The 72,089-nt window shown below is 42.2% G+C and overlaps 2 protein-coding genes across 3 annotated transcripts; both read left to right on the forward strand.

Moving 5' to 3' along the window:
- The first annotated feature begins 1,171 nt into the window (after positions 1-1,171).
- On the forward strand, positions 1,172-34,959 carry ELOVL7 (ELOVL fatty acid elongase 7). 2 transcript variants are annotated; one of them, XM_069964610.1, is made up of 8 exons: positions 1,172-1,194; positions 21,997-22,073; positions 24,817-25,007; positions 26,581-26,661; positions 28,353-28,409; positions 31,299-31,404; positions 32,706-32,842; positions 34,218-34,959. In XM_069964610.1, exons 2-8 carry the CDS (start codon positions 22,010-22,012, stop codon positions 34,443-34,445), a joined length of 864 nt encoding a protein of 287 aa, XP_069820711.1. In that variant the 5' UTR covers positions 1,172-1,194; positions 21,997-22,009; the 3' UTR covers positions 34,446-34,959. The 2 variants fall into 2 exon arrangements, with proteins under 2 accessions (XP_069820711.1, XP_069820710.1); XM_069964609.1 differs by lacking the exon at positions 1,172-1,194 and adding an exon at positions 10,906-10,984.
- Positions 34,960-50,734: 15,775 nt separating this feature from the next.
- On the forward strand, positions 50,735-71,019 carry DEPDC1B (DEP domain containing 1B). Its single transcript, XM_069964611.1, has 11 exons — positions 50,735-50,824; positions 55,832-56,097; positions 57,124-57,253; positions 60,890-61,017; positions 62,650-62,780; positions 63,707-63,754; positions 64,500-64,640; positions 66,040-66,206; positions 66,962-67,138; positions 67,241-67,426; positions 70,286-71,019. The coding sequence occupies exons 1-11, from the start codon at positions 50,777-50,779 to the stop codon at positions 70,445-70,447; spliced, it is 1,584 nt and encodes a 527-aa protein (XP_069820712.1). The 5' UTR covers positions 50,735-50,776; the 3' UTR covers positions 70,448-71,019.
- The last annotated feature ends 1,070 nt before the right edge of the window (positions 71,020-72,089 follow it).

A 72,089-nucleotide genomic window follows, 5' to 3' on the forward strand; every position in this document is an offset into this window, starting at 1 on the left:
ATTTGTTTACCGGTGGATGCAGCACTAAGGAATCCTGGAAAACATTGATACAGTCGATGAACCTGAACATGCTTGAGGTTCTCTCATATCTAATAAAGAGTATACCAAACCATTATACAAAAGGTCATAAGATCACATTCTGACATTCCCGAGAGGGGTTAAATCTATGGAAAAAGTAAAATAAAACAACCTTACTATATAAAGTAGTAGTTTTTATTTTGTAAAATTAAAAAAAAATATATAAACTAAAACAAGCCACACACATGTATAATATCGCTACAATCGTAATCACCTTATTGTACTGTAATCACCCACAATACAGAGAAATGGCGAGATGCATAAATTTGCCTGCCCCCAAAACTGATGCAATTTGTGCCAAGTAACTTGCTATCATGAATGGCACCACATTTTTAATATGTTTTAGAGACTTTTTCACCCTGTATGAATTTGGTGAAAATGTCAGTTAGCTTAAAGAAGAACTACATCCAAATGAAAAAAAGAAGAAGGGCAGGGGTGAAAGGAACATATACAAGTGACACTTACCTGTCCTGGTGCCCCCTCACTGTCATCCATTGGTTATTACAATTTTCACACTTTATTATGTGAAAACAAGACTGTAATTTCTAATGATGAAACTCAGTGGTGTTATTATAACTGCACTTTACAGTAGTCCCAAGGCCACAGAAGGAATAGTATTCTCATGAATTGATGAAGCCTGATAAGACTAAGGATAGCAGAAGTTAGTAAACTACTGACGTACATTTTGTTCATATATCTAATCGGCCTATGTAGTTGTTGGCCACCTATTGATAAGAAAAGTCAAATACTAACACCTTCCTAATCTCACACATATCTTCTTCAATAACTACTCATTCTAAACATGTGATTGTTGTAATTCCCTAACAGGTGACATGTAAACTTCTGGCATAATGGGAGCTTTTCAGGAAGTGACTATTGTGATTGAGTCACTAAGTGACTGAGGCCAGATCTTCAGTGCACTCTCCAACTACAAGCTCATATAAGCATCTTTGTAATGTATCTTATCTGAATAAAATGCCTTGTCACTTATCAGATAATATAATAAACTTATCAGATATATAAATAGGAGAGACAGAAAGAGAAAGAGAAGAGAGGAGTGGCTGGAGAGAGACAGAGGCAGATGGGAAAGACATTCAGAGACTGAAGAAGTTTGGGGTGAGTATTAGATCTTACCCTTGTACTGGATTTACAGTTTACACTGCTCTGTACTGTTCTACAATGTCCATGCTGTTGCTGCTTCTGAGTGTGCTGTAGACATATAGAGGAGTAAGATACCATCTTCTGCATGTACAATTTATGGGATACATGGTAAAGGCATGGCTCAATCTAACAGCACAGGGAAGATTTTTTCCTTCCATTCAACTGGTGCCAGAAAGTGCCAGAGATTTGTAATTTACTTTGTAAATCTCAAGTTTTCCAGTACTTATCACCTGCTGTATGTCCTGTATCCTGCAAATGGTATTATTTCCAGTCTGGCAAGCAGGAGAGGTTTTCTATGGGGATTTGATACTACTGTGGACAGTTCTTGACATGGACAGAGGTGGCAGCAGAGAAGACTGTGTCATATTGAAGAGAGTACACCACTTCCTGTAGGACACACAGCAGCTGATAAGTACTGGAAGGCTTAAGATTTTCTTAACTGAAGTAAATAACAAATCTTTGGCACTAGTTAAAAGAATCTTTTGTGAACTACCCCTTTAAGAGGGGAAGATGCTATATAAGGGTACATAAAGGCCAGATATAGTGCTTTAACTCATATACAGTATATATCAGTGATTTTCAACCAGTGTGCTGTGGCACACTAGTGTGCTGCGACACATGGTCGGGTATGTTGCAGGGAAAGTTCCCCAAACTATGGTACTCCTGTGAAACAGGAGAAAACAATGGGGGGGAGAGAAACCTGGGGATGGGGGAGAAACAGGGGAGAGAAGCAGGGGGAGAGAAGTTTGGTAAAGAGAAGCACAGGAGAGAAGCAGGGGGGAGAAGTATGGTGGAGAGAAGCACAGGAGAGAAGTAGGGGGGGGAAAGTATGGTGGAGAGAGACACATTGGCGTAAGTCAAAATATTCTTTCTTCTCTTTAGACATATATAATCAGCAGAAACAGAATGAACTTAAAGGGGTTATCCAGCACTACAAAAACATGGCCACTTTTCCCCCTACTGTTGTCTCCAGTTCAGGTGCAGTTTGCAATTAAGCTCCATTTACTTCAATGGAACTGAGTTTCAAAACCCCGCCCAATCTGGAGCCAACAGTAGGGGGAAAGTGGCCATGTTTTTGTAGCGCTGGATAACCCCTTTAAGCAGCCTTATCGTGAAAAGTCACCTGAAATTACTGGCACTCTCTAAGTAAACCTCCCACACTTTAAAAGTTTTATTAGGTCGCACGATAAACAATTATGCAGCTTGTACTCTTGTATATTTCTATGAGTTGAAGCTTCTTTCTCCTTGTTCCAAGCTCTTGATCAGCATTGCTATAATGTCTGCCACTCACTTTTTACTATTTGGTTTACTATCTGTACTTTTTACCGAATTGTCTAATGGGTGGGAACTTTATTGCTAAATGAGGTGTGAATACTAGACTAGATGTAGGCACAGCGAGTTGCATGTGGTTGTTTGTGAGTGTACCCTGTGACTATGAGATATTGCAGCTCGCTTATTCATCCTCTTACTTATTACCATTCAGAATCAGAGCATTACCCTTACAGGTAGTGGATGACATCACATCAGACCATGGGTTGATCTCAGAGGACACACCTTTCTTCGCTGTTACTTATTTGCATTGCCTGTGATACTTAACCTTTAAGGCAAATATATTAAGGCCATTGTAAAAGTCACAAGTGTAAGTTCAACAGGATTACATTAACACAATGTGCTGTATCTCAGACTTGGTTGTTACAAGGTCACACTGTGTAAACACTGGTGAGTGCTGAGAGCCAGTCTGGTCTCCTTCATCTCCTCAGGAAAGTGTGTAAGTGTCCACAGGGACAATAGTGATAGATGGAATGGATTTGTAATGGATGTGATAGATGGAATCTGCTCTATCCTTCTTTCAGGTGGTGCCATTACACATTAAAATGTACCTTTCATGATGTACGCTGAACTGATTGGTGTGAAATCCATCCTGTTGCTGGAAATTTGGGTAACAATAGATATGACCACACTGGGTCGCTTCTGTGCATGATCCCCATTCTGATCCAATATGGTTGGCGCATGGAACCGACCAAGCTTTGTCATATTCATGGGTACCTGAACTTCTAGCTCAGTATGGATTTTACACTGATCAGGTCAACGTACATCATGATAGGTACGCTTTAAATCCCTTTAAAAATTATTGGATTCAACTGAGTTTTGTCTAATGTACTGTAAATAGGCACTTATGGAACAAGGCTATCTTATCGAACATCCCAAAAATGAGCGAAATATGGAAATGCTGGTTTGACTGGAGACATGTCTTTGCATTAAAGAGGTATATCCATCTGGTACACTTATGACATATCCACAGGATATTCCATCAGTGTCCCCTAGATGCAAGTCCTACCTTTGGGACCCACCTCCATCTTCAAAATGAGGACTACCCTGCCCCCTACAACCCATTCATGGCTGCTAGAGGTGGTCAGGAAACTGAAAACAGCCACAAAGCAGCGAGTTACACAATAGACTTCAATCAACTTTAATAGGACCGGCATAGCCTGTGCGTTACTTTGTTTCCCAAAGTCTTCACAAATAGAGGGAGTTGGGAAGTCTTTGATAGCAAAACCCTGGACTTTATTGGTGTAAACAGTTTGATCACATCTATATTTTATACATGTCACCCTTTAAAACCTGCTGTCGATTGCTAATTGAATACATGGTAATATAATCCAAATGATATAAACAGAATTTTTGGGCACCATGCCACACTTGCATTAAGTTGCTATAGTCGTTTTTTCTGTGTTCATGCCTATTCTAGGACGTGTTAGTTGATCCTTATATATCTTTCCCTACTTCACCTGTCATGATACAATTAATTACTTTTAAAAATGACTTTCCTAGTGTTACATTCAGAGACTCCATAGTCCCACAGCAAATTAGCAATGTCTCCCGTGCTACCCATAGACAGCAATTATATGCAGCAGTAATTTAATGAATTCTTCATATTGTATTTAGACCTGTGAAATAGCATCCATGCTTACATGATATACTAATATACCGTGCACGATTTTATCAGATTTTTGTTCTCTGTAGGTATGTACATGCTCATAATGACTTTATCTATCAATCTGTGACAGGTGACTATACCGAATTTCCACAGCAATTTATAGATAAACATCTACATCTTCGTCTTTGTTTGCATTAATTGTTAGAACCTATTTATGGAATTAAGTTTACATAGAATGGTAGTTATATCCATGGAGATGAAGGTATAGCCAAGGTGCACAAATCCCCTATGATTATTTACGACTGCCATGAACACCGCTATAATTAGTGGTACTAATGCCGTTTATAATCCAAGATTCTCTAAGGAAATGTTCCAGCTTTTGTATTTGCATAATTGATGTGCAGTTACACTATCTGATTTTCCAGGGTTCACTACACTGCACTTATCCAGGGTTAGTCACGTTTACAAGTGTTATACAGCAGTGTAGTAATAGGGGTTGGAGAGGTTTCTGCCGAACCCAGACCTCGTGCATGAGGGAAGCTCAGAGACTCCTCTACCACGTGTAGTGACAGCATTGCCATGTTGTATATATACTCAGTGTCTAAGATTATCTGTGAAGTCTTTGGGATACAAGTTTGTTGCAGTATTGTTTTTATGTCTCCACCATAGAGTCGTCTATATATTGGTGAGTCTTCAATTTGGAGGAGACTAGAATAAAACTGGAAGAAAGCTAATTTACAACTCCGACCATATCTAAAAATCCCAGGTGGGGGGTGGGGGGCTACCTAAAAAAGAAGCTATGGTTTCCCGATTCACACGTGCCCATCCACAGCGCCACCAGCTCTCTGTTGGCCTACTGTCCTCAGTTTATGCTGGTTTCTTGCATCATCATGTCCCAGTGGGAAGTACCCACTCAGCCAATCAGTGAATTTTGCGACTGAGATTTTTACATTCTTCCGAAGTTCTTCTTTAATAAGAATCATTCCCACAGCCGACTGTAAACTAATATACTGTAATATAAGTATAATCAGTAGGGATTGCCATCTCATCCCATCACTGAGATACCAATTGTGGTACCCAGTCCTTGCACAGAATTGGCTGTGAATTGGTGGTCGCTCTACATAAAGTTAGTGAGAGCTATAGATATTGCAAAGCACACTTTGACTGTACTGGCAAGTAACCAAAAACACTTTTCTGCCATGAATAGTTTTCTAGGCTCCGTTCTTGAAAAGGAGACCCCCTGCCAATTAGACTTTTATCCTTTTAATATTCTATAAAAGTCTATTATAGCTTAGATGTGCGAGAGATCTTTGTTACGTGTCATTTCTATTGCTTAAAGAGGTTATCCAGTTTCATAAACTAGCATTATAAAATTGCATTTAATATCAATGGGATTATCCAGTTAATAATATTAATGGTTTATGCTTAGGATATCAACAATATTAGATCAGCTGGGAGGCCAAGTTCTGGCTGTATGAAGGAGCTGTGCTGTTCATGCGAGCTTAGCAGATTCCTCACTTTTTCCAGTGCTCATCATCCATGCATCACTGTTCTTTTAGTAGCAGGAGTTTGAGGTAGTGCAGTGTTGTCCTATTTAATTGTACAAGGCAAGTGTCTAAGTGCTGGTAAACACTGAAGAGCTCCAATGCTTGCACCCCTTCAAATGGCTAACCAGCAAGGATGCCAGGAGCTAGCCCCCTGCTGATCCCTGCAATAGGCCATCAGTTTTATTAAGCTGGATAACCCCTTTAATTGCATTTAATTTTGCATTTTTATAATGCAAAAACATAATTGGTAATCACACAGCTAGGACTAACCCCTATTTTAAGTCTATAAGGCCATTTCTCTCACCTAGACAAAGGATGGGGACAGGGGCGCACGCATGGTGTGCAAAAATGGGTCAGCCACCAGACTGCTCATAGGGGGCTGACATTGAGATGGATAAGTGGAGGATTCTGGCAGGTTCTGCAGATGGGAGCTGTAGCCTGGGACAGATGATAAAAAGAAGGAAAGTGAAACACTGTCATCATTTGTATTGGCTGCACTGCCTGTGCAGAGCTGCTATCTACCAATATATGGTCACAGTATAGGGAAATAGTGGTCTTGGCATAGTATAGCATTTTATTCAGTAACAGCATTGTAGGGTGGCATTTGGGGCAGTCATGGCGTGGTGGTTTTGGTAATATTAGTCTTGGTATACTTTATTTGCCAGCATTAACGCACTGTAATCTACAGTAGATTGGTATCAGAAGTGTAAGATCTAATGAGGGGCATCAGATGTTCCAAGAATTACCTGATCAGGCAACATAACTAGTTTTACTACGTCTATATATTGTCTACTATCAAAGCAAAATTACAGACCAATGATTGTGTTACGATTGGTGTAAACAGGGATCACAGCTTTATTGCACAGTAATCTTGTCTCGCATAAGGCATTAGTTGTAACTGTTCATTGCTTGGCTTCTGAATGACTGCTTGTATCTACAGCCGTTGTCAGTAACTACTGTTTGGACACCTCTCAGTAGTGCATGGCTGCTAGGTACAATGATTGGTCAGGCAGATGGGCTGGACTGACAGGATGGACGAGTTTCTAGAGGTGACATCACAGATCCCCGAAGCTTGTTAGCAGCATTGTATGGACTGTTTATGTCTCTGGTCTGAAGGAATGCAGACATTTTTTTTAACAGCAAAGTTTCTCTTTGTCTTTATATCACCAAACCTTAAGTTGTCTTTCTAGTTTGGCAGTAATGTTCTTGTATCTTGATAAGCGCCCTGATCTCTACCCATAAAACCAGAACTGACATTGTAGAACTAAGTGATTGCTTCATATCTATATACAGTGGGGGACAGAGGACAGTGGCGATCTGTCCCCTTTTATGTGCTGTTTGACATCACCTCACTGCTGACCACCTGTAAAAGGGAATCTCCTCCGCCATCCAATACTTATAATAATTGTGTATATCTTCCACTTTATTGATTGCTAACGCTACATAACCTGTGGAGTCCACATACCTGTGCCAGATGTCACCACTTATTTATATGAACATAAGACCAATCTATAGTAGGTCATCTGTTTCCATTGACCCTGTCTATGATCTTTATCTCTTTGTATACAGTATATACATTAAATAGTTACATAGTTTATAAGGTCAACCTATAACCCTACTGTGTTGATCCAGAAGATGACTAAAAACCCTCATGAGGCAGATGCCAATTGTGCCATCACAAGGATAAAAATCTCTTCCCAACTTCACTATGGCAATCAGAAAAATAACCTATTCACATTCTGTCCACAATTGCGGATCTGCAATTATGGACTAAAAATAGGGTCAATGTATTTCAACGGCCCCATTCACACCTCCGTGGATGTATACAGGGCCCTGATCTGTGCCACAAAATAGGATAGTCCCTAGTGCGGGCTAAAATTCCTCCACTGACACACCAATAGTACTCTGTGGGAGCTGTATTTTTGTGGATGCAATCCGCAAAGTATACGAATCCGCAAATAGTCACTAGTTTATTATTACGTACACTTTTTAATTTTTGCGGATGAGCAAAAATTATAGATGCAATACGAATGGAATTTTGCAGATTGGGGATGAAAAATTGTGGACTCAAATTGAAAAATATACTGACGTGTGAATACACCCTTAGGCTATGTTCTCACTACGGATGAGACCGGCCGTTCCGTGACTCCGGCCGGGTCACGGAACGGCCGGTCTCAGCCCGGATGATCTTTCTTCCGTGGAGCTCTTATGCGGGCATATCAGCACGCACCCGCATCAGAGCTTCCCATAGCCCACAGTAAAGCAAGCGGCCGGAGCCGCTCGCTTCACTGGGTGAACTTACAGGTCCTTCTGTGGACGGAATTCATTGAAATCCGTCCGGTTGTTTGCGCCGCCGCATGGGAACCGTCCGGAGCGTATACGATGTGTGTACGCTCCGGCCGGGATCCCATTGCAAACAATGGTATGTTCCACCCCGCAAATCTACGGCTGTAGTTCTGCAGCGAGAACTATGGCCGTAGATTTACGTAGTGTGAACATAGCCTCAATGTGAAAAATATAATGATGTGTGGATGTCCTATCCTATCAAATCCCAATGTCCTATCACATCAAATCTAGTGCCCATAATTTGTAATATTATATTTTTCGAGAAAAGCATCCAGTCCTCCCTTTAATTTATGTAATGAGTCAGCCATGACAACATCAACTGCTCTTACAGTAAAGAATCTGCGTCAATGCTGATGGTGAAACCTTCTTTCCTCTAGACCTAGAGGATGTCCCCTTGTCATGGTTATAGGCCTAGATGTAAAAAGTACTGTGAAAAAGTTATAGGCAGGTGTAGAAGAATTTCAGAAAAGTAAAAATGCAGCAAAATGTAAAGTGAATAACACAATGACAGAAGAGAATCTAAATTAAATCAATATTTGGGTGACCGCCCTTTGTCTACACAACAGCATCAGTTCTTGTAGGTACAAAGCGTATAAAAGAACTTGGCAGAAACCTTATCCCATCATCTTGGAGAATAAACCACAGGTCTTGTATGGATGTAGTCTTGCTCAAGTTTCTACATGTATTCCCAGACAGACTGGATGATGATAAGATGGGGGCTCTGTGGGGTCCATATCATCACTTCCAGGACTCCTTGTACTTCTTTAAACTAAGGACAGTTCATGAAAACATTGGCTGTATGTTTGCGGTCAGTGTCCTGCTGTAGAATAACTCTTTGGAGCCAATGGCAGGCAGCATTTTTCATCACCTGCCTAAGACCTTTACACAGTACTGTACATGTGCCTGGATAGACCCATAGCAACCTGAATGAAGGCATGAACAAAAAAGAAAAATTAGGTTCCCTTAATGGCAATATGTCTCAGATGCTGTGCATGGTAAAGTAATCTGAGAAGCATCGTACTAATATATCAATGTTTGTCTACTCAGTTGAATGGATTTAGTATAATGATGGGATTTGACTTATCACTTGGTTGTGTCTCCAATTACAAACTCATATGTGAACTGTTAATTCCAATCTCCTGTACGTGTGAATGAAGTTGAGCTGGTTAATCATTAGTGTCCCCGGTTGACATAGTGATATAGTACAGTATTGTTTGTTCTGCTCGCCTTACAAGCCTCCGCTTCAGTTTGTTTTGCAGTGTTTAGCCAGTGCTGTGCTGCCCTTATACCTCTTTCAATCCACCTTCGCTGATCCTTTAAGGTTCATCCCTAGGTACAGCATGTGACACTGAAAAAATGGATATACTGATATAATGGATATACTCTGAAATTACATGAATTAACATTAAATTACATAAATTAAAATCACTGCCCAACCCCTCTGTTCTGGGAGAGATAGAGAGCCAGAGCTCTCTGGCTGAGGCTTGACCCTCTCCATAGAGGACACAGGAACCCTTAGCCACGCCAAATGTTTCTGTGTATGGGAAGGATGGGGGCTAGATGGGTGTTAATTATTGAAGGTATATGGGGACCTTAAGATCACTGCAGAGATTTTCTTGGGGCTACAATCACTATTGAATCTGACTATGGGGTATGTTGGGGTCATATAATTCAAGTTTATTGGGTGGGGGATGATTGAGGGGTATTCCATATGGGCAGAAAATTTAGACCCCATCCTTGAGAACTTCCTACATGCTTAACCTCAACTATAGACAAGCTCTATAGACCTAAAGGAGAAGAGTCCGGCGATTCATAAAATCCTGCAGCCAGGAAAATTGATTACAAGTATTAACTTACCTCTCTCCGTGCCCGCGGTGAGCGGCTGGAGTGGCATTTTACCCTGAGTTATGATGACGTTGTGTTACCTCTATAAGGTATTACATCCCCCACAGAAGTAATACTTCTAGTGAAGAGTACCTCTACAATATGGCATTTCATCACATATTTGCACAAAGCTCTGCTTATACTACATTCAGACACATTATTATTTCACTTTATTGAAAAGCATAATCTATTAGGCTGGGTTCACACTACATTTTCCATTTAACATTTACGTTTTGGACACTTGAAAGGGATAATAAAGGATATGTTAACAAATATCTGAATGTGTTTCCCATTGACTTACATTATAAAAATAAATAAATAAAAATAAGGATTGCAATGTATACTTTTTGTGTTCACAAGTGTGGTTATCTGTGTGGTTTTTGCTGTCTGTTTTAAAGAAAAAAACAGATGGTAAAATACAGTTGTATTATGCCATCCATTAGGATCTGTTTTCCATTGACTTGACATTATAAAGAGTTTGAAACAGATGCGTGTTTTAGAATCTTCTCTAGTGCAGCACTTGATGGAAGAAGTCGCATTTATTTTCTGTAATATGGGAATGATTGTGGAAGAAAAACATCTCTTTGAGTCCATATCCATACAGAGGGAGATTAGGGCCCATAGACTTCTGTGGCTGCTGTATTATGGCGCTATAGGTCTTTATGGTTATATGAGTGAGCGCAGGATTTCATTTCATAACAGCATAGAAATTGTATAGTCCCTTTTTCCCCTATCCTAGTCTATACAATAACTTCCTACTAGAGTCACCTTTTAACCCTCTGTGTGATCATATTGTTACCGTCCTGCAGAAAAGAATAAAACATAGTAACCGTCTGAAAGCTGCCCGTCAGCTTCCCTGGCATCCCAGCCATCCCAGCCACTGATGTAACAGCCACTCCCTGTAGGCCAGTGTAATGTGAGAGGGGAGGTGTCTCCCAGTGACTCACTGCTCCATCCTGTGTGCAGCACTTGTCAGGTCTGTTCTCTCTCCTTGTCCATGCTGCGGGACAGGTGCTGCTAGTCCTGAGAGGTAAGAAAAGCTGTCTACCTTCTATTGTACTTATAGCTATTGCCTTATGGATATTTATTGTAAGTGTGATATCTTACCCTCTAAGGACAGGTGTAAGAGAGGGATTGTGGGAGTATACTAGTATCTATCTGAGAAATACAGTGTAACTAAGTAAGGTCTCGTTACTATTGCTGCAAGTGTCAATAATGTTTTTCTTTAAACAAAGACTGTAGTCAAGTATATACTTTGTATGTACTTTATGGTGAGTTCAAATGTTAGATTTTAGATGTGTTTCTCCATCCGACCACATGTGGTTAATGCCCCCCCCCCCCCCCCCCAGGCACTCCCCAATAGCTTTGTTGCAGAAGATAATCCCAGAAGTGAGCTTCTTGTCTAGTGGAATTTCGTGTTTGATACTGTGGTTTCAGAGTATCCATGTCATGTAATCCCATTATATGTGATGTTGCAATTCACAGAAAGTGGTAATTGTTGTGGCAATGGATGGCTGTATTCAAACTATTTATTATTTTTGCATTTTTTGATTTGATTGGTGAAATCCCATGAGTTCCCCAATGAAAATACAATGTGAACACAAGCAAATAACTGTGGCTAGCTCTTCATAGAGCAGGTGTATCCAGTTTCTGGCCAGGGATGGTGAGCATTCCACTAGTTCTCCTCTCCTCCCATATTACTTGTTGTATTTCACTCATCATTCAGGAACCTCCTCTTCTTCCTGAGCGGACAGCAGATAATTTATAGCTCATGTGTGATATGTGTCTGGGCTTGGCGTCATTTTGGCATCTGGATCACTGCTCATTATAAACGGATAGCCTTGAGACAAGAGATAATCTCCTTTAGTAAAATATTAATGGCTCTGAGGACAGGATGAGGTTTTTCCTACCGGCAGGTGTGAATTTTGAATGAATGGTCCAATTTGAATGTACTTTTACTTTTTCTCTTTTTATTTGCCTACTTGGGCTAGGAATATCTATACCTGTCAGACAGCAAAAGCTAATGAGTGACTGATCCAAAAGGAGCATTTGTATGTTTTTCCACTAAATCTTTCTCCCCCCCCCCCAGGCCACACTACCTTTTGCACCACTATTTGTAAGCCAAAACCAAGGGTGGAAACTAGAGAGAGAAAATCTGTAATGAAAAGATTAGTGTCTCCTCTATGTTTTGCATCCCCTCCTGGTTTTAGCTACAAATACAAAATACAGATTGAAGTAGTTAAAGTGACCTTAAAGAGATGCTTCCTTCCAGAAACAGCGCCACCCTTTTCCTGAGTTTAAGTGCGGTATTGCAGCTCAGTTCAATTTAATTTTCAATTTCAAAGTTCAAATTTTAATCTGCTAGATCGGCGCACGTTTACTGGGCCTATTACATGGCCCGATAATCGTTTAACAAGGGCTGCAAGGACATTGTTACCGATGTCCTTGTAGCCCTTGCTTTAAATATATACTTTATCTATCTACGCTCCAGGGCTCCTCCTGCGGTCCGCTTCTCCTCGGGTTCTTTGCGCTCTAGCTTCAGAGCGGCCTGTCAGCTGACAGGCTGCTCAGCCATTCACAGGCCGGGACCGCCGCGAGAAGCTAGAGCGCGCAGGACCCGGGGAGAAGCGGACCGCAGGAGAAGCCCTGGAGCGTGGATAGGTAATATATATCGTCAGTCGCTGGCAGCGCAGAGCTATTACATGTAGCGATGCGAGGTCAGCGCCCGACAAATATAGGTTCTAAACTATATCAACGAACAGCCAATGATCGTTGTCAGCGGCTGATTGTTGTATTTATTACACGGAGCGTAAATGGGCCAAATCGATTATCGTTCGGTGTAATAGCACCCTTAGGGTGCGTTCACACGTACAGGATCTGCAGCATATTTGATGGTGCAAATTTGAAACTGCAGATTTGCTTTGAATCTTCAACTTCATATCTGCACCATCAAATCTGCTGCAGATCCTGTACGTTTGAACCCACCCTTCAGGAGAATTCTTATAACCTCATGAAACTTAAAGTGAAAAATAATACAACACTGAAAACTTGGATGAAAAAAATAATTGTCAGGGTCACTTCACTGAAATAACACACAAACTAGAACTTAACTGCAATACCACACACAAACTGATGACAAAAGTGGAGCTGTTTTTAGATGAAAACAACTGATTCTGGATAGTCTCTTTAAAAATGTGTGCAGTGAGGTCATAGAAAGTTACATTGAAAAGTGCAGCCAACTTTTAGGCATATATTTACTCACTAAAGTCTTTGTTCATGTTTGCATATATGTCTAGATACATGTACATTCATTAGCCTAAGAACTGGCAGCAGTTTAAAATGTAGCAATAAGTTGGGTCTGTTCTTTTCAGAAATGTGTCACATTGTGTTGCAGTATACATGTATACAGTATATAACACGTGAGACCATGGAATCAGTTGTATCTAGGAAATGGCGTCCTCCAGAGACCATTTCCAGCTCCCCAAGAGCCTTTTTTCCACTGTGGCTCCATTCTGTAATGTCATTTATTATCTCCAACCTAGCATGTGACAACAGGATTATGGCTTTCGGTAAAAACGGGATGATTTTATTTAGTGTGCACTCCCCAAAATTGCCACATGGCATTGGGATTATTGTGCGAAGAATAAGTTTCATTTTATTTATTTTATTATTTTTATACCTTTCTCCCCTTGGCACCATGTCCATCTTTGGCAAAAAAAAAACCAAACAAAACAAAACAGGGGAATGTGATATATGACTTCAAATTGACAAATTGTTAAAGTTCGATAACAATTTCTCAAATGCTCAGTATTTGACTCCCGGTAGCTGTAAAAGTTAAATGCCACCCTAGGGCTGCCAAGAAAACATGGATACAGCCTATAGGACTCATAGGGCTGCATCTAACTTCTGGGAGTCAAATGCTGCACGTTCAGTCTCGGAAAACTGAACCCAAACAGTTCGGTAGGTCTGCTGTATCCCTATGAATCGTGAGAACAGGTGTTCTGGAGTCCCCTGTGTAATGGAGCAGTATTGTGTATGCATGACCATCATTCTATTCACTGTCTATAGAACTCACAAAGATGGCCATGGGTGGCTCTTCTAGTGATGGGATGGGGAACCTTCGGTTTTGCTTTGGCTGTCCAGGCACAATGGGAATTGTAGTTTTGCAACAGCTGGAGGGCCAACTGTTTCCCATCCCTGTTCTAGTGTATTAGTAAGGTACAATTTATTCCATATGTCCAGTTATGACATAGTTTGTTCCATTGGGAAGTCAGCAGACACCTTTGTGTGTATTTAGGCTGCTTACACTTGGGGTGTTGGCGTTGTTACTACATACAACCTGAGGTAAGTAATGTTGTGGTTACTAAGGAGTGAGAGGTCTGGTCGTAAGCTTCCAGCTATGAGTCAGTGAATGTTCTTTACAGAGGGAGAAGCTATAATATTTTTAAAGGTTTCATGCTGCTAGAACTAAGGGCAGCATAAAACACTCACAGTCTCTCTGTACATTCTGCAGAGGAATCCTAGTTATAAAGCCAGTCGGGAACTAGGTTTCAGATCATTGTGGCCGGACATGGTGGCTTCTCCCCCACTCTATCGGCCTTGGTTGATCAGTCTCTCCCTATTTGGGTATAGGGTAAGACCAATTAATAAGGGCCTAATGCACAGTGGGAGCCTGCTGGTATTCAGGCAGCATGCGACAGGTTCCCTTTGTTGGTAATATCTACAGATATTCTATCTATCTATCTATCTATCTATCTATCTATCTATCTATCTATCTATCTATCTGTAGCCATGTTATTGCTATCTGAAAGGGCAATTTCTTTTCTGTACATGTACACATTGGTATTCTGTCTGTTATGTATTACTGACGTCAATGTGTGGCACGTGATGTAGATTACACGTGCAGTCAGCTGAACAGGATATAGTTCTCTGTAATGCTGCACCCATATTCTCAAAAATACTCAATGCAATAATGTCTGTGTAAGGATACCTTCACGTTGGATTTTCCCTAGAACATTGTGTCTTGACATAGTATATTTTCAATATTTGTTGAAACGTTGGGTCATTTAGCCTGATCTTTCCGTTGAGTAGAAAAGAACTGTGAGAAGAGGGAACCTGTATAGGACCATGAACAGACATTACTGCACCAGAGGGTTCTTGAATAACATGCCTTATTTTTGGTATTTTTTTTGTTTTGGAGAATATGATGGGTCCTGCACTGGTTACCATCCTCTGTTTAGGTTTTTCCAGGGAAACCCCACTGATGTCCTCTCCACAGGATTGGTCATCAATAGTTGACATCCAGCGCCTCCAATGAGTAACAAGTTTGCTTAACCCTGGCCCCAAATCTAAATACTGCAACACAGCTCCAATTCACTTCATTGGCTTCTGGCTCCATATACTGTGCTTATTTCTGGCACTGGACCTGTGCGTGAAATCTATTCAGCAGGAGCACCTGGTGTCAATACCCTGCTGATCAGTTATTAATGGACAATCCTGTGAGAGGGTATAAATGCTTTCCCTGGAAAAAACCCTTTAAGTTACAATATTATTTAACGCCTTAAGGACCGGGCCTGAAATGGCCTTAAGGACCTATTATCACTTTTGTGTTTATGTTTTTTCCTTTTATAGGGGGAGGGGCTTTGGAGAATTCTTTAGAACTTTTATTGTTTTTTTTTTTTTACACTTAAGTCCCCTTTATTACATTTGATTTCATACACTGATCACTGCTATGCCAAAGCATAGCAGGGATCAGTGTTATCTGTGATCTTCTGATAGAGACTGCCTGTGGCTTGTGGCAGACTGTATCAGACGATCAGGCTGCACAGAGGTAAGGAGTATATCTCCCGCAGTCAGGCCATGCGATCGGGACCCCCGCAGCATCTCCTGTTGGTAAGTGACAGGAGATGCTCCTGTCACTTACACTTAAAAGATCGCTGTGTTTTTAAGGGGATAATGCCGGGTGGCCGTGCGATCACAGTGGCCTGTCATTAACAGTGGGGGCCCGGAAGCTGATTGCAGCTGGTCCCCACCTGCTAGAAATGGGAGCTAAGCTCTTCAGTTTGCTTCATAGCGCGGCCCCCACGGCAGGGTGTACATTTACGCCTTTTTGCGTTAAGGCCCAGTCTGCGGGGGTGTAAATGTATGCCCCTGGTCATTAGGGGTTAAAAGGGGTTTTCTAAACTGGACAACCTCTTTAGCTATAAATACAAGTATGTGTGCAATCACACAGCACTGTACTTTGGAGGTATATATATTAGGTCTTCTGAAGTCCATGCCAATGTATGCCTATAAAGTGGAGGCTTATCTCCCATAGGCTCTACACCTACTAAACGTAAAGTGTCACTGTCGCTAATGACTTTCAAAATCTAAATCAACAGTAGATGTGATTTTCTGACTGTTTCCTGTTTTTTAGAAAAAAAAAACTCTCACAAAAAAGGAAGTGCCATGTTTTCCATTATAACTAAAAAAATATATATATTGATTGTATATTGCAAACTTGCTTTACATTACATCTATTGTTGATTTAGAATGTTAGTAATGCTTTGTCAGTAGAGTATACAACGCTTATTCTATATCTGCAATTTTTATCTTTCTATGTTCTTGCATTCCTTTGCTATAAGCCCACAAGGAGTCTCAGTAGTCCTCTCCATTATATTCTTGAGCTAAGTACTCCTCTCTATGCAGCCACACGCCTGGTTTGTAAAGCGGTGAAATACAAAGGAGTAGAAAGCTACAAATGACAGATTTGGAATCAGCATCTTTTATCCATCTTATAGATGACTATAGTTTGGGTTTTTGAGGAGGGTGGGTTGGGGGTGACAGAGTCCCTTAAGGTTTACACTCTTTGGTGTTTGTGTGTGTGTATGTGTATATATATTAATTTTATTTTTTTATGTATGCCTCTGTACAAAATTGCACTGCAATCTAGTCTATACAGTAAATGTAAGGTAACAATGTATATTGGCCCAAATTTTTACCTTTATTGGGTTTATGGGGACCTATGGATATGTTCGATACCAGGCTTTTCCAGGTGTACACTATTGTAGTGGGAGACTAGAGTTTAGAGTGGTTGTAACACATGAACAATCCATTTTTTTTATATGATTCCATATCTTATTGCCAGAAGTACATACTATTGTTATTACTGTTGTTACTCTCACTGAAAAGCATTTGCAAACCTCACTTGCCGTTCACTGTTTATATAAGGACAGGAGAGTAAAGCCAGAAGATGTCCATACAGCCCAATCCTGCTTAACTGGACCAACCAGTTTCCTACACATGTGCAGCATTGTTCTCCTGCCACACATCTCATATCTGATCACATTTCTTCACTTTGTAAAGTAAAATCCTATAGAAGAAAATAACAACTAATCCCATCTAAGGCTATGTTCACACTACGTAAAACTATGGCCATAGTTCTCGACGCAGAACTACGGACGTAGTTTTGAGGGGTGGAACATAGCCTTATTTTCAATGGGATCCCGGCCGGAGCGTACACACATCGTATACGCTTCGGCCAGGATCCCATGCGGCGCAGGAAAAAACTAACATGTCACTGATATGACATTCACTGAATTCCGGACGCAGAAAGACCTGTCAGTTCACACAGTGAAGCAAGAGGCTCCGGCCGCTTGCTTCACTGTGGGCTATGGGAAGCTCTGATGCGGGCGCGCGCTGATGCTCCCGCATCAGAACTCCACGGCCGGAAAGATCACCCGGCCGGTACTTAAGTACCGGCCTGGATGATCAGGGCTGAGACCGGCCGTTCCGTGACCTGGCCGGGGTCACGGAACGGCCGGGTGTTCACGTAGTGTGAACATAGCCTAATAATAGTTAGAGATGTGACGCTATATAAAAACTACATTGTCATTTTAATGTGTATAGTGAACTATATTCGTTATTGGCTCTTATGTTACAGTCTCTCAATGGCTCTGGTGCGTGAAGGGGCTTAAAGTGTCACAGTAGACACTAGAATTGTAATTGCCAATGAGTAGGTTGGGGCCCTTTAACAGATTATGCATTGGGGCCAAGCAGCTTCAGGTTACTCCTTTACACAAATGGGTCACGCTGTTTTGTCCCAACATTTAATAAAGAGTTTACAATATATGTTCAAACACTGCTGCTTGTAACTCCTGTTTCTTTATATATATACAGTTTGCGAAAAGTGGTTTTATAATAAAGCTAGGCTGACACTGCATTTTTGCTGTATGTTTAATATGTACGATAAAAGGGATAAAAAACGAAACAAAAAAAGAATCTTGTTGTTCTATGCCAGACTACAGAATCTATTTTCCATTGACTTACATTATAAAAAAGGATTTTTTTTTTATGTACACAAAAAAGTGGTTGCCCCCGTTTTTCTGTATGATAAAATTAAACATCCTGAAGCAAAAACAGTGAAATGGATGGGATGAACCCAACCTAATTGTAAAATAGTTGTTTTCAAAATACTTGTAGTTCATAAGTGTTTCACCTAAAATGAAAAAAGGCACTAATGAAGTCCTTGATATGGATTTTACACAGGATGTTCAGATGCTGGCAGGGGCACCAGAACCAGTGCTGATATCTGAGATCGGTGCTAGTTTACTGATCCTTCATATGGCTTGATTAATTGTACAGCCTTTAACGTCATCCTTGTGGTCTGCACCTCACCTTGCTCAGGGCGATGTGCAGCCGATAGCAAATATTTAATTGGCCGCATGCAAAGTGCGATCGGCTGATGAAAGAGCGTTTTTTAGTTCATCCAGTGATTGTTGGACTGATTATTGGGAATGAACTTTCCTATAAACAGAACTGCCACATAGATGTGCACCCCATAAAAAGTAAATTCAAAATATAGTACATACATAATGCATATAGTACAATAATAAAGTATATGTACTAGAAGCCAATACACTGTCCAAAAGTAGATAGATGCGCTCACGAATAATGCTAAGTAAAGCACAAGTGCTTAAACTGATACAATCCTAGGCTGGGTTCACACTATGTATATTTGAGGCTGTATTTGTGAGGCTGTATAGCAACCAAAACCAGGAGTGGATTGAAAACACAGAAAGGCTCTGTTCACATAATGTTGTAATTGAGTGGATGGCCATCATTTAATGGCAAATATTTGCTGTTATTTTAAAACAACGGCTGTGGTATTGAAATAATGGCCGTTATTTACTGTTATATGGCGGCCATCCACTCAATTTCAACATTGTGTGAACAGATCCTTTCTGTGTTTCCAATCCACTCCTGGTTTTGGTTGCTATGAGGACCTGACATGAGGACCAAATACAGCCTGAAATATACATAGTGTGAACCCAGCCCTAAAGTGCAAATCACATGCAAATGCAAGAATAAAACTAGAAAAACAAATCACCAAAAAATCTTGTCCAGTGATTTTGGAGAGAAAAAGAAATGGGTTATAGACCCGCAGTCTCCGAATTGTTGTGTATATACTTTTTGTGGGGTGCATGATGTATGTGAATGTCCTTTGCTTTAGTGTTATTTGTTAGATAGCTTGCGGGACACTGAGTGGCACCCCCTACTCTCTGGATTAGGTAGAGCCCCCTATTCTGTGTTTGTTTTCATTGTCAGGGATATGAGAACAGTGCATGTACACTCTCGTGAGTGCTGCAACCCCAAATAACTTAAACTGGGGTGCTGCAGCTCAGTTTGGCTGACCCTGGAAATCCTGAAGGTCGGACCTCCATGGAACATTTATTGATGGCTTATGAGGTGTGTTCCTAGAAAGCTTCTATTATTATATTTTTCTTTTTATGTTTGAATGCCACATTGACATTTAAGTGTTAAACTATGTAGCAGTACGGCGTTACTATAGTTTAACTTGTAACTTTGTGTTTGCTAAGCATGTATAACTGCTGTATACCGGGGGAAGGAATGTGAACTATTTACTTGTGGGAAGATTCCAATATAAAGTATGCTGAGAATATGTCAAGTTTGCTGCAGGTTATCTATGGTATGGCTACATTTTCGATGTAAAAAGGTCAGTTTTCTATACTCAAGGACAGAAACAGTGCATGCATAATCACACAATTGCACAGTGGTACTGTAGGCAGGAGGGCACGTTGCCATATTCAAAAAAGAATCTTGCTTCCTACTGTGTTATACTGTGTATTCTGTGTTAATACTGCTGGCTTTCAATTACTACTGGACTAAAGGTCCCCACACATTTTAGGCAAAAGTCAGATGAACCCACCAATTTCCGTGAGTATGGCCAATTGTGTATAGTGTTTGGCGGCCTCTCAACTCTCCCTTGACAGACGATCATGGTAGTCAGAAGGTTCAGTCGTGTTGGACTTCAACCCCCTGAGCCTATTGTTACCGGTGGCAGAGCTGTCTGGCTGTGACTTAAGGGCCTTTTATATGGGCCGATTATCAGCCAGGAGTTTTGCCAGAAATGTTCCTCTGGCCAATAGTCAGCCTTTGTAAACTTGACAGCAATCGGCTAAGGATGGGGAAAACGACCAATTATTGACCAATCGTCTGTTTGCCAACGATCTTCTATGTTTGGAACCTGCCTTAAAATTTATCTTTATCAGCTGCACATCGTCCTGTGTAAACAGGGGTTTGTGCGGCCAAGAAAGATAAAGAGAAACTGACAGCACAGATATGTATATATCCATGCTGTCTTTTTTTCACACAAGCAGCACTATATACTTACCAGTCACGCTGGTTGTGATTTGGCATCTGGATCACGAGTCCTCCGGCTGCTTCTGTAACTTCAGGCCGCTGCCACCTCCTCCAGAATGATCGACAGCCTGAGAAGTCGGGACTTGAAGATACAGCTGGCACAAGGACCGGAGAGCCAGATACTGGATCAAAAGCAGCGTGGCTGCTGCTTGTGATCTATAATATAGCTGTGCTGTCAGTTCTCAGGGATGCATGAATAATACAGGGATCAATCATGCAGCCCATATGCTCGATTTCTCATGACGTGTAAAGGCACAGCAAATCGTGCTGATCGGTGCTCGTTTGTGCCCCCCACAGCTGAGAAATCTAAAATAAATCTAAAAGGACCCTAACTTTTCTCTTTCCCACAGACAACGCATGGCGAATGTTTGTGTATGCAGAGGTTGGGGAGTTAGAGTACTGTATATGCCTATAGTACCCAATAGGGCAATCCTTTTATAGACATTATTTAGACCAGGGATTTGGAACATTTGGCCCTCCAGCAGCTGCAAAATCTTAATTTCCATCATGCCTGCACAGCCAGTCTTATATAAGACACATGGTTATTTACATATAATATGTTGTGCTGTGAGGGGGGAGACTTATAGCATAGCCTATGCCACCCTTTATCTGTTTGTTAGAAGAAGAAAAAACACAGTAAAGGGAATGTACAGACAATTTTTGAAAAGTTGAAGCTTATCTATCATGAATTAGAAAAACATAGTGGCTTTCTTCTAAAAACTGCTCCACCCCAATCCTTAGGTTGTGTGCAGTATAAAACAACTTGTTCCATCCACTTCACTGGAGCTGAGATGCAGTACCAAATGAATTGAGGACAAGGGTAGCGGTATTTACGGAAGGAAGGAGATATGTTTTTCCAATCTTGGATAATCTCTTTAAATAGCAAAATAAAAAAATACTTACATCTGGATTCCCCTTCTGTCCTTGATCCCAGGTCCCATGTGTTTATAAGGGTGAGGTGCCATTATATCCATAGTAATGATGGTGACTAAGGCCAGGTCATTAGGTCTTTATTTGGATGTACCTTGATATTAAAGTGATAGAATAAAAGTGAAATTTTATTGGATTCTTCTTTTGGCTCCTCAAGAAGGTATATACTGGTTTCACTTGTTTTCAGGTTTCACTGATATAGTATCCTGCAGCGTCCACTAGACACGTCTACAGAATGTTTCTACAATTGTAGCAAAGGTCTAGCATTATCAAAAGGATGTACAGTGGCTGGTAGTCAAACATTGACCTTCAAGTGAAGGCTACATGGTTTCCACTTCTAATTCCGCACTTACTATTATCTATCTATATTTACCATTCTAAGAGAACACCTGTATTTTGCTTATTCTCCAGAACACAAGTGAACATGGCCTTCAAGGACTTAACATCAAGAGCAGTGCTGCTGTATGACGAGTGGATTAAAGATGCTGGTGAGTGCCTATAAATTCCATCTACTTTTTGCCAATGCTAATATTTGTTCCCCATGCAGAACGACTATACAACCTGAGATTTATCTGCTCTAAGTAATAACTAAATCTAAGGGACCCAGAGAGTAAAACATTATGACTGTTTTTTAATACGGCCTACTAATGTGAACATCTGCTCTATGGTGAAGGTGCTGTTAATGCTGTGCTGTGCACCAAGCTTTCACTTTATTATAGTTATTTCTTTCAATAAACATGGATTATTACTATAATATGCCACACAGTGGCGTAGCTCCCATAGAGGCAGGGTAGGCAGTTGCTATGGGGCCCGTGCAGAAGGGGGGCCTGGGGAAGAAGGTAAGAGCGTGTATCCTTCTGCTTAACCCCTTAGGAACTGCAGTATATAAGTGTCCCAATGTTTACTTACATACTGCAACACAAAAAAAGGGTTAACAAGCAAAAGACACAGATCTCTGCTTCACTGCATTGTAAACCTCGGACCTCTGTTCTCCAGCTGCACAATCAAGTAGGAAAGGAAAATGTGCAGAGCTCTGTTCAGAGGTCAGGGGTTATCAGTGCACCAGCAGTAAAGCATATACATATGCAGTGCTTTACGTTGTGCGTAGGGGAGCGGGACCCCTTAAAAATTTTTGCTATGGGGCCCCGTGAATCCTAGCTACGCCCCTGATGCCACAGTACTGAAAATATTCAGCCAGTGATATGTGGACTAGGATGGTGGATGCCTAACGCTTTCTCCCTGCAGACTGCATTATTTACTAAGCAGAAGCTGCCTGGTATGACTTTATTATTTTTAGCCATATACTAAAGATTTTAGATGGTTGCAAAGGCAGATTTTAGCCTAGACAAATATTCAAAGATGTGATTGATGCACCTCTTAAAGGTATACTGAAAAAAAATATCAAGTCTTTCAGTACTTATCAGCTGCTGTATGTCCTGCAGGACGCGATGTATTTGTTCAATAAATTTAGATTTTTTTTTTATTCCACAGTAGTTTAAAGGAGTTATCTCCTATCTGCTGGATGGGAATAACTAGCTGATCAGTTGGAGTCTAAGATAGGGGGAGGGGGGGGAGTGTTTTTTTAATCTTGGGATAACGCCTTTAACATAATACTGTCTCTTATTTCTGTGACATCAGCTCCTAATATTTGGGAGGGTAACTCTACATATTTACATGCTTGTCCTACCTCTTGCTGAAATAATGGCTTAAAAGAGAAGTCCCATGAAAATAAAAAATGACAGGCAGGTAGAGGAGTGCTGGAACATAATAAATAAAGTATACTTACCAGTCCTTCTCCCCCTGTAGCGCTGCTCCCGACTCTCTGATGGCCCCTGGTTGTCATTTTTGGCATCTGGGTATCTGCTCTTCCAGGTGCAACGTCATGACTTGGCCGATCGATTGCCTGCTCAGCCAGTCAGTAACTGGAGCGGGCAATCCATCAGCCGGGTAGGTGACATTGCAGCTGGAGGAGCTCCAGGATGCCAGTGGCTGTCAGCGAGACCCAGGAGCAGCGTTACGGGGAACGAGAACAGGCAAGTATGCTTTGTTTACAACTTTATGTTCCTGCTTGGGGGGGGGGGGGCTCCCTTCCTGTCATTTTTTATTTTCATGGGACTTTTCCTTTAAAATACGTAGCACTCCATGAGATGGAGATCTAGTTTACAGAGTATTACTTAACCTTAGGTGCTGCTAGCTGCCAAAATTTGTCTATCCAGGAAATCTGGTGAGGTGTATTGCAAGCTGAGCTAGGTGTAAGTGATATATGGTAGGCGCTCAACATTCCATAGGTTTATTAGGTGGAAGAATACAATTGGCTAAGTCTAAGGAACTGAAAGTCATGCTGGGCTGGCTAATGCTTTTGCAAGGAGCCAGCTACTATGTATGAATAACAGAGTGGATTAATAATTATAGCTTACATCTATACCGTGCTGGCTGACGTCCAGGAGCAATGTCACAGCCAATGTCATGAACAAGCTCTCACGAGACTGCATACAGGATGCTATATTATTTATTTGTTATTTATACTTTATATCCACTTTTAGATTATTTTCAGATAATCATAGGAGATACTCATAGGCAGAGCCTTACAGGAACCAGTGCTCCTTTTTTAAAAAAAATTGTACTACACCTGGCACATCTCTACATTGCACAAATGTAAGAATTTACTTGGCTGGAATGTGAAGTGGTTACAGCGTGTGAAATTGCACTAAGTAGTACAAAGCACTGCCAACCTCCTCCTTTCTTCGCCTTAAGGAGGGAACTATGGCAGTGATAAATATGTCCCCATTCAGACCGGGGATACAATACACTTTTGTGTTAGTGAGAGAATAATGTGTCCATATATAATGAGATTCTGAACACCTACAACATCTAGAATCTGGAGGATAATGATAGTTGTAATATTTGTTGCATTTTAACTCAAAGCCAAAGACACTTGTCATTTGTCATTGATATGTTGTTAAACAGATGTATAACTATGGTTTTATCACAACTGCTATATGCACCTAAACCTAAACAACGTTTATTGTATCTCAAACAATATATATAGTCAAATAGATAAATGTACATGTATGTTTAGTGTTCATCAAAAAATAAATAAATATATAAATAAATAAATAAATATATATATATATATATATATATATATATATATATATATATATATATTAAAGAATATTACATAATGTGTTAAAAATGACTTCACATTTCTTTTCTTTTCTGTTTTGATAGATCCACGGGTGGAGGATTGGCCACTTATGTCTTCTCCGATCCCCCAGACACTTATTATTGGGGCGTATATTTATTTTGTAACTTTACTTGGGCCCAAGATGATGGAGAACCGGAAACCATTTGACCTAAGGGGCATAATGGCAGCTTATAACTCGTTTATGGTTCTGTTCTCTGTGTACATGTTCTATGAGGTAAGTGCTCTGGATACTTGTTTTGACGTGTTGGTAAATAATATGGTGTTGTTAATGGGGTTATTACAGAATAAAATGTACGTCCTAGCTGCAGGATAGGTGATCACTAACTCATTGGTGAGGTTTAACAACTGGGACCCACCGGATCACAAGAACAGAGGTCATTTGTCCATTTGATGTCCATGGGACCTCTAAACACTTGTTTTGGAATTTTTGGAAGTCCTATATAATGTGCATGTTAGGATAGAGCGGTGATAACTTTTAAGCTTGGGGTAAGCACTTTAAATAAACTGGTAAAAAAAAAATAGGTCATACCGGCACGTGGGGACTACACACACACACTACTGAGCCTCTTTTCCTGAAATCAGATCAGCCTGTAATTTGATTTTCCCCATTGATTTTGAGTTTCCCACCATGGGATATTAATCTTGATTTACATTGATAATTCTTATGTTTTATTGTTAACGCATCCCAGTATGTAATCAATAAAGATTTGTAACTGGAATATTCCATTCATTGAGATCTAGGATGTGGCCTTTTATTGTTCCCTTTATTACTTTTGAGCAGTATACATACTCTAGTCTCTGTGTACATGTAATTGCTCCCTTTCATAACTTACTGATAAGAGTGTCTGTCATTTTGGCAACTTGCATATGGATATGCAACTTGCATATGGGCCCTTTGCTGTCTGTGTCCTTCCCTGAAGCAAAATATGTTAAAAATATTTAACATTTTATGTAAATTTTAACCTGCAGAATGTTGTAAATATATTGTGCAAATGCTATGTTTTACTGTCTAAAGCAGCACTATCATCGATTCTGAGGTTTGAGTCCTGCGACCCACTACAATCACTATTTAGAAGTGGGTGAAACATGCGATAGGGCGCAACACTCCCCAGTCAGCCGCAAGACCAGACTTATTTTCTCTATTATACTGTATAAAGCCGGGGAGGGGAGTGCGTTACATGCGCTTATAACTAGCAATCAGAGCATGTCCCGACGACATGTAAAAAATGTAGGTAATTTACAGTACCGCTCGTTCACAATATATTGCTAGTATATTTCCAGTTATTGCTTATAACGTGATCCATTGTATTCTATTTCTAAAATCCGTCAGCCTACGGGGGGAAGGGGGAAATTGCTTGAGCGGCCAGTCCATCAGCTGGGTCATGATGTGGACACTGCAGAGATCCCGGAGCCCGGCGGGGGTCCCACGGCCGCTCAACGCAGGCATGGGTACAGGCAAGTTCCTACTTGTAACCAATTTCCCCCCCTCCCCCTGCAGGCTGCTGGCTTTTTTAAATCACCGGACTTCTCCTTTAAGAGGTCATTTACAACATTCTTTTGAGATGTGCCTGAAAGATGCAAGGCTCACTTCATTATGATTCCATTTGAAAAATTGGGCCGGGTCACATACTGGCAGCAGAATAAAAATTCACAGCAGATTGTGCTGCATACTTGGACTGCGGATCCTGTACGTGTGAAGCTACCCTTAATGAAACCTATTCTTAACCACAGTATGATGAGTACTTGCTGAATATTCTCATTATAACACTTTTTTTCTTTTGTTTTAGTTCCTTATGTCAGGCTGGGCTACAGGTTATTCTTTTCAATGTGACATTGTGGATTACTCTAGGTCACCGCAGGCAGTAAGGGTAAGTAGCCGATTTATGACATTGGGTGTTGTGATCATTCATGTTTACTGTATGAGTTGGCTCCATTGCAAATAGGACTGAAAGGCAGTTAATTATTGTTATACAGAGCCCGATAACAGTTACACAAATGTAATATCCCTATAATGTCCATGTTCTGAAGACTATTACATCTTTCCAGCATTTGTATTACAGCAATACCTAAAAGCAGAAAAGATTTTTTTCTGCAATAGACTTTTTAAAAAGGGTTTTTGTTTAATTTTTATGTGTATTGCTGTTACAAGCAGCGTTTGGTCATATTGGCATTATACATATATAACTGTGTGTATGGATCCTGTACGGCAATACACTGAGCCCCTATGTTCCTCTTCATGTATGAAGTCAGGTTCAGCCTTAGGACCTGTTCACACTGAGTAAAATCGGCGGAACTCTCCGCTCCAAAATCGAGCCTGCCTCAGTGTCAAACAGTGTGTCTATGGGAGAGCTCTGTGCATCTGCTGCTCTCCACTCAAAGAATTTACGTGTCTTCCTTGGAATTTTGCCGATTTTGCTCATTGTGAACAGGCCCTTAGGTTACATGGCACCATGTGCTAAATTTGCTTTCAGGCTACTCTGTGCAATCCCTATATAGTATTGTGCACCCCCATATAGCATGAGACCCCTCTCTACTGTTCCCAAATAATATAGACCCACTTATGCAGCCCCTATATTGTATCAGGCTCTACCCCCTCTGCAGCCTCCATATAGTATCAGCCTTTAAACCCTGTGCAGCACCCATATAGTATCAGTTGTTATCCCCCCGTTTGCAGTACTAATACTTAACTAGCTTTTGCTGGCTTCTGGCTCCTCTGGCGTCTTGTCTTCTCCCCTGCTCTGTGCCACTCTGCTCCGCAGTGATGTCCATGCTGGTACATAGAGGTACAAAGTGCCCTCTTGTGACCGCAGGCATAATACTGCCTGTGGTCATAAAAGTGATTAATAGCGCAAGGAACCAATGGCTTACCATGCTGTCAATCAGCTGCCTTTGCTTTATGTTTATAGTTAGAGGTTGGCAGAGGACCCTGTGATGGCCCCAACACTTGCCCATATTCAGCAGGTGCCCCCTTTTCATTAATGGGGTGATTTGTCCTGTGCGATCACACAGGTCGGTGGCTCTATAGTAGCAGCAATGAAATGGTAAAAAAAAGACATCTACACGTAATAGAAATTGATCTGTGTCAATATTGTTGTGGATAGGATTAGAGCATATTCACATTTGTCAAATTTGTAGCAAAAATTTGTGCGACTGAAAGTCAATTCCATACATTTGAATTGGGATAGTACGGTAACTTGTACATTTTTGCAAACCTTATTCAAATTAATGGAACAGTCGCCTAAATTTTTACACCCAAATGTTCCCTGATGAAAAAACCTATATGTGTGGCCCAACTGGACTATTGTGATGGTCTGTAGGCAGGATAAGGCATTGTATGGTTGGTATATGAATGTACATTGTCAGCTGTTTCAGACCCAGCATTGTCCTCTGTGCGCTCTGTAATAAATGAGTTCATTGTGTCACCGGCCTCTTACAATTTCTTGATTGTAGAAAGAACAATGGCGCATGCAATATTATTTGTATCCAAGAGTGAATGGAAGATAATTTAAAGGAGAATTATACAAGTATAACCCGTCTTCTCTTTATTCTCCCCATGCAGATGGCCTGGACATGTTGGTTGTTCTATTTTTCAAAGTTAATTGAGCTACTTGACACTGTAAGTATATTCAGATAAGATTATACGTACAAAAATTACACAGTGCTCCTCAGTGCTATTTGCATAAAAGGTTGTTCATGTGATTTCAATAAATTATTTTTGGTATTTATTTTTAAAAGCCACCCAAAACCTGGAATCAGTCATATATGGGAAACATCTGATTATGTCTTGGTGTGATTGTCATTTAAGTAAAAATGTCAACAGGAAATACTGCGCTATTTATTTTCCCTTCTAAATTCACTTATCAGAAATTCGCCGTAATTCTGATAAAATGACAATATTCATGGACAGACACTCTGTATTCTGTGATATCCATGAGCCGAGCAGTACAGAGTGCATGCTTACTCCACTGTAATAAGCTGTTTTATCAGAACCACAACTCCTACTGTAAATAAAGTAATATACTATGCATAGTATGAGGTAATATATCACCACTCAGTTGACATCAGGACGCGAGGATGGTGTTGATGGCATCTTCTCTTTTTGTCAGGACTGGATGTAGTGTCATTAGCTTGTGACTCTCTAGGCAGGTCCTTAAAGGAGCACTCTGGCAAAAAATTTTGTTAAAGTATTGTATTTCCCTCCAAAAGTTATATAAATCACCAATATACACCTATTACGGGAAATGCTTATAAAGTGCTTTTTTCCCTGCACTTACTACTGCATCAAGGCTTCACTTCCTGGATAAAATGGTGAGGTCACAACCCGACTCCCAGAGCTTTGCAGGCTGTGGCTGCTGGAGAGGATGATGGCAGGGGGGTGCCCAGTGTCCCTCCAGTGCCCTGTGTCCCTCAGTGTTCCCCTGCCATCATCCTCTCCACCAGCCACAGCCCGCACAGCTCTGGGAGTCGGGTCGTGACATGACCAATGGTCATCATCATGTTATTCAGTAAGTGAAGCCTTAATGCAGTACTAAGTGCAGGGAAAAAATAACTTAATGTGCATTTCTTGTAATAAGTGTATATTGGTGATTTGTATAACTTTTGGGCGCCAATACAATACTTTACTAAAAATTTTCGCTGGAATTCCGCTTAAATTGAGCCGATGTGGTCACAGGTGTGAAGCATCCCTCTCCTTTCTCTAGAGGTGCCATCAGTGAGAGGTACTTTTAGTACAGTTGGGTACTGTAAACAGAATTTTGTGCCCCTTTTTAATATGGGTGCGCATACAGAGATGAAGGCTCATCTATTCTGCATCATTTCTGCCAAATCTGTAAACAATATCACTTTAATGAGTAGAGGAGTGGATTTGGCTGTAAATTTTTTTTAGAAGTTCTTCCCTGTCATTAAAGTCCTGGTAACCCATAATCGCCTGCCAGAGCTTTGGGCAATTACCACTTGCAGATTTGCTTTAGTTGCTAATGGTGCATTTACACAGAGAGATTTATCTGACAGATTTTTTTAAGCCAAAGCCAGGAATGGATTTGAAAAGGGGAGAAATCTTAGTCTTTCCTTTATCACCTGCACCCTGTTTATAGTCTGTTCCTGGCTTTGGCTTCAAAGATCTGTCAGATAAATCTCTCCATGTAAACGCACCATAAATCCGTATGAATTCTAGTAGTCACAGCAGACGCAGATTATTATGCCTGGCTCTGTTTTCTTGATCATCAAGAGGTTCTTTGAGTATGGCTTTTTCTTTACTTAGCACTTGTACCTTGGTAGCAATTATGGAGGTTCTATACTCCTATATATCTATATATATCTATATATCTATCTATCTAAATATATATATATAAATATAATGAAGTGTTTTGTGCCACACTTATTTGCAATGCCTGTAGTAAAGGTGGTGACAAGAGTTTCTGTTAGGTCAGGTGCTAGCCGTTCTGAAACTGCGATTTCCAGGAGCTTGTAGTTTATAGGTAGCACAGTAGTGCATGGGTCAGTTGCTGGTGTGAATAATTGTGAGCCTTATGACAGAAATATGTTTCCTCTGTGTTGCCTGGAGCAGATTTAGGGTGCCTTCACACATACCGTTTGCTGAGTTTTTATCGCTGCGTTTATGGTAAGCGCGTTTTGATTTGCTCATCATTTTCATGTGAAAATCCAAACTCACATGTAAAAATTGCACCAAAAACGCAGTGATAAAAACGCAGCGATACAGTAAGTGTAAAGCTACCCTTATACTGGCTGAGGTAAGTTTGTTGGTACCTGTGTTGCTGACATCTTAGTTCCTTTACACGTGGCATCCGCCATCTTGCGTTGTGTGTTGTTGTAGTGCATGGAGGCAGAGAGTCTGCTGCTGAGCATGCTGTGGCTTGGACCACAAAGCAGTCCATAGGATGAGAGCCCACTTTGTGCAGCGGATCATTAGAAGTGTAGGGGTCGTTGTTGGGAAATCACTCTGGATATGGTTATTGTGAGGCAATCTGAGGAAGCTCCATCCTGCATGTCCTCTCATCCCTTCACTGGAACCAGAAGTCCTGGGAACACCTTTTTGACTCTTAACAAAAGCATTTGAATGAAAGCATTTTTTGTATGCCATAGAGGGACAGACAGCTATATGAAAGGTACCATGTGACAGTGTCAACAGTTTGGAGCCTTAATTGCAGGTGACAGATTCATTTTAACGAAGGATCTTTTGGGGTTATCCAGTGCTACAAAAACATGGCCACGTTTCCCCCTCTCTTGTCTTCAGATTGGGTGGGATTTCAAACTCGGTTCCATTGAAGTAAATGGAGCTTAATTGCAAACAACAACTGAACTGGAGACAAGAGAGGGGGAAAAGTGGTCATTTTTTGTAGCGCTGAATAACCCCTTTAAAGGGAACCTCTGTTGAATGTTGAATGCGCAGTCTAATCATGTTAAAGAGTAGCAGAAGTGGGAGGAATTCAGTATAACATCTGATTTATTAATTTATAATTAAGAACTGATTTTATAATTCAAACAGGTCTTTTTTGTTTTCCGTAAGAAGAACAGTCAGATCACATTCCTCCATGTGTTTCACCACTCCATGATGTCGTGGACCTGGTGGTTCGGTGTAAAGTTCGCTCCTGGTAAGTTGATCTATTGTAATATACACGGTCCATGGAAAGGGGCCGTTTATGGGACAAAATATATGGACCTCTTTCTGAAATATATATGTTATGGTCGTCAGTAAGTTTATGCTGCTCTATCTAAAGGTAGCATATACTAGTGATAGAGACTCTGAAAAGAATGATGTATTACTTACATTGTTCTTTACAGCTGATTTGGAGATATCCTCCTGAATAACAAGGACTCTGAGCACTGCACACTAGTCCTCTATATTATGTGAGTGTGTATGTTGTAGCCCTTGATATTCATGGCCACAAGCTCCCTCTGTCCACCAACCGCTGATTGGCAGTTGTCTATATATAATGTATATAGACAGACAGCTGTCATTCATCGGCTGAAGGGAGGGGGAGTGGTGCAGCCTGAAGACCATTTTCCTGCATATCTGAAGAATGGCTGAACAGAATGATGTAAGTAATTTACCATTCCAGTTACCAAGTGTTGTAACAGCAGTCCTCCTTTTCATTTGCTATATATAACACATATTGGAAATCTCCATGTATAATATTAATATATTTATGTATCAAAAAAGCTGCTAACTAGTATCTAGATTATATATGGGGGATCAAGAAACTTGCATGGCTGTTTTCTGGTGTAAGGGCCAGTTCACACTGAGGAATCAGTGCTGAATTTCAGCTCTGAATGCTCACTGAAATTTCTGTGTGAAAATATAGTGCAGAACCAAATTCCAGCAAGTTCAATTGAATTTGCACTCTGCAGTTCACACAATGGAATTTCCGCACGGAATTTTCCATGGCGGATCCGACATGTCAGTTCTTCTGGCGGATTTCAGTGGTGGAATCCCATTGAAATGAATTGAGCAGTAAGTTTCTGCTCTAAATTTTATTCCCGAAACTGATCCAGATCTTGTTTGCAAATGTGAATTTATTTCATAGCGAGGTGAAGACATATACAGACGCTGAAAATGTTCGCTTACTAGCTGTAACCAATAGAGATGAGCGAACCGGGTTCGGGTCCGAGTCGATCCGAACCCGATCATTCGGCATTTGATTAGCTGGGGCTGCTGAAGTTGGATAAAGCTCTAAGGTTGTCTGGAAAACATGGATACAGCCAATGACTATATCCATGTTTTCCACATAGCCTTAGGGCTTTACCCAACTTCAGCAGCCACCGCTAATCAAATGCCGAACGTTCGGGTTCGGATCAACTCGAGCATGCTCGAGGTTCCTTCATCTCTAGTAACCAACTTCTACAGACCTGAAGTCACAGTATGTAACTCTTTTCCATGTCTCTTCTCGTTCAGGTGGTTTGGGCACATTCCATGCACTAGTGAACTGCGTAGTCCATGTCATCATGTACGCCTACTACGGACTTTCAGCACTGGGGCCGGCCTACCAGAAGTACCTGTGGTGGAAAAAGTACATGACTACTATACAACTGGTGAGTTTCACCCTTCACACATTTCAAAGCCACAATGTGACAATTAGAAGCCTGTTTTAAACATGTATCAGGGTATTTCTGGCTAGTGGTTGTTTATGCTACTATAGTTACATGTACATAAACCTAGCTGGGAGTTTCTCAGTTGGAGCAATGCACATACTTGTACTTGGCCTTTTCTTGACTTTTCTAGTAATGAGAAACACTCCTCGAATATGAAAGGCAATATATATGAAAAGTTTAGCGGCTTATCTTGGAATCTTGGTTATATTCATACCTTCTGAATTAAGAGGTCTGTGGTCTGAAGACACTAGAAATTGAGAGAATGAAATATATAGTCCTCACATTTTTCATGAAATTTATACGATCATAAGAACCTTAAAGTGTACCTGTCATTAGGGATCTTCAACCAGGTAGTGTGCAGTCGCTTCTGCTGCCAGAAGATTGGGTAACTATTAAACATGGGCACAACTCGTTCAGCAATTGATTATCGGTAGCTGAGGAAGTTACATGCAGCCCTAGTGCTTGGGCTTGGACAGACCAGAGCATGCTCGAGTTGCACTTATCTCTAGTAACTATGGATATGACTACACTGGATGAATTCCATTTACAAGCCCTATTGTAAATCAATAGGATATGTGCACATGAGCTGCTGTATGCCGATTGGGTAAAGATTCCTAAGGACACTGGACTTTGTCGCTATTACTACCAGAGCGGTGGCCATAAGCGTAGAGCCTTTCCCCACCTTCAGCTGTTATATAGTATGTTCTACCCATAAAAATGATAAATTTGCAGCAGAGGGGAAAAAAACTATTTATAATATATTGATCCTAGCTAAAAGATACTATATTTGGCTGAACATAGTATACTAGAAACTACACTGAGTCCATTACCATTTATGTGCTAAATGGTAAAACACTTTATAAAACTAGAAGCCTTTCCTGAAAAATATAATAAAAGTACTGGATTTTAGGTGATGGGACACTTACTCTAGGATTTGTTCTGATTGTCTATGTAAATCCACTGTCCATAGCCCAACGTTATGGCCAAATTACTAATATTTTCACAAAATCACATGTACACTGTAAATACCCTCATTGTGCACAGAGTGATACTGTACATCAGGGCCATTGCTTTCTCTTTACTGATTATATATATATATATATATATATATATATATATATATATATATATTTATTAATTATTTTTTTTTTTTACTTTTTTTTGAGCAAATACTTTTAAATACAATCCAGATTTCATATGTATAATAAACTATATAATGTACCAAAAGCAGTGTATATGACAGATCTACATATTACTGGGTCTGCAACAATAATGCTGATACGGTATTCATTTTCCCTTCTTTTTTTTCCTTTAGACCCAGTTTATCATGATCACTTTCCATATCTCACAGTTCTTCATCATGAAAGATTGTCCATACCAGTTCCCGGTCTTCTTATACATCATTTTGCTGTATGGAATCATCTTCTTAATTCTGTTCCTCAATTTCTGGATCCATGCCTACACTAAGGGGCAAAGGCTTCCAAAAACGTATCAGAATGGAAAAGCACTTCAGAACGGACATGCAAAGGACAAACACCATTGACCTCACTGGTAACTACCTAGCTGTACCTGGGCCGTGGTACTGTGAATTACTTGACAATCAAGCATACACTGACTACCAATAAACATTTGCACTTGTTTTTTTTTCCCAACAAGACATCAAACCTGTATTTTTAGTATAACTTATTTGGGATTCTATGCGAATGACAAAATGGTGTACTGTCTTTTTTTTTTTTTTTTTCCTCTCTTTTCTTCACCAACTGTACATATATTTATCTGTTAATTGCCCATGAAGATCGGTGCTAGTCCTTTTGTACATGCGGATAGATATGAAAAGTATTTTTTACTTTGAAAATCCTTATGAACCACAATCTATTGCCATGTGAATGTCTGAGGCATCAACCTTGAATGAATGATCTTGAAGCTGACCCATGAATGAATGTCCTATGCCTGAGACATGACAAAGGTTGCAATAAATGCATCAAAGGCTGAAAGCCAACACCGAAATGTTCAATTTTGTACAAATTGTGCCAAAATAAATGAATATGTATAAAAATGCCTTGAGTCTTGTGTATAATCATGGAGCATGTATTTATGGGTATGTAATAGAACAGACAGGGAAACTCCACCCAGTCCAGCCCATAACGTTCCAGATTTGATAATCGCTTTGTATTTTATGGCTATTTTCACACCATAAAATATAGCCATAATTTTGAGGCCATATTTTCCAATATAATGATGCACTAAAATAAAGTCAATGAGAATCTGAATAACAGTGCACACACTATAAAGGCCTGTATTACACAACCCAATGCACAGTGTAATAGAGGGCCGGTCTGCTAGATCTGTGCTCACTTACCAAGCCTATTACCTGGCTCTACAATCGTGCAGCCCTTGCTGTGTATATACAAAATAATACAGCTATACTTGACCTCTTCACGCTCCCCGGTGTCTTTCTGGATTTCCACAGATGTTCCCACAGCCACCACCGGCACTTCAGACAGGTCTTTGAAGAGACAGGCCACTCAGACAAATACTGGCTGAGATGAGACAATGCTGTGGCCAGTGATTGCCTGAGAGGCGGTAACTGCAGAGACTGCTTCAGTAAATAAACAGGATGCTTAAAATACGACATGGAGAAAAAGTAGCGGCTGCACATCCCACCTATGGCTGATACCAATGCCGCTAGGCCTATTTTAAAATACGACGGCAATATGGTTTGATCAAATTATGTACCGACATCCTGGCGTTGGTTTTTAAAATAGGCCTAGCGGCATTAGTGTCAGCCATAGGTGGGATGTGCAGCCGCTCCCTTCTCTCCATGTCGTATTTTATAGTTCTCCCTTTTCTGAGCAGCTGGCACTCCCCTTCATAAGACCCACATGACCCAAATTGGCAGGATATACCTGTGCTCACATGTCAGTACCTTTATGTCTTTCCCATTCTGTCTGCAGCAGCAGTGGTGAGTGCAATACTATATTCATACTTGTGTTGTTTGGGTGTAGCGTTCCCTGGCGGTGGTGCCGGCTGGGTTTTGGTGGGGCATTTTGGGTTTGGTCCTGTGACATTGGGGTTGCAGGTCCATTCCATGGCCTCCCTTCCCTGCGGGGTTGGTGGTCGCTGACTAGTATGTGCAGCTGCTCCCTTCTCTCCATGTCATAGGATGCTTAAAATATACTTAAAGTATTAAAACTAATTGAGTAAAACCTTACATATACTGTAAATGTGGTGCAACACTGCATTGCCCTTGCAGGTTACAAATATTACATACAATATGATATCTCCTACTTATTGTCATAGTCAAAGCAGTGACCTTTTGTATGAATCTTTTCACTTTATGCAGCAAATAGTTCTGTACCATATTGCCTGAAGCTCCTCTAGCTTCTATGGTACAGAACTATTTGCTGCATAAAAATATTTATGCAAAAGGTCACTGCTTTGACTATGACAATAAGTATGAGATATATATCAAATTGTATGTAATATTTGTAACCTGCAAGGGCAATGCAGTGTTGCCCCACATATACAGTATATGTAAGGTTTTACTCATTTAGGCCCCGTTCACACAGGGCAAGAGGGGCAGAATTCCATGGTTGAATTGTCCGCCACAGAATGCTGCCAGCCTCAGTGTCATAATGACTCTATGGGAGGCCCGCTCGCTGCATCTCTTGGCGCTGAAGAATTAACATGTTCATTCTTCAGTGCTGAGAGACGCTGAGCGATGCGGCATGCGCGCCTACTATAGAGTGTCATTGTGACACACAGGCTGGCAGCATTCCGCGGCGGACAATTCCGTGGCGGAATTCCGCCCCTCTTGCACTGTGTGAACGGGGCCTTAGAGTATGTTCACACTGAGTGAATGTGGCCAAATTCCGCCTGTCTGAGTACTATATACAGTTTTAATTCTATTTATAAGACTCCTGGAGAGCCTATATATGTATGTACATTTTTGGTTTCTATTGGTCTAAGAAATAGGTAATGCACTGAGAGCCTTTAAACACATTATAACTCATTAAAGGGGTTGTCCGGCGAAAAAAAATTATTTACAGAATAACACACATTACAAAGTTATACAACTTTGTAATGTATGTTATGTCTGTGAATGGCCCCCTTCCCCGTGTTTCCCCCCACCCACGCTAGACCCGGAAGTGTGGTGCATTATACTCACCGCATCTCGTGTCGTCCACGGTCTCCGATCGTCAGCAGTGACGTCTTCTTCGGGAGCTTGGCGGATCTTCCCGAGTGCCGGCCACCCTCTGCAGCGTCATCCGAAGCTCAGCCGCGATTGGCTGAGCATAACTGTGCTCAGCCAATCGCGGCTGAGCTTCGGATGACGCTGCAGAGGGCGGCCGGCACTCGGGAAGATCCGCCAAGCTCCCGAAGAAGACGTCACTGCTGACGATCGGAGACCGTGGTCGGCACGCGACAGGTAATGTATAGCGCACCACACTTCCGGGTACACGGGTGGGGGTGGTGGGACACGGGGAAGGGGGCCATTCACAGACATAACATACATTACAAAGTTGTATAACTTTGTAATGTGTGTTATTCTGTGAATAATTTTTTTTCGCCGGACAACCCCTTTAAACTAGACCTCTGAATCTGGGTTGAGCATAAACATCCATATCATTACAAGTATATATTTTTATTATTTTCTATATACTTTTAACGGCCTCCGACCATGCACCTCCTATTACACTATGATAATTTTTAAACATGGTAAGAGACAATGATTGGCTCCTCATTGTATGTACACTTTACGGAATCCTGACGAATCATCCGCCGTGGATTCCACAGCTCGCCCCTGCTCACGGACGTTGGCAGCTGTGCACATCTCCGCTGGTCCCCTAGACTTCATTCTATGGTCTGCCAGATTTCACCGTCCGCCTGAAGAATGAGCAGGTTCATTCTTCGGGCGGACAGCGGAATCTGGCAAACCATAAAATGAAGCCTATGGGACCAGCGGAGATAAGCGTGGCTGCAAGCTGCGGAATACGCGGCCAGTGATCCACCGGGATTGCGTAGTGTGCACATACCCTTACATGGGGTATCTGCCAGAATCGGCATGATCATGCGCAGATAATCACCCGGTGTAAAAGGACTCTAACAGCGGTAATTGATTTCGACTGTACCAATGTCCAGACACTTCTATTTGATGTAAACAGTCAGGACAGGCAAATACATTCACACAGAGTGTATAACAGAGACCAATTGCCACCCTCTCGTTGGCTGCAATGCTGTATCAAGGCAGCATGTATACATTTTTACCATTAACCCTTTCTTGGAGGGAAGACGCCAACCACTAAAGTTATACATAAGTTGCTCTTGCTGTCTGTGGGTGCCTTCATGTAGCCAGGGGCTCTCTGTTCGGGTCCTAAGGAGCAGCTGTCTTGTACTGTCTGAGAATCTGTACATGTAATAATAATGCCTTGTTCCATATAAAGAATATGGGGAAATTATCTTGTTCCTTTGTCACCCAAAGAAACTACAGATGAACCCTCGGAAATCTCGCCATACACGTGCCACCATTATGCACAGCGCAACGCTAGGGACAGGGCGCAGTGCTGTTAGACAAGGTGTGACAAGCTATAGCACTTCAGCAGCTAGGCCCTACACAATGGAATGGAAGAAAAACTGTGAAGTTATACATTTGGGATGAAGATGAGCGAGCTTATAGTAAGTTCTGGTTTGGGCAAACCACATCATTCAGCATTTAAATCCTGTAGCCTCAAGAAGATGCATGCAACCCTAGGGCTGCATCCATCTTCTGCAGACTGCAGGATTCAAATGCTGAGTGATCTTACTGTAAGCTTGCTCATCTCTAGTTTGGAAATATGTAAAAGGTAATACTGATATGAGTGTAAGGCATTAAAGAATGTATGGGATACTGAGGGGTCTAACAAAGTGTCAATGGTGGTGGGCCACAAAATTGCAAGAGAATTATTGCAACCATTTGGACATTTTTATTGTACAGGTTAATTTACATAAACTTCTCATAGTTAACAATTATCTAACACGTGAAGTCTCATGATGCGGTTCTTTATAGTCTCCTCTCTATCTGTAGGTCTCAGAAGACCTCTTGTGGTCATTGTGTGATGTTACATCTATATTTCCTTTCTAATAATTCTACTAGCCAATACTTTAAAGGGGTTTTCCAGAACTTTAACCTGGCTCTCCAGGCGTAGAAAACAATAGCTGCTTCCTTCCAGAAACAGCACCACTCTTGCCCTCATGTTGTGTGAGGTACTGCAGCTCAGTTTTATTGAAGTGAATGGTGCAGAGTTGTAATACCACACATATTTTGAAAACAGGGTTTTTTTTTTTTTTTTTGAGAAAGCAGCTTTGTGTTTCTAATTCTAGACAACCTATTTAATCTCATACATTTCACAGCTAATAGCAACTGTGGCATCTAGGGAATTATAGGACAAGGACCAGTCCTGACAGAGCTTCTAACGAAATTCTGCAAAAAGACATCATATGCTTAGATGGCCTGAGCGTAGTGACTGGCAGGTTTGTTCTATTGGTACTGTACAGCATAGCATTTTACAGTTTGCCTACACATACCAAGAATCACTAGATGAGCTTAGGAAGGTATAGTACAGGAGGGAAGTTCATGCAGAGTATTGTGTAAGATACAGCCCAATTTACCGCCTTTCGGAAGAACTTTTCAAAAGTAGACAGGCAGTCTGAAGAATTGCTTATTGGGAAATCTATGCTGACATCACAGGCAAAATGTGCAATAAACCCAATAGGCTGCTATTATAAAATAAGTCTATTGTAAACCAACCATACATAACAGAGACATAACTTCTTAATAATTATTAGCAAATTAGAAAGCTACCCCAAAATATTAGCCAGCTGCCTAGCAATGTCTAGACCACCAGAGGGCAGTATCAGCAATGTCTACACTTCTAGACAACCAGCCGCACTGAGTACTCGCTTGTTCCTAAATATCGGGCTGTGTACAGTCATGGCCAAAAGTTTTGAGAATGATACAAATATAAATTTTTACAAAATCTACTGCTTCAGTTTTTAAAATGGCAATTTGCATATACTCCAGAATGTTATAAAGAGTGATCAGCTTAACAGCAATGACTTGCAAAGTCAATATTTGCCTAGAAAATGAACTTTATCCCCCCCAAACACATTTCAACATCATTGTAGCCCTGCCTTAAAAGGACCAGCTAACATCGTTTCAGTGATTGCTCCATTAACACAGGTGTGGGTGTTGATGAGGACAGGGCTGGAGATCAATCTGTCATGATTAAGTAAGAATGACACCACTGGACACTTTAAAAGGAGGCTGGTGATTGGCATCATTGTTTCTCTACTGTTAACCATGGTTATCTCTAAAGAAACATGTGCAGTCATCATTGCACTGCACAAAAATGGCCTAACAGGGAAGAGTATCGCAGCTAGAAAGATTGCACATCAGTCAACAATCTATCGCATCATCAAGAACTTCAAGGAGAGAGGTTCCATTGTTGCCAAAAAAGCTCCAGGGTGCCCAAGAAAGACCAGTAAGTGCCAGGGCCGTCTCTTAAAAGTGTTGCAGCTGCAGGATCGGGCTACCATCAGTGCAGAGCTTGCTCAGGAATGGCAGCAGGCAGGTGTGAGTGCATCTGCACGCACTGTGAGACGGAGACTCTTGGAGCAAGGCCTGGTCTCAAGGAGGGCAGCAAAGAAGCCACTTCTCTCCAGAAAAAAACATCAGGGACAGACTGATATTCTGCAAAAGGTACAGGGAGTAGACTGCTGAGGACTGGGGTAAAGTCTCTGATGAATCGATTGTTTAGGACAGCTGGAAAAGAGCTTATTCGGAGAAGACGAGGTGAGCGCTACCACCAGTCTTGTCTCATGCCAACTGTAAAGCATCCTGAATCCATTCATGTGTGGGGTTGCTTCTCAGCCAAGGGAAACGGCTCTCACAGTCTTGCCTAAAAACACAGCCATGAACAAAGAATGGTACCAGAATGTCCTCCAAAGTAACTTCTCCCAACCGTCCAGGAGCAGTTTGGTGATCAACAATAACTTTTCCAGCATGATGGAGCACCTTGCCATAAAGCAAAGGTGATAACTAAATGGCTCAGGGAACAAAACATAGAGATTTTGGGTCTATAGCCTGGAAACTCCCCAGATCTTAATCCCATTGAGAACTTATGGTCAATCACCACGAGACGGGTGGACAAACAAAAACCAACAAATCCTGGCAAAATGCAAGCATTGATTGTGCAAGAATGGACTGCTATCAGTCAGGATTTGGTCCAGAAGTTGATTGAGAGCAGCCGGGGAGAATTGCAGAGGTCCTGAAGAAGAAGGGTCAACACTGCAAATATTGACTTGCTGCATTAACTCATTCTAACTATCAATACAAGCTTTTGTTACTCATAATATGATTGCAATTATATTTCTGTATGTGATAAAAACATCTGACAAACACACATAGAAACCAGAGGGCAGCAGATCATGGGAAAATATTATATTTGTGTCATTCTCAAAACTTTTGGCCATGACTGTTATAGGGCGGTTAGGAAGAGCTTAGTTGAGAGTAAATGTTGTTAAAAGTAGATCTACTCACTTGTAGAAGAAAAGGCTAGGGAGAATATATGTTTATATAAATGATTACATAAACCCTGTCAAAACTAATGTGATAAATTATTCTATAGAACAGAATTGGAAAACATTATTATTGTGAGAGCCGCTGGTTAGGAGTCATTGGGGGAGATTTATCAAACTAGTGTAAAGTAGAATTGTCTTAGTTGCCCCTAGCAACCAATCAGATTCCACCTTTCATTCCTTACAGATTCTTTGAAAAATGAAAAGTGAAATCTGATTGGTTCCTAGGGGCAACTGAGACAGTTCAACTTTACACCAGTTTGATAAATCTCCTCCATTGTGTTATACATTTGGTTTAGTTGCACACATGCAAGAACATAGGCTACAACAAATTGAGATAATGTAACAATAAAGGACTTGAATGAAGCATTCCATGCCTCAGTGGTGCCATCTGGTGTTGGATATGTGTTCTACAACTCAATCACTTTTGTTTAATCTTGAGCTATACATTTGATTTAACCCCTTAAAGACAGAGCCAATTTCGATTTTTGCATTTTTGTTTTTTCCTCCTTGTGCTTAAAAGGCCATAGCACTTGCATTTTCCCACCTAGAAACCCACATGAGCCCTTATTTTTTGTGTCACTAATTGTACTTTGCAATGACAGGCTGAATTTTTGCATAAAGTACACTGCGAAACCAGAAAAAAATTCAAAGTATGGTGAAATTGAAAAAAAAAAATGCATTTTGTTTATTTGGGGGAAATGTGTTTTTACGCCATTCGCCCTGGGGTAAAACTGACTTGTCATGCATGTTCATCAAGTCGTTATGATTAAAATGATATGTAACATGTATAATTGTTATTGTATTGTATGGCCTGTAAAAAATTCAAACCATTGTCAACAAATATATGTCACTTAAAACCGCTCCGTTCCCAGGCTTATAGTGCTTTTATCCTTTGGTCTATCGGGCTGTGTGAGGTGTCATTTTTTGCGTCATAATGTGTTCTTACTATCGGTACCTTGATTGCGCATATACGATTTTTTGATTGCTTTTTATTACAATTTTTCTGGATTTGATGCGACCAAAAATGCACAATTTTGCACTTTGGGATTTTTTTTTGCGCTGACGCCGTTTACCGTACGAGATCAGGAATGTGATTAATTAATAGTTCGGGCGATTACGCACGCGGCGATAGCAAACATGTTTATTTATTTATTTTTATTTATAACCTGGGAAAAGGGGGGTGATTCAGACTTTTATTAGGGGAGGGGGCTTTTTACTATTAACAACACTTCTTTTTTTTTTTTACACATATACTAGAAGCCCCCCTGGGGTTAGGGTTATTCCCCCTGGGGGACTTCTAGTATATACACTTTGATCTCTCATTGAGATCTTTGCTGTAAAGATATACAGCAAAGATCAATGAGATCGGCACTTGTTTGCTTTCGGCTGCTGCAGCCAGAAACAAACGAGTGCCGAGACGGGGACGGCGCCATCTTGGAGCGGGCCCCCGCCGGCTTCAGTTACGGACAGCTGCATCTGATTACTGTATTAGCGGGCACAACGATTGGACCGTGCCCGCTAATACCTGCGGTCCCGGGCTACAAGCGGCACGCCGCTCTGAACGTCCTTACCGGCAATAGGGCCTAAATATACGCCCTTTGTCGTTAAGGGGTTAAACAGGATCTAACTCTTCAGAAAGACTAATATTAGAAATAATTTTTAACATCTAGTAAAACATCATCCTCAAAATGGTGCTGGTCAAATAATAAATGTTTACATGGTAAATTTCTTACACACTTCTCTTTGCTATACCACTTGCCTGGCAGACACATAAAGAAGTGTATATGTATTCATCCCCAATATGTATTCATGTATCAGACTAAAGGTCCCCATACACCTTATCAGAGGCAGACCTATCACTTGTGCAGCCTGTTCAGCTGCACAGGGGCCCAGGCCAATAGAGGGGCCCGCCAGGCTCAGATTCTAAATTGTAAGGTCAGCATTGCGCATGTCTATAGTGGACCCCCCAGGCGGTATCAGCACTCGGGAAGTGAGGGCCCCCTGCTCGTATGGGGCCCACTCAGTGACTGGATGCTGTGCCCCGGCTGGGGATGGTTCTCCTCTCTCCTCCTGCATGCTGATACTGCTGACACCCCCTCCTGTACTGCACTGTCCAGCATACCTTGTGTGGTGTTTGCTTGACCAGTCACTCGCTAGATGGTTGGTCAGAATATAGCTCGGCCAGATGTTAAGTTGTCATGATGCCAGTGCTGGTGGGGCACACTGGTATGATGGCACATCTGCCTTAATTTTAGATAGGCTGGCAATATACTTTCCCCTGCGGTTGGTGACCTGCCAGGATGTGAGGGGGTCCCTTGGGCGCTTATCACGATGGTCCGGAGTGGAGTTGTGACCCACCCGGACTATTGGTACCGCCACCCACAGAAAGGGGACATGATCCAAGGCAGATGAAATGGCTGTGTAGCTGGGAGTCCCGTTAAAATAAATAAACTCTTCTTTACTGCAGGAAGGCTTAATACAGTGATATACAGTAGGATCTTGCCTTGATAATATACTTTAATCTTTAGTGACACGACCTGTGCTGAGAGCTCAAGGAGAGATGCAGCCGTGCTGACTGAGTTGCGTGCTCAGAGGTAGAAGAGGTTCAGAGAGGTAGAGAGGAAGAAGTTGAGAGAATCCCAACTCGGGGTAGAGGTGTGCTCTGCCGGAACTTTAAAAGGAGAATAAGTAGAATACTTGAGAGTAGAGAGAATACTTGTGCCCGTGTTTTGTGTGAGCAATAGAGGACAGAAAGCGTGTGGTGACAGGGGCTGGAGGGATCCTGCAGGGTTATTGCTGCCAGGGACAGGACTGTGAAGAGGAGCAACAGCAGCAGCTCTGACAGTGAGTGATTATTGTCAGTGTGTCGATAGAGGGTGAACTGTGCAAGAGAAAGCACAGAGCCACCCTCTGCCGCGTCACGATTGGCTGAGCATAACTGTGCTCAGCCAATCGCGGCTGAGCACAGTTGTGACGCGGCGGAGGGGGGGCGGCGGCAGGGATTCGGCCGTGCGTCCGAAGATGACGTTTGGCACAAAACGTCAGACGGCCCTCGACACGGATCAGGTAATGTATAATGCACCACACACTTCCGGGTACACGGGCGGGGGTGGTGGGACACGGGAAGGGGGCGATTCACAGACATAACATACATTACAAAGTTGGAGAACCGAATAGGTTATGGGGGCCCAAACTCATTTTTTGCATAGGGGCCCTCTGCAGTCTGTGTCCGCCCCTGCGCCTTATACTTTGTTGGCTGTACCCGCAGCTCGCAGCAGTTTTGGTCGTTGGTATAAGGTGTATGGGGCTCTCCCGACCGACCACCAACAGATGGTGGAGATAGGGGTCGGGCGTGATGCAAAATCATGCACAACCCCTTTGTTCTGGGAGAGATAAGCCACAGCCAGAAAGCTCTTTACCCTTCCCACAGAGAACACAGGAATGCTCTGCAGCACATAGAGAATAGGTCATCTACGCTGCAACTATGGACTGCACAATTGGGGCCATACAAATTTATGGGTCCTTATTCTGTCCACATTTGCGGGTTTGCAAATGCAGACAGAATAAACAGATGTGTAAAAGGAACCTGAGATGATGGTTCACCTTCCAACTGTACAGTGATCCTAAACATACTGCTAAAGCTACATAAGGGGGCATGTAACTGTAGACTGGCCTAGCAGTTTTGCTAGTGTAAATTGACCTTTATGTCTTTAATAAGGAAGTCTGTTCCCCTGCAGTGGCCACAGCTTCTCCTGGCAAAATCAAATGTGTGTCAGGGATGCCAGGAGTGGATTAAATGTACCCTGGGCCCGGGCTGTCCACCCAATCTGCTCCCAGACAAATGAAAGATGGGCTGGTTTGCAGGGCTGCAGGTTTTTTTGGGCCCCTGGGTGACAGAGCCTCAGCGGGCCCCTTTGTGGAGCAAATCACATGGCAACAGTACAACAGTAGGTCCCCCTCCGTGTAGCCACGGCGGGAGACGGCGTACTGCGCATACGCAGACTCTGGAAGACGACGGTGCTGCGTGCGGATGACGTCAGCGCGCCGCCGACGTGAAACGCAAGCCTCCTGGTCACGTGGATGGAAGGCAGACCTCAAGCACGCCCCTCTGGGCGTGATTACAGCCATTGCAGACGCCCAGGACCTGTGACTGATTCTGCCCATCTTGACTAATTCCGCCCACCGTGACTATTTGCCAGAAATTTACATACAGCGCGGGACTTCTTCAAAGTAAGATTACTGACTGATGGAGGGGGGCACGGAGGTTACAGGGGGATGTTTAGGAGACGTGCTGGGTGATGTGCCAGCACGTTTCCTTACCTTAAGATGGATTTTTGGCGTGATTGGTTCCCTTTAAATCTCTGTTTCTAAATTAGTGGCTTTTTAGCTGTTGCCAAAATACATCTCCCATCATGTCTTGCCAGTAGTGCATGGTGGGAGTTGTAGTTTTTCAGCAGCTGGAAAGTCACATGTTTGAGACCACTGGACTAATAAACTGTCCCCAAAATCCATGTTTCCCAACAAATGAGTCTTTAGTTGGTATCAAACTACAGCTCCCATCATGTCCTGCCAGCAGTGCATGATTGGAGTTGTAATTGGAAAGTTATATGTTAGAGCCCATACAAAATATACGGTCCCACAAATCACTGTTTCCAACAAGTGACTCTTAGGGTACAAACACACACGGCATATACGCTTCCTATTTACTGCTGCGATACGCAGCAGATCAGATCTAAATAACTGAACGCAGTATCAAATCTGCTACGTATCTGCTGCGCATACGCTGTGTGTGTTTGTACCCTTATGCTGTTGCCAAAATACAACCAGGGACCCAGTGCATAGGATGATGTCATGGTTAATAGAATGTATTTATGTCTTTAAAGGGCAATGCAAATTCTTTTATCTAGCACTGCAACCCATTTGATGCAGTGATTTCCATGGCCTTTGCAATCGGAAATTGGCACATATGTCATCAATGTTGAGTTTTCAGCTGTTGCGTGATTGTGTTAGGAAATACAAAGTGTCATAAGTAGGTACTTAAAACAAATGCTGATGTGAAGGTGTTAGCACTGGGTGGGTCCGGCCAAGTGGCGCACAGCTGCATCTTAAGCATCACATCTGCATAAAGCTTTGCAGCTACACAGCTGACTCTGTCACTCAGCTCTCATCATCTCCAATGTCCATCCAGCTGTGGGGAAGGACACGTGTGCATGGGGCTCAGCCAAATGTCATCTCAGCTCCACCTTCTCTAGTCACATTCTGGTTATAAAAATACGCAGCATATTTACTGCTGCGATACGCAGCAAATACGCAGATTAGATCTAAATAAGTGAACACAGCATCAAATCTGCACCATCAAATCTGCTGCAGATCTGCTGCGTATTTGCTGCGTATCTGCTGTGTATACGGTGTGTGTGTTTGTACCCTCTGTCTGCAAAGTTTGATCATGAGTTTTGTAATTTTTTTGTATCTCTGGTAACATGAAGGCTGAGCCGGCATTGGTAGCTATTAGAGATGAGCCCAACTCAAACATGCTCGAGTCCAATCGTTCAGCATTTGAATACTAGTGAAAGCAGAAGTTAGGTGCAGCCCTGGGACTGCTTGCGAAGGCTAGGTTCACACTGCGTTTTCAGCATCCGTTTAACGGATCTGTTTTTTGCATTTGTGTGCATCCATTTTGATCCATTTTTCTATTGACTTCCATTATAAAAAAAACGGATCAAAACAGATGCGTTTTTTTTACGCACAATAAAGTACTGTTAACACTACTTTTTTGACCTTTAAAAAAAAACGGATCCGTTAAACGGATGCTGAAAACGCAGTGTGAACCTAGCCAAAGCATAGATACGGCCATAGGCTGTAGTTATGTTTTCCTGGACTCCCTAAGGCTGCACACAACTTCTATAGTCACTGGTATTCAAATGCTGAACGATCGGACTCAAGCATGTTCAAGTAGAGTTTTTGTTTTATACACATTGATAGATCTGGAAACCCTAAAAAAGGGGCACGTCCTCTGCATTGGTAACTTTTCCAACACATTTATTATGGATTTCCATTCAATTATTGTCACCTGGACTTTGCACTTTACTGACCAACTTTAAAGTTAAAGAAGTCCGGCCAAAATTTATTTTTTATGTTATTACTTATGGAAAGTTATACAATTTTCTAATGTACATTAATTATGGGAAATGCTCATACATAGCAGTATATCAGGAAGTGTTAGAATTTTCTCAGAACCAGTGACGTCACGACGAACGGTGTAATTCCTATGGATTGTCCAGCAGGGGGCGACCTATATATAGAAGTCAATGAGTACCATTGACTTCTATATATATAGTGTGCCCCTGCTGGACACTCCATTGGAATTACAATGGATGTGTGTATGTAATGTAATGTTATGCACTGTACTTTGCGATTGAATACATTTATGGAATACTTTGGGGAGCAAGTGTCCTTGCTCCCCAAAGTATCCCATAAATGTATTCAATAAATACATTTGCAGGGCACCGAGCAGGGAGGGAGAGAGGTGCCATCTACCTCCCCCCTCCCTGCTCGGTGCTGGGAACATATACAAAGTACTACTCCCCCATTATCTGCAGATAATGGGGGAGTAGTACCTGTGCTATCTATCGCCGCCCACGCCGCCGCTCATAGAGGTGCCGCTCCGCCGCCGCTCACAGAAGTGCCCCCTCTTCCTCCCGGCTTGAAACACTATGGTCGCGCTGACTCCCCGCCGCCACTCACACTATCCGGCCGGCCGCGTCAGCCCTCACCCACCCTGGCTGGGAGCACGGCGCTCCTGGTGCTTCCTGGTGTCCCAGGCTGGGGTGGGTGAGGGCTGACGCGGCCGGCCGCCGCTCTCTGCTCCTGCAGGCCGGCATAGTGCCGGCATAGGCATAGTATGAGTGGCGGCGGGGAGTCAGCGCGACCATAGTGTTTCAAGCCGGGAGGAGGAGAGGGAGCAGAGGAGGAGGGGGAGCGGAGGAGGAGGGGGCACTTCTGTGAGCGGCGGCGGAGCGGCACTTCTGTGAGCGGCGGAGCGGGCGGCACTTCTGTGAGCGGCGGCGGCGGCGCGGGCGGCGATAAGATAGCACAGGTACTACTCCCCCATTATCTGCAGATAATGGGGGAGTAGTACTTTGTATATGTTCCCAGCACCGAGCAGGGAGGGGGGAGGTAGATGGCACTTCTCTCCCTCCCTGCTCGGTACCCTGAAAATGTATTTATTGAATACATTAATGGGATACTTTGGGGAGCAAGGACACTTGCTCCCCAAAGTATTCCATAAATGTATTCAATCGCAAAGTACAGTGCATAACATTACATTACATACACACATCCATTGGAGTGTCCAGCAGGGGCGCACTATATATAGAAGTCAATGGTACTCATTGACTTCTATATATAGAGCGCCCCCTGCTGGACACCCCATAGGAATTACACCGTTCGTCGTGACGTCACTGGTTCTGAGAGAATTCTAACACTTCCTGATACACTAAATTAAGGGAAATAGCAGTATATGAGTATTTCCCATAATTAATGTACATTAGAAAATTGTATAACTTTCCATAAGTAATAACATATAAAAAATAAATTTGGGCCGGACTTCTCCTTTAACAGTAAAGTCAGTTTTCAGGGTTGTTTTATGGAAATACTTTAAAATTAGGGATGGTCCGAACCTGTTTCGGGTTTGTACGAACCCGAACCCTCAGAAATGATTCCCGCTGTCTGCCCTCTCCGTGGAGAGGGTGGATACAGCGGGAGGACCGCCTGGAAAACTGGGATACAGCCATAGCCATAGGCTGTATCCCAGTTTTCCAGGCGGTCCTTCCGCTGTATCCACCCACTGCACGGAGCGGGCAGACAGCGGGAATCTGATGCCGAGCGTTCGGGTTCATACGAACCCGAACCTCGGCAGATTCGGACCATCCCTTTTTAAAATGTATTTGTTATTGGAGTAATACTTTAACATACCATTTTTGCAGCCTCTGGAACTGTATTCTCCCTTGCCTGGCACATTGTATTCTGATTATACTGTCTGTGGCTAGGACAGCCATCTGGGGCCCAAGGCTCATGGCCGATGCATATTTAAATTCTCTAGCGGGGCAACAAGCTCTGGATCCCTTAAAAGAGTTATCTAGGATTAGAGAAAAACACAGCTACTTTCTTGCAAAAACAGAACTAGCACTACCCCTATCCTCAGTTAGTGTGTGGTATTACAATTCATTTCCATTCACTATAGTGGAACTAAGCTGCAAAACCCACACCTCCTGGACTCCAGGAATGATGGGAATTGTAGTTTTGCTACAGCTGGAGGACAGCAGGCTTGTTGGAGGTTTCCAACCGTTCCAACCAGTATCATGAGAATGAAGGGGGCACAGTGATGATATAAGGCTCTTACCTCCTTCCTTGTTTTTCCTATATACAGGGGCCTCGAGAAAGGTAGTTTTAGTCCGGCAAGTCACAGGTGGCTTCCCACCCAGATAACTAGTTGCCGCCCCTCTCCCAGCCTCAGGCTGCGTTTCCACAGAAAGATTTATCTGATCGATTTTTAAAGCCAAAGCCAGGAATGGATTTGAAAAGAGGAGGAATCTCAGTCTTTTCTTTATGACCTGTTCTCTGTTTTAGTCTGTTCCCTGCTTTGGCTTTAAAGATCTGTCAGATAAATCTCTGTGTAAACGCACCATCACTCGCAGGAATAAAACTACTTCAGCTTGGCTGCAGGTCCTGTATGTGTGAATGGACCCTAATGTGAGAATTGCTGGGACACAAGGATTAGGCTTGGGCTTTCTAGGATCTTAGGTGCAATGCAGTATAACATGGGGATTCTTGCCCACATGACCCATATTAAATTACATGACAAAAAAAATTCCATAAAAAAATGTATGGCAAAAAACACATGGAAATTTTTTTTCTCTCTATAAGTGGCAGGTATGAAGAGAGTAATAGCACAAGTACTGTAACTAAACCCTCATCCCATGGGCCACCATCACACGTCCTTGTACCACGCTCCCCTGTCCTCAGTATCAGTAGGTAGCAGCCCCCCGCCCCCAGAACAATGCAACAAGTGATACTCGGAAATCCGTGCACTGACACAGTCCCCCTCCCTCCCGCTGCCACCTCCCTCCCCAGGGACGTCACGTGGTGTCGCCTGCGCCAATAGGCGGTCGCCGTCCCGCAGGTACAAGATTCAAACTGTGGCCGTCTCCTGGAGACACAGCAACACCGGGGAGAGGCGAGCACCGGGCCGGGGACATGGAGCACCGCATCATAGGCCCGGGCCCGTACAGAGCAACCAAGCTGGTGAGGACCGCGGGGGGCTGGGGGAGCTGCTCCCATAGCTGTAGATAGGTAGCCTGCGTGCTGCATGGGAATTCATTGTATCTTATTAGCTGTGTGACGTCACTCCAGACAATCCGGGGGGCGCATCCTATTGGCTGGGACTGTACAGATCGCAGATCTATATACTGATCGTACTGTACTGCAGTCTATATACTGGTGGTGCTGCAGTCTATATACTGATAGTTCTGCAGTCTATATACTGATGGTGCTGCAGTCTATATACTGATGGTTCTGCAGTCTATATACTGATGGTTCTGCAGTCTATATACTGATGGTGCTGCAGTCTATATACTGATGGTGCTGCAGTCTATATACTGATGGTGCTGCAGTCTATATACTGTTCTGTAGACGGTACATGGGGGAGTTGTGAGCTTTGATGTACTGACTGGTCCAGATTCCATAGCCAAAAGTTTCTGCAGCTGTTGTGAAACTACAACTCCCATCATGCTTAGACGGTCATTAACAGGCCGGGCATGCTGGGAGTTGTAGTCTCACAACTTCTGGAGAGTCACTGGTTGGGGCACACTGATCCAGCGCTTTATGCTCAGTGATATGAGAGTCATTGTCATTTTACACCCTGGTTGTACAACTTTTTCAGTGAAGAAAGGTAATGGGCATCTATCATGTTAAAGCATCCCTGAGATACTCTTATTACCATAGGTGAAGGAAGGAAAAGGCTCTGTAAATGCTGATCTGCCTTATCTCGCTGCCTCCCATCGGGCAGTGTAAATGGACCGTACATGTAGGACTCTATGCATATTCAATACTGTGTGATGCAAAACTTGCAATAAATCGCCAGCTAATCTTCGAAACCATATTCCCATATATTGTCCTGTGATTTGTCTCAGAGTCCGCACTGAATATCTGCCAGATTGGTCTTACTGTTCCCACTAGTTTACCTTATTCTTGTCCCTGCCTATGGGATCCGTTAGCATTTATTCTGTTTCAGTAATGCCTGAGCGTGCCTGCATATCCTTTTTGGAAGGAGGCAAGCCATTGTAAGGTTGTATCAGAGAGGTTAAAATGCGTCAATGTCCTAATCCTGTTAGATCTTCAGTCAGGGCCGCATACACAAGAGTTATTGCCTCCCTGTTACTTTGCATGAGCTGAGCAACACCAAAGGGGTTATCAGAAGCATGGTGTAGAGTAGACAATGAGGGACATTTATCAAGTGTTTTGTGCCTATTTTTTGGTAAATAATTGGATTTTTGGTCTAAGTTCTATTTATGAACCAATATTCGACGGGCGGTTTTGAGTATTCTTCCAAAAGTTCACATAATCCAGGATTAGCTCCCAATTTATCATTTGTGACTTCTTAAAAAGTCGCACAAACAGGTGCAGGCCTACGTCTGGTCAGTACCATGTGAATATAATTGTGCAATTTTTGCAACTTTTTTTGTGACTTTTTACTTAGATACATTCACTATGGCAGTGCTACATTTGAATCAGTCACAAGCTATTGGAACAAAATATCCACCAATCCTCATTAGAACAGTTGCACACATTAGACTCCTTAAAGGGGTACTCTGGCGGGGGGGGGGGCACTTTTTTGATGGGACCGGGGAGGGGGTGGCTGAGGAAAAAGACGTCCACTCACCTCCCCGGTTACAGCGGCGGGTCCCGCATCGCGGCGTTCCAGTTCCCGGCCGCTTCCTGGTGTCTGACGCCACCCGAGACGCTACGCCAGAAAAATCAGTGGGGGTTCACACTAGCATAGCATGAATGCATTTTGTATCCTTATTATGGCACCAAGTCTTGGCCTGGCTGCAGTTCTGATGACCCAGTCTGACAGCTGTTAGTCCATATTGCACCATATGCGTGGTGTGCAGGACACTTGACGCCCTCTGTACCCATTGTGGTTGTTGGTGATTTCCTGTTTGGGTCACATGATCTGACTGTACTGCGCTCTCACAGATTCCTCCCTAAGCCGCACGTCTACTTCTCCACTTCTCTTATTACAAGTTTCATCATGTCTCTAATCTTTTATGTATTTTGTAGAGGAATGTATTTGTTGTGCTTGTCTCGGTGATGCCTCATTAATCTATAGACAATTAGGGGGAATGAAATCACTCATGTGTCTCACCAGAAAGACCCTGAATAGCCCACTTGTTCAAGGCCGCAGTTTTGTAACTAAAGTGCTTCACCCTAAAGTCACAAAGAAAATCGAGAACAATGCTTACACTGCATACAATTCTATTAGCAGAGACCGGGAGAAAGTTACAAAGTTGCAGAACTTCACGTTTCTATAGTGATTGTTTCGTTCTTGAACAATTTTTCTTTTTAGCTAGCACATGACATGTAGTTTAGTCTGACATGTAATCGATAACTTCATCCTTATCTTTACACCCCCACCCCCACTATATAAACCACAGTGACCCTTGCCACTCCTGATATCTGTAACCTGACCTTCTAAAAAGTCTATGTATACACAACCCAAAGCTGGATGTCTAACCATATAACTGGTCTCTTTACTTATAGATACAGTTGTGTCCAAGAACGCACCAGATTTAGAACAGTAAAAAAATTTGGTACGTTTTTCTAGGTGTTTAGTATAGGTTTGTGCTTTTTACAAGTTTTTGCCATATAATTGGTGCATATTTTGTATGTTTAAAGTTTATCTATCATGTTAACCAGGAGTCAGGAGTTTGTATCAGTTGGGGTCCTGGTGCTCCCACCGATCACTAGTATGAAGGGGCAGCTCCATGCATAAAACTGATCAATATCTTCTGGGTGCCTTTAAAGAGTACCTGTCATCAAAAATAACTTTTTACATATCAGGCATGTCTAAAAGTATTGATCACAGCGGGTGTGATCAATACATATACTAGACACTACATATACTAGACTAGAAGTCCCCTGGGGGACTTCTATAAGTACACTGATCTCTCATTGAGATCAATGCTGTATAGTTATACTGCATAAATCAATGAGAATGGCCCTCGATTGCTTTCGGCTGCTGCAGCTGAAAGCAATCGAGTGCCGAGCCGGGATTAGCGATTATCAGCTGCTGTATATCCTGCAGGAAGTGGTGTATTCTTTCCAGTCTGCACAGCAGGACAGGTTGTCTACGAGTATTTGCTACTGCTCTGGACAGTTCCTGATGTGAACAGAGGTGGCAGCAGAGAGCACTGTGCCAGACTGGATAGAATACACCACTTCCTGCAAGACATACAGCTGCTTCTAAGTACTAGAAAACTTGAGGTTTTTTTAATAAAAGTAAATTACAAATCTCTGGCACCAGTTGACTTGGTAGAAAAACATTTTTGTTGAATTACTCTTTCAGCCCAACTCTAGAAATACGCAAGGTTAATAAAGAAACTGACTGAGCAGTCACATGATCTGTATAACACTAATGTGTATGAGGTCCTATAACAGGTCAGAGTCGTCCTCTCGTAGACTATACAAGCTACGCCTGAGCTATGGTGGACTTTTAGTTGACGTCACAGTCCTGGAATTTGCTGTTGATGATTATAGACTATTGGATGTTTTCTCTGGCGTCTTGTTACGGCACAGTTGCATATGGTACCTGCAGGGATCACCTTCATAGTCCATCAGTTAAAGGACAACTCCCACAAAAATTTTTTTTTGCTCATTTAACACACATTACAAAGTTATATAACTTTGTAATGTGGTTAAATACCCGGCCTGGCCCCCTTCCCCCACTTTCGGACCCCCGACCCCCCACCCCGGAAGTTAAGGAATGTATACATTACCTATTACGATCGTCACGGTCCTCTTCTCCGGGGCGGCATCTGGTGACGACGACGTCAGAGCCGAGGGGCGGTCCGGGTCTTCTTCCTCCTCGGCGTCTTCATGCAAAGTGAATGGGGATGAAAAGGCTGCTGGTGCACATGCGCACCAGCAGCCTTTTCATTGGCTGGAGCGCATCACATGGCTTCCAGCTTGCTCAGCCCTGATTGGCTGAGCTTGCTGGAAGCCATGTGATGCGCTCCAGCCAATGAAAAGGCTGCCGGTGCGCAGGCGCACTGGCAGCCTTTTCCATCCCCTGGACCCGGAAGTTGGAGACATCGCTGGATGGCGGAAGGCGGCGACAGAGAGGCGGGCGGCGGGCGAATCGAGTGGCGATCGTCACCGGAGAGATGGTGAGTATGGTGTCTGTGTTTTTTTTTTTTTTGGGGTCCCGCGGGAGTTGTCCTTTAACCATAGTACAATAGGTGCAGGCGGCAGAACAGGGTGTTGCTGAGAGCAGTCTGGGGAGAAATCTTTAGTATTCATGACTCAAATCAATTTCACGGTGAGAGATTTCATGTTTCCTTTTCTCTTATAAGAAGAAAATGTAAAGCTTGAGAAAGCCATCAAACAGCCCGAGATGGGAATGATCACATTTTAGGTTCAGGTATAGAAGATTACATACAAATTGAAAGTGAATGTTCTGTTAGTGAATTTTTTTTTCACCACCTGGTCTGCGCTAGCGTGGAGATCACAGTGGCGCAGTCTATTTTTCAAAGTGCTGCCTGATTCCTGCAATCATCACCAGTTTCTTCATGTGCACTTAGGCTCACTCTATGCACTCTATGCCCCCTGTGTAATCATATACCCTCCACTCTGTGACGTACCTCCACTTCTTTGAGTGGTCCGATGCACGTAAAGAAATCGGTGCCAATCACGGGAACCAGGCGGCATTTTTGAAAAATTGACTACACCACTGGGATCTCCGCGTCGGTAGTGGGAAAAAAAAATCCCTTACATAACTGGCACGTTTGCTTTAACTTTTATGTTGACTGCTTTTTATTAGCTTAATGAATTGTTTGGCAGGATAAATACTAGTGGATCTCAATAGCAATTACAATATTCTGGTATAGTTCTTTGTATGTTTCTTTTTTTATGACTATTTTTTTTAATTTCATGCAATATTGGATTAATAAAATGTTGATATTTTACCAATTTAACTGTTTGTTGCTGGACATTGGTCTCAGAATTGAATCATGTTCTCCTTCATTCTTTTAGTGGAATGAAACTATTGAGCTCTTTCGCTCGGGAATGACCCAGAAAAAGCATCGCGTGCACTTTAAGACCTATGATCGCTGTTTCACTGCCATGGAAGCCGTGGACTGGTTACATGAACTTCTCCAGTGCAACCAAAACTTTGGGCCAGAAGTAACACGTGGTCAGACAATTCAGCTCTTAAAGAAGTTCCTGAAGAACCATGTCATTGAGGATGTGAAAGGAAGATGGGGCAAAGAAGACTTTGAGGACAATAGCAGCTTATACAGGTGAATGCAGATGATTTCTATGTCCTGGTCTTTGACTTTTAGGACACTTGTGTCCGCACCCTCGTCCTTTAATTTACATACAAAGCCCAATGTCAGAAAGAAACAAAAAACCAAGTGATAAAGGGATTAGCTTTACAATACATCTATACACCTTTAATAACTCTGCTGTTTGATTGTTTGGTCCCCTGATACACAGGAATTTTTACCACAGCCGAACGTTCATGTGTTCCCTGTGGGGAGGGGAGGACTAGGTCACAGCCAGATGGCTCTGGAAGTGGGTTATCTCTAAGAGAACAATGGGATTCACTTGTAAATTATCGCTCTTAAGCCCCTAATACACAGGGCAATGGAGAGGAGCAAACAAGTGCTGTCAGCGCTCGCTTGCTCCTCGTTCCCTGCTCGCTTCCAGCGCTATTACATGTGTCAGCAGCGAATGGGTGAGTACAGGGGGGACCGTGGGGAGCTGCGAGGGGGGCCGCTTAGGTAATCGCCAGATAGTCCTGGCAGCACATAGCAGATAGCAGCGGTTTCCTGCTGCTGCTCCTATTCCACGGAGCGCCGCCAGCATATCGCTGCTATATTTGTCGTTTGTCTTTCAACATGTAATATACACAAGAAAATTATCGGCTGTAGCGGCCGATATCAGCGAATACGGTCGATAATCGTTCCGTGTAATGGGGCCTTAAATCTCTGCTCATTCTGGGCCTAGAAGTCCAGTGGATGGTTCAAATAAGTGACCTCTCTTTGTATATGTTGAAATAACGACCATTCACTGAGTAGGACCGCCCATTGGACTCCTAAACCTAGAATGAATAGGGATTTAGATCAGCAATTTACAAGGAATGCCAAATCCTTTTCTATATATATATATATATATATATATATATATATATATATATATATATATATATTTTTTATTAAATAAAATCTGTTTGACATCTTATGCTCACTAGTAAAACTTCTGGTTCCTCATTGCCACAATTACATAGATATATACTTTTTTTTTTTTTTAACCTTTGAATACAGGTTTCCACCGACATCACCTCTTAAACCATATCCAAAAAGACCTCAGCAAAAAGTGGACCCTCTTCCTTTCCCTCGCTGGACTGATGAAGACTCTGGGACTTCTCATATCCCTGTGAAGCCTGTTGTCATGGTCTGTCTTATTTCCTTCCTTTTCTTTAAACCACAAAAAGTTCTCTGATTACTAGTGACCCAATACATGTGTCCTTATTCACCAATAATTGAGCAACCACAGCTGGTGATGTTGGCTGTCAGGGACACTGGGGTGTTGTGCAGTGAGGGCGTCTTCTGACCTCTGCTGATGGTCCCTTTGCTCACATGGTGAAGAGAATGGGATGTGCGATGCCCTGGCCCCTGGGGGCCACTTCCGCAGTGCTGGTGTTATGAGCGGGCAATGACCGGGGCAGCTGCAGGGGTTATACTTGTCATGGTATAGGCCTGAGGGTGGCACAGCTGTAGGGCCGGTCTGTGGAATCTGCGGGTGATGATGGGCATGCGATTCTTCGCTGCACTTAGTCAGGGCACCAGTTAGTGGACACCAATGCCAGGGTTGAGTAACAGCGGTTTTATTATAGATGAGGTAACTAGTAGCAACAGTTCTGTCCGGATGCAACCGGGTATATATCAGGCTTTGACAAATAAAGCAGGAGTGGTGCTGCATAGGCTGTGAGAATACGTGCCGGATGATGGGTGTAGGAGTATGAGAGAAATAGCGTTGCTGGGTGGATTAGCTTGAGAATAATACTTGCTGTGAATCCTTGTAGCGATGATGAGAGATAACGGAATGACACCCAGATGAGAGAAGGAACTCTGGACACTTGAGCAGGCAGATACAGCCGAAGACTTGAATATAGCAGAGCACCTGATCCACACTTCTAGTGGTGAAGTGGGACCTGCGACATGTCCAACTCCTCTGAGGCAGGAGAGGGACGACACACACCCTCCTTGCTTGGAAGCAGGGGGAAGACTCACTTGTTAGGAGGAAGTGGGAGGTCACATGGTTGCTCCTGGCCAGAGCTAGTCGGCCATTGGAGGAACCATGGTTACAGGGCACTGGCACGGTCACGTGATCAACAGCCTTGCATACCACATACAATGCAATAATACACAGGAATACATGAGAATACACATGAGAATGCACATTACCAGAGAATACTAGGGGAAAACCAGCAGCAGTTGCAGTGCAAACACTTACCAGAACAGGCATTGACACAGCAATAGAAATGGCCATAATAGGAGTAGTAGTCTGCATGTTCTGGGACACTGCAGATGTCCATAGACATAACCTGTTGCATGCAAAGACCTCTGACCTCATGTATTTCCTTCAGGGACAACCATCTACCACATTCCGCCTGCCAAGAAGAACTACTTTTTTCACGTTGTATAATTTTTAGCCTGTATCCTGAAATGCCACCTGCCGCTCTACAACTCCATGGCTGCTTCTTTATTATGCTAATGTATTCATCCCCAAGTGAAATAAGGGGAAATGTTAATCAAAGGCATTTCCTCTCGTTTCACGTATCCAGCTCTTCAGTCTTGAAGCACAAGACAGATTGCTCCTGTATGAAATGATTTTGTGGCTTACATACTCTTCAGGTGTCTCTAAAGATTGCTGGAGCATCGGCCATGTTAATCATATAAGTGCCGCTGTAAAGATTGGATTCCAGGAATTCTGTAGTTAGAAGTCGGAGCTTCTTTGTATGCTAAAGGTTTTGAGATGCATTTATCTATCAAGAGGGTAATCTGCAGGCCAGAATCTGGTGATTAGATCACAAATATGTGAATGAATCTGACACAGATAACTATGAATACCATGCAGTTTCTTTCTCCTCGTGCTTAGCACTTGGCACACATTTTTTTCACCTACAGACCCACATAAGCCATTATTTTTTGCACCACTAATTGTACTTTGCATTGACAGACTTAATTTTTGCAAAAAATATGCTGTGAAACCAGAAAAATAGATGCATGGTGAAATGGGGAAAAAAAGAAGTAATTTCTTTTGTTATTTGGGGGGTTCTGTTTACGCTGTTTATCCTATGGTAATACTGACGTGGTATATATGTTCAAGTCTGTACAATTACGATGATATGCAACTTTTATTTTATTTGATGGCTTTTAAAATTCTAAGCGAATGGACCATTAGGTACATTCGCTTTAAATGTTGCATATGAATAGAACAGCATGGGGAAGCCGATGCCACATTCCCTTTTTTTTTTTTGAACTACGGCCCAGTCTATTACCGGGCACCATCCTGGGCTGAAGCACGTGAGGTGGGCTTGCCCACCCCCAGTGGAAGGAAACCCCTGTCACCTGTGACGCGGCACCATCGATTCTATAACGCTTCTATTCTTTGGTCTATGGGACTGTTAGGTGTAATTTTTTTTTGCGCCATGATCTGTACTTTGTATCGGTAACTTGTTTGCTTATGTGACTTTTTATTACAATTTACTGTGCTAGATCAGGACTATGATAATTCAATTGTTTGGGCGATTTCGGCAATACCAAATATGTTTATTTATTTTTAAGTCATCGTAAAATGTACACATTCTAAGGGTACAATTACACGTAATGATGATCGTCCGAATGGGCCCTATCCGGCCGATTATCGTTCCGTGTAATAAACACAACGATTAGCCGATAGGTTTGGACCTATAATTGTTGGCCACCGACCGCGCACCGCTAGGTGTAATAGCGGTGTGCGTCCGGTGGCTGACGATTAGCAAGGTAAATAGTTTACCTATCCATGGTCCAGGGCTCCTCCTGCCCTCTGCTTCTCCCCGGGTCCTGCGCGCTGCAGCTTCAGAGCGTCCTGTCTTAGCTGACAGACCGCTCAGCCAATCACAGGCCGGGACCGCCGTGGCCAGTGATTGGCTGAGCGGCTGGGAGAAGCGGACCACAAGAGAAGCTCTGGACCATAGATAGGTAATGTATGCCAGTTTAGCAAGGGCTGCAAGGGCATCTGTAACGATGTCCATGCAGCTCTTGTTAACGATTATCGGGCAGTGTAATAGGCCCAGTAAACGAGCGGTGATCTAGCGCTTGTTTACAGTTAATATCAGGCCCCAATTGGCCTGTGTAATACTACCCCTACTACTCCTGCTCTATTGAAGGTGGTTGTGGCGCTGAACATTAATTTTAGTATCTCATGACTGTACACTGAACACCCCACTCTTATATTGTAATACACAGAAATACCAGATTCTGTAGCTTCTTTTGTAAGGGCCTGTTAAATAAAAAATATTGACATGTCAATTCTTTGAGCAGAGAGGCATGGAGAGCGGAGGGGTGCGAGGCATCCCACTGAAACAGAAAGCAGGCGGGATTCTGAGCAGAGTCCCAGATGAGAAATTTCCGCCTGTTTTCCATATTGTGAATGGGCCCTAATGTAACACACTGCAGTTCTTCTGTGTTTATAGTGGCCAAACTGCTTTTATAGTCCACACCAAGGAGAGTCATACAGCTCACCGGAGCCTCACAAGTTTTGGGTGCTGGTAATGCCATCTACAGCTGAGGGATAGTATTTCTGCATTGTCTGCTGCCACTTTCTTATTAGTAAGAAATCATGTCTCTCTAACCTTTGCTCAGCAATAGTGCATCAGTGTCACCTGCATCTCACAGCCTAAGAGCCCCATGTGGTGTGTAAAGCTTACTGTGATCAAGTAGAGGAGCTTAGTTCTGTTGTCTATAACCAAAATTATATATACAGTATATATATATATTTTTTTATCTTTTAACCGGAAATATATATAATTTTTCCCCCCCCCAGAATTCTGAGATGTGGTATAAACGGCACAGCATTGCCATCGGGGAAGTGCCTGCCTGTCGACTGGTGTATCGCAGAGAGTTAACCGCAGCTAACATTGAAGACATCTGGAAGTCTCGGACGTTATTGCGGTAACTTGGCCATCTGCTACCATGTTGTTAATATTCTTTAGAATATTCTTTCTTATTTTATCTATATATAATCACAGTTCAGTGTAGAACATAAAAAGATCTCAGTACTGTCAGTGTCAAAAGCTGCTGTACACGTCAGGAATAAGGGAAACATTTATTTTTTGTCAGAATACCCCTTTAGGCTATGTTCACACTGCATATGATTCCGTCCGTAGTTCGTACGCCGCCGTACATGTGCGGCTGAAACTACGGGCGTGGGAAAAATCGACATGCGGCCGGATGCGTACGAACCGCAAACATATGCCCGTAGTACAGTTATGCTTCCCTAGCTTGAATCGAAGCGATCTGAGGCAGGTCATTTACTTGGAAATCTTCGCCCAGCCCAATAAAACTCACATAACCTGTTGGATCGAAAAATCAAGTTCAATTTGGCTGAAATAAGTATTCCGTAAGGGACCGCAAGAAAATCCACGGCCGTGAGTTGGAACATTTCCGTCCTCAAACAATGGTCTTGTTCATTTTTCACGGCGCCGTATACCATCCGGCCGTAAGCTCATACGTAGTGTGCATTGTGCGGGCGTATGTCGTATACTTTCAAGCAAACGCATCAACCTCAAAACTACGTGCGTATATTCGCGGTTCGCACTACGGACGGAATCATACGCAGTGTGAACATAGCCTTAAAGTGAGCTAGCCTTGGGACATAATGGGCCTAACATATCTCTTTGCTATGAGAGAATTATAGTATCTGAAGTAGTGATCATTTATCCTGTGATGTATGGATAACCAGTCTCTTGGCCCCATGGCCATGAACTGGAATAATTTTACAGGTTATAACTTGTTTGTGTTACTGATTTTGCTGACATTTACTGCTGGGCTGCATGAAGCATCTTTTTAAATGGGCTGATTATTGGCTGAATGAGTGTTTCTAAGTACTCTCGTTGCCAATAAACAGCTTTTGTGAAAGTTCTGGCGATCAGCCGAGGAGCAAGAAATTCCCACTCATCATTTAAACGCATCTTGTGTGGTGCTTAAAATGTATTACTATAAGGCGCACATCTGCCTGTGTAAACAGGGGATGTTCAGCCAATAGCAATACTTAAATGGCCCCACAAATGATGCAGGGATCGTTTGGCCTGGCCACACAATTAATCGTGTCTTGTAAAGGAACTGCAAACGATCAGCGAGTTTGCAGCCACGGATGGCTAAAGATCAGCACGTGTAAGAGAATCTTTACAATAGATTGTAACTATATAACGTGTATAAATGTAGGTAATGCAAACACTGCTAATAGTGACGCCAAGATCAGATCTCTCAAGGGATAATCTGCTTCCTTATTAAGGGATTAACTATTGTGCTTAGAAATGGCCCTGCGATGACTTAGCTGCTAGTTTACTTGTCCTAGATCTATTATTTGTTTGATATCAGCTTACTCTTTTTATAGCCAACACATCATGCCATTTTTGGGGACATTTAAAGGGGAACTATCCGGCCTGCTCCATTGATTATCATTAGAAGGAGTGGGCTGGCCAGGAGTGGATCGGCGATATGGGGGTGGAGCGGGTTAGATTTGTCTAACCTGATGATTGTTCCTCTTTAATGGGCTCAGGCTGACTTTTTCCTGTCTTACAGTTTACAGAAGATCTTCGGACTTGATTCTCTGGATGATGTAATGGACACTAAGCAGACGAATGGGAAGCATATAATGCACAATGTAAACAATGTCAACAAACAGGGCATTGTGGTAATGGATGACAGATCAAGTGAGTGCTGCTTTGTAACCTCCATTTACAATAACTGTCATTGTTTAGATTAAAGTGACTGTACCACCAGGCCCAGGCTGAAGCACTGGAGGTGGACTGACCCACCCTTAGTGGGAGGAAACCCTAGCCCCTCTATGATAGGGTTCCATTGATTCTAATGGAGTCACGTCATGGAGGGGCTGGGGTTTCCTCCCACTAAGGGTGGGTCGCCCCGCCTCCAGTGCTTCAGCCTAGGTCTGGTGGTACAGTCCCTTTAAAGGGACTGTCCAGAACTTTCAGTTGATGGCCTAGGATAAATTATTAGACAATGATACCAGGACCCTACAGATCTGCAGAGCATGCTTGGTTGGGCTGCAGTACCAACCACAACCATATTAATTTATGGTGCAGTAAACGCCTCCATCTCTTCATTCTGCGGATTGAAAGTCCTATATTTACTCTCTTTTTTTAAAGGGCTTTTTCAGCGTTTTTTCTTTTTCTTTTAAATCACCTGGTGTCAGAAAGTTGTAGAGATTTATAAATTACTTCTATTTAAAAATCTCAAAAATCAAGACCGTTCCTGTCATGGACAGAGGTGGCAGCAGAGAGCACTATGTCAGACTGGAAAGAATGCACCACTTCCTGCAGGACATACAGCAGCTGATAAGTACTGAAAGACTTGAGATTTTTAAATAGTAAATTACAAATCTGTATAGCTTTCTGAACCTGTCGATTTTAAAAGAAAAAAAACAGTAAATCAATGCAAACTATTATTTACTATTGGCAGTGTCAACCAGAGGATAGAGAAGCTAAAGGCCACATCCTGCTTCATCAGTAATGGTTTTGCACCTAAAGATAATGATGACACGTTTATTATTGCCTCTTATGAGCCCTTTTCTATATACTAGTTACCTATTAACACTAACAGTATTGTTATATTTGTACAGAGGAGCTTCCCCATTGGCTGCTATCGGCAATGAAATGTCTAGCAAGTTGTAAGTATGTTATGTGTGTTTGTTTTTTTTGTCACTCTTTAATATACTTATGTAAAATTAGTAAACATTTGTAGGTTAGCTGACTTTCCCTTGGTTTGTTGTTAATAGCCTACAAGGGGTACTCAAGAAGAAAAAGTGTTATTTCCTCTTGAGAAAACTCACCTGGTGTGAGAAAGTTATGTACATTTGTAAATTTATTTCTATTTAAAACAAATCTCAAGATGTCCAGTACTTATCAGCTGCTGTATGTCCTGCAGGAAGTGGTGTATTCTTTCCAGTCTGACACAGTGCTCTCTGCTGCCACCTATGTCCATTACAGGAACTGCCCAGAACTGTTGCATAGCCCCATAGAAAACCTCTCACGCTGTAGACCGTTGCAGACAGAGGTGGCAACAGAGAGCATTGTTTCAGATTGTAAAGAATACACTACTTCCTGCGGGTCATACAGCAGCTGATAAGTACTGGAAGTCTTAAGATTTTTTTTAAATAGAAGTTCATAACAAATCTGTATAACTTCCCTACACCAGTTGATTGAACCTTTAAGGCCTCCTTCACATGACCGTATTATGGACTAGAAACCCACAAATAAAATAATTTAGTTTTATATTGCAAAAAATGTTTAAGAAACCTTCTATGTTGTGATCAGAGGGAAACGTCTTAAAGGTAATGGTGGGGATTGTGGCAGGTTAGCATAAGATTTTTTTTTTCTTTATTCTTCTATACTAACTCTTTCTTATTTGTTTAGGGCCAAATTGTTCGGAAATGAAGCAGCCAATGTACTCTGGCTTTGAAAGAGATGTCTTTAAGACCATTGCCGACTATTACAGCTCTCTCCAGGAGCCACTCCTGACATTTCCACTGTTTGATGTGTTTGTGAATATACTCGGTAAGTTGATGAATGGGAATTTCTGAAACAGGGTGCACTACTGAAACACTTCTGATTAGTCTCATCACTGAGACCATACTGGCATTACACCTCCTTGTAAACAGGTGGTTTGTGGTATTACAGCTTACGCCCATTCACCTCAATAGAGCTGAGCTACGGTGCTACGCACAACATGTGGACAGTTGTTGTGATATTTTTGGAGTAAAAAAATCCAGGTTTTTCTCAACCTGTTAATATTAAAGGGAAGCTGTCCCCAAGACAATGCTATCTAATCTATCGCCATCATATGATAGAGCAGAAAGAACTGAGCAGATTAATAAAGGAGAAGTCCAGCGAAAATTTTTTATTAATGTATTGTATTGCCCCCCAAAAGTTATACAAATCACCAATATACACGTATTACAGGAAATGCTTATAAAGTGCTTTTTTCCCTGCACTTATTACTGCATCAAGGCTTTACTTCCTGGATAACATGGTGATGTCACGACCGGACTCCCAGAGCTGTGCAGGCTGTGGCTGCTGGAGAGGATGATGGCAGAGGGATGCTCAGTGTCCCTCCAGTGCCCTGTGTCCCTCAGTGTCCCTCTGCCATCATTCTCTCCAGCAGCCACAGGCCGCACAGCTCTGGGATCCGGGGTGTGACATCACCATTTTATCCAGGAAGTGACATCACCATGTTATCCAGGAAGTAAAGCCTTGATGCAGTAGTAAGTGCAGGGAAAACTTTATAAGCATTTCCTGTAATGTGTGTATATCGGTGATTTGTATAACTTTTGGGGGCAATACAATACATTAATAAAAATTGTCACCGGACTTCTCCTTTAAGATATCTCTTTGTGGGGAAAGATTTAGTATAACTTGTAACTTGAAATCCCTGATCATTTTGTGTTAAGGAGTCCAGTGGGCTGTGTCACTCAATGGACTGGAATCCTTAGCATGGAAATGTCATTTATTGATAGAAATCTCGGATAAGTTATATTGAGTCTTTTCCCATAAAGATATATATCAATCCGCTCAGCTTATTCTGCTTTATAACATAATGGCAGTATCTTAGGTAGCATTTTCATAGTGACAGGTTCCCTTTAACTAATGAAGAACACTGTATATAGTCTAATGGCTACTTGCAGGGCTTTATAAATGTATGATATGCATGAAATGTGATTTGATGTGAGAGGCTGTGTATTTTGTTGCTTCTTATTGTTTGTGTGTGTGTTTTTTTTTTTGGTTATAACTATGTCCAGTGAAAACTGACATTTTATTTATATATTTAGTTTTTTTTTTATATTACACCTTCTTACATGTTTTATACTAGAGGGAATAACGTCACTCAGGCTATCTACAGTACACTTTTTTTTTTTTCTCTCCCTTTACTCATTCATTGTGATTTATGCTGCCACAGGTCTTCTGCAAAAGAAGCTTGTAGCTATTGAAGCTCTTCAAGTTTGCTGTCTGCTTCTGCCACCGGAAAATCGCAGGAAACTGCAGCTGCTAATGAGGATGATGGCGAGGATAAGCCTTAACAGAGAGATGCCACCTCTCTGTGATGCTACGGGGAACCGAGCACTGGTATGTTATTAAAGGAGTCTGGATAATTAAAGCCCCTTGACTGCTGTGCCCAGCACTATCAGTGTCTCCTCTCTGAGGGGGCGGCTGCATCTGCTGACAAAAGATTCCCATGTATCAGCTTTATTTTTGCTTTTCCAGAACATGTGCTTTGTATGATTGATGAAATATATAATATATATATCATATATATATATGTCATCTATTAAACACTATTATTGTAAAAAAAAAATATATAATATATGAAACGTGCCAGGTAGTGAAGTGCTCTGCACACATACTTCACCTGGCTATAACGAATGATCTGAGGGGGTGTCAGCCTTGAGACCCTGACTGATCTAAACTTTTATTGTGTGACACAGGCGTAGGGAAGCTTGGCTCCTCAGCTGTTGCAAAACTACAACTTTTATCATGCCTGAGCAGCCAAAGCTTCAGCTTTGGCTGTCCAGGCATAATGGGAGTTGTAGTTTTGCAACAGCTGAAGAGCCAAGCTTCCCTACCCCTGGTAACATATTAAAAGTTTATTTAAATGACAGTAACACTTTAATATAAGCTTTATTGCATATTGTTTTATTTTGGATGTGTGGGACATGTTACATTTACTATACACATATAGATGTTTTCGTCCCCATTATATGATTTATGTAATTATGCTGTTACCTAACTGGTTAGAGTTCCAACTGGTGGCTCTAGCATTGCCTTCATATTGGATTTAGGGTAAATCTAGTTGTCTTTCATCTCTATTTCTTTGTCATCAGATGGTGCAGACCTTTTCTCGTTGTGTTCTTCGCTCTAAAGAGGAGATAGACCTGGGTGAACTTTTATCCACAAAGCTTGTAACCTTCATGATGGACAATTGCCAGGACATTCTGACTGTTCCGACATCTTATAAAAGCTCTGTGGAGGATTATGTGGCACACCAAAGAAGAGTCCAGGTATACAATAGGATTCAGTATAGTATAACATCCAGTCTTGCCTGCATTTGGGAACATATAGGATGTTGCAGTTTTCATCTTTCTTTTCCCTTGTGATTTCAGATAAAGTATCCAGGAGCGAACATCGACAGCACGCTTCATCCAGCTTTCGTCCAGCCACAGGGGACAACACACGGGTATGAGTATCAGAAGCTGAGCAAACCCCAAGATCCTGTGAGAGTTGTACTGGAAGAAATTATAAATAACAAGTCATTGTCCTCCAAGGAAAAGAAGAAGAAGCTGAAACAGGTTAATATATTCGTATTCACTAACTCTATGGGGGATAAGACTTAAAGTTTCACTGTCACTGTCATTTGCTTTTTGACTGTTCTCCACAGGTGTAAAGCTTTCATTACTTATTTTATATCACACCTCATGGTGCTTGTTTTGATAAAAAGTCGTATTTATCACCTGTGGATTGGTATATCCACATTGGATATGGCCTTTGTGCCACATCGCGCTGCCTCTAGCGCCACTTCGCCCCGCCCCCATCCGCGTCATCATCACTGCATAGGCCCCGCCCCCTCAGCGGCCATTAGTGTGGGGCAATTTAGGGGGTGGGACCTAGAGCTTTAGGCTGGTCCTTCCAATGGCTGCTGAGGGGTGGGGCCTATGTGATGACGACGTCACTGGGGGCGGGGCTAAGTGGCACTAGGGGCGGAGCGATGTGGCACAAAGGCCGCGAGGCCCCGCCCACATATAACAATCCACAGGTGATAAAAACGTTTTTTTTACCAGAACAAGCACCATGAGGTGTGATATAAAATAAGTAATGAAAGCTGTAACATTTACCCTTTACACCTGTGGAGAGCAGTCAAAATGCAAATAGAGGGTGACAGTGTCCCTTTAACGTCTTACCCTACCAGCACACAATCAAAACTTTTGACATATCTGTCTGATTAAACTTTCAAAAAATACTTTCATTGTGTAAGCTTCCTGTTTTACTCCAGCAGTGTAAGGCTGGGTTCACACTGCATTTTTGCAATTCGTTTTTTTATTCATCTGTTTTATGCACAAAACGGATGCATTTTTTGAGCCAGCCTAACAGACCTGGCATTAAATTGGTTGTCTTCCCACATCTTGACTAGTTATACTGCAAGATGAAAATAAGCAGTTTTTCACAGTGCTAGGGTAGTCTGCTAGCATGGGAGGCTTGTAATGTAGAAAAATGGGGGTGGCTTTGATGCCACTGTGCATCTACAATGAAAGACTATATTGACCTATTTAGAATAGACCCCTGGGGACAGTTTTATTGAAGCTTTCAAGAAGGAAAAGTAGCATCATACAAGATAGGTTATTGTAAAATTATTGAATTGAAGGACAGAATATGGAGAACAAAAAATCCATGCACTGGTCATGCTTAGCTAAAGGGGTTATCCCCTATACCCAGTATAGGCGTTAAAGGACAACTCCGGCCAAAACTATTTTTTAATATGTAATTACTTATGGAAAGTTAGACAAATTTCTAATGTACATTAATTATGGGAAATGTACATAAAGGGCTATTTCCCTTAATTTAGTAGATCAGGGAGACTTCAGATTCTCTAAAATAAAGTGACGTCACGAACCGGGGATGTAATTACAATGGAGTGTCCAGCAGGGGCGCACTATATATAGAAGTCAATGGTACTCATTGACTTTTATATATAGTGCGCCCCTGCTGGACACTCCATTGGAATTACAATGGATGTGTATGTAAATGTAATATACAGTGTTTTTGATTGAATACATTTATGGAATACTTTGGGGAGCAAGTGTCCTTGCTCCCCAAAGTATTCCATAAATGTAATCAACCAGAACATGACAGTAAGCCTGCTGAACCGCGTCTGCCCGCCCGCCGTACCGCGTCCCCCCGCCGCCGCAGCTCTGGACTACACTCAACTACTACTCTCATCACCTGCTCATAGCATGAGCAGGTGATGGGAGAAGGACACTTGCTCCCCAAAGTATTCCATAAATGTATTCAATCAAAAACACAGTATATTCCATTTACACACACATCCATTGTAATTCCCATGGAGTGCCCAGCAGGGGCGCACTATATATAGAAGTCAATGGTACTCATTGACTTCTATATATAGTGCGCCCCTGCTGGACACTTCATTGTAACTACACCCCCGGTTTGTGACGTCACTTTTTTTTTTTTTTTTTTTTTTTTTTTTAGAGAATCTGAAGTCTTCCTGATCTACTAAATTAAGTGAAATAGCCCTATATGTGCATTTCCCATAATTAATGTACATTAAAAAGTTGTCTAACTTTCCGTAAGTAATAACATATTAAAAAATTGTTTTGGCCGGACTTCTCCTTTAACTCTCTGATTAGTAAACATTTGACTGCTGAAATCCCCACTGTCGAGGTCAAAGTGTACCCTAACTGCCTGCATGCGTGTCCCTCTGTACGCAACCAAGACAGTCCCATAGACTTAGTCAGTCCATCTCTGTCATATGACACAGAACTGTGATAGACTGCACTGAGGACCCTTTTGCACAGTCGGATATTCAGGAGCAGCTGTCTGCTTAACTCTTGCTTACTTCTCGTTCCTCGCTCGTTGTCTGTGTTGTTACGCACAGATATGGAGTGGGGGGGAGCAGTGGGAGGGGCTGCCCAGATGATCCAGGTGGTTCTTAAAAGAGAGCAGCAGGCTGCTGCCACCGCTTCTATTACACAGAGTGACAGCCAGCAGACTGGCGATATTGGGAGCTTTTATTAAAACATGTTTTAAGAGAGCGATCTGTCGGCTGATTGTTGCCTTTTAGCATGACCCATTACATTAAACGTTTATGGTGTGTTTACACAGACAGATTTATCTGACAGATCTTTGAAGCCAAAACCAGGAACAGACTATAAACAGGGATCAGGTCATAAAGAAAAGACTGGGATCTATTCTCTTTTCAGATCCATTCCTGGCTTTGGCTTCCAAAATCTGTCAGATAAATCTTTCTGTGTAAACGCACTCTTATTGGCTGGAACGGCCAGTAATTGGCCAAGTACAGCTGATAATCGTTTGGTGTAATAGTACCCTAAATGCGTACTTCCTGCTTGTCACATGTCAATTTTTTTTTTTTTTTTTAACACTATCCATTAAATAAAATGTTTCCCCCCCCCTAGTTCCAGAGAGCCCACCCTCAAGTCTACAAGGAACGTCTTCCTACACCAGAGAGTGAAGCCGCAATATTTCCAGAGAAGACAAGCCTAAAGTCTCAGCTATCGTTTTTCACTTTGAAACGACCTTTCCAGTCATTTCAGAGGACACGGAGCTTTCGCATGTAAGAGTACTCTGAAATCCCACCTGGGATATAGGTGATGGTTTACAATCTATACACGCCAAGCAGCAAGACACGAGACCCGATGACCACTTATCAGTATTTTATCTAGGACTATAGGTCACTTGATAACATGAACTTGAATTTTGATATGCAGCAAACATTTCAAGACTTTCCCCCTTTTTTACTATGGATTTTAAATATGACTACTGAGAATCTAACCTTGACCTGCCTTTCATTCTCGGGGAACATTTCAAAAACTTGACTTTAATATATATATATTTTTTAAATCATGTATATACTTGAATTTCTTCAATACACTGGATGACTGAACAATAATGTAGCACTGTATATGTACTTCTCTGTATTTATGTCCTTATCTGCAATCAGTTTACTGATCTCTTACATTATGATAGCGCCTATTTGTATCAATATTCAGACTAGTGATGCAATATAGTGAAGCTCTGCCTATGATTACTAATGGATACACTGGAGGGCAGTGCATGCCAATTCTGGTACAATTCCTTTGATTCAACATCCATAAAACTAGTAAGTCTGGCAATCCAGCGCAGGTGAATAAATATGCCATGTTAGGACTTTTTCTTACCATTTTACCTTTTGAGAGGTTCTCTATTCTCTCCATGAGTTTTATATTATTTTCCATGATCATTTAATATATAGGTTCCATTATTGCCAGGTTAAAGGACTGTACAGAAATGAAGCTAAAATGTGTCTCTTCCCCCCCCCCCCAAAAAAAAGAAAAGAAAAAAAAGGGAGATTGTAGTAAGCCTGGTATTGAGACTATTAGCTGAGCGCTTCTCGCTACTCTAAACACCCAAAACCTTGCATGTTCTGGGTGTTTTAGAGTTGGGAGAAGCACTCCGCTAATAGTCTCCATGCCTAGCTTGCTGTGATTTCCACCTCACTGCAGTAGATGGGCTCCATAGACTTACAGTGGAGACAGTCTTCTGCAGTCGTCCAAGGGGTGAAGCTCTTAGCTGAGCACTTCTCCCATCTCTAACATTTGGTTGGGGTTCAAACCTCTAAAACCTGACCAAATAAAGCTTTTGGCACTAGCATACGTCAAAAGTGTTTTTTTTTTTTTTGTTTTTTTTTGTTTTTTTTTTTATTATAGAGACAGTGGCCATTTAAAGTGATTGGTAGTGTCCTGAGTGCCAAAATCTCTAATGATTTCGAAAAATTAATGCTCTCAGTGCTTCCTCATCTTCCTTGCTGAGTTTTGCAGATAGCAAGATGGGTGCCCCACTGATTGATTAAAATGAAAATAGGGGAGCACTCAACTCTGCACTATTTTAAAGATGGAAAGTCTTTGAGCCGGTCTTTAGCAAGTGCGGAGAAAGAGCACTTAGCTGAGTACTTCTAATCCTCTGTTTTAGCACTCTGTAAAGATCTCAGCACCCGGGCCTCCCACCAGTCAAAACCTTTGACATCTCAAATATTTTTTTTTGAAAGTACATACACTGTATTACGGTAGACTGTAAATGGACTGCTAATATATGTGACTAAGGGCCTCTAATAGTGTGTTTACACAGAGAGATTTATCTGACAGATTTTTGAAGCCAAAGCCAGGAACAGCTATAAACAGGGAACAGGTCATAAAGGAAAGACTGAGATTTCTCCTCTTTTCA

This window comes from Dendropsophus ebraccatus, chromosome 3 (assembly GCF_027789765.1).
Source record: "Dendropsophus ebraccatus isolate aDenEbr1 chromosome 3, aDenEbr1.pat, whole genome shotgun sequence".
In the NCBI taxonomy this organism is placed as follows: domain Eukaryota; kingdom Metazoa; phylum Chordata; class Amphibia; order Anura; family Hylidae; genus Dendropsophus; species Dendropsophus ebraccatus.

Bases quoted from the DNA above. Each gene is read 5' to 3' on its own strand.
- DEPDC1B (XM_069964611.1), top strand. From the start codon at position 50,777: ATGGAGCACCGCATCATAGGCCCGGGCCCGTACAGAGCAACCAAGCTG. The intron at 61,018-62,649 runs GTAACTTGGCCA...CCTGTCTTACAG, and splicing joins AAGTCTCGGACGTTATTGCG to TTTACAGAAGATCTTCGGAC. The intron at 63,755-64,499 runs GTAAGTATGTTA...TTATTTGTTTAG, and splicing joins AATGAAATGTCTAGCAAGTT to GGCCAAATTGTTCGGAAATG.
- ELOVL7 (XM_069964610.1), top strand. From the start codon at position 22,010: ATGGCCTTCAAGGACTTAACATCAAGAGCAGTGCTGCTGTATGACGAG. The intron at 26,662-28,352 runs GTAAGTAGCCGA...CTCCCCATGCAG, and splicing joins GGTCACCGCAGGCAGTAAGG to ATGGCCTGGACATGTTGGTT. The intron at 31,405-32,705 runs GTAAGTTGATCT...CTTCTCGTTCAG, and splicing joins CGGTGTAAAGTTCGCTCCTG to GTGGTTTGGGCACATTCCAT.